We start from the raw sequence: 72,089 nt of genomic DNA, 5'->3' as shown, positions 1-72,089 counted from the left end.
TATATGGTCTTTACTCTCAGTTCTGCAGTAATCTTCTTCTTCTTCTTTAAGTTACTTGTCTCAATCACTAGTCTTTATCAATCTTCAAAACCCTAAAATACAGAAAGTTGGTCTTCCTCCTAATCTGTTTTCTTGCCATAGCAAAAAATTTAGTTTTCTGGATCATTTGTTTCAACCTTTAATGAAGTACAAGTAAAGATGTTTAAAATCTTATGGGGTAATTTAAAATTCTCGGAGGACTGGTATATACTTACAGCTATATAAATCGCTACTCCATATAGATATCCAAAAATTATGACTATAAATAGAGAAATAGCTCGAAAGTTAAAAGTCAGTCAATAAAATTTCAACTCAGAAATCGGTGGCAAAAACCAACATAGATTAAAGCCTATAAATAAAAAACGCAATTTGCTATGACATCGAACAAAGTATCCATCCCAGTGCTAATTAGCTCTGTTTTAAGGGAGATGGGGTGATTAATAGCGGTATCATTGGAGATATGGATGAATTGGTTCATTTTTTTTTTATTGAGGACTGCAATAAGAGAAATGAAAGAAGCGATCCATCATTCCAGAATTTTGAAGTGTGCTTCAGAATAAAAGCAACACGTAGAGTGAGAAAAAATCAAGTATCAAAGTTACTATTTTACCCCTGCACTAACTGAGCTAAATACCAGTTTTACCCTTGATCGTTCCATTCTTCATTCTTCTATATAGTAGAAATACATGTATTTATGTGCATAAAAGATCTTCATGATCAATATTTTGTTGGCTACTGGGCATCATTGAGATAGGTCAATTGCAACATAAATTTTATTTTAAACCTAAAGCTCACCCAATTAAATTAGCGTTTGGCCATAGATTCTCCAAAAAAAAAAAAAAAAAAAAAAATGAAAAACTTGGTTTGGGTGAATTTTTACAAGTTTTGAAAATATATTTGATCATAATTTTTTAAAACATGTTTCACTTTTTGTTTTGGAAAACATGAAACATTACTTATATTCATAGGTTCTAAAATCTATCAAGACTACACAATCATACAAAACATACATACTTGCTAATATCAGATTATGCAGAACATGATATTTTAATAACAATTGTTAATAACACACTTACTAGCTATTACAATTCAAATTACAATACAAAGATCCATTTGTTCAAGAAAAAAAAAATAACAGTAGTAATTAGCTTAGCTCGTTCACTTTATAGAAGAGACTGTTTTAATTGTGGAAATATGGTAGATACGGCTTTCATGAAGGAACATGGTAGATAGAATTAATTGGGTCATAAATAAATGGGGTTTTAAAAAAAAAAGTGTGGGGTAGTTTTAAAAGTTTTTTCAAAAGGCCAAAACATAGATCTTGGCCCAACAACAAGTTTTTGAGCCAGAATTTGGAATTTGAAGATTTTTGTCTTCAAAATCTGTCAAACTTTAATGGCCAAACAAAGATTTGAAAATAAATTTTCAAAATATGCTCCCAAAATCTATGATCAAATGGGAGAAGTTCATAAATAGTGAAGAAACATCAATCGTATAAAAACAAATGCCATGAAATCAGTTTTAAAATTTGATCTATATAATAAATTTCTATATTTCGCCTTAACTTGTGAATATATGACGATATTTGCAGCGACCTAGGTCTTACAAAAAAAAAAAATTGAAGGTATTAGGAATTATGAGATTATATATAGCCTTTCAATTTGTGCGTAAAAGTTTTGTATATGTATTGAGTTAATCCCATTTTGCCCCCCTAACATGGGTTGTGAACAGTAGCGGATTCAGGATTTTCACTCAGGGTGTTCAGAAAAATAACTGGACCTAAATATACACTGTAATATATGTTCAGGGTGTTCAAAAGTTAATATATGTACATGAACACAGAAAATTTACCTTAAATATACACTGTAATTTTTTGTTCAAGGTGTTCTGGCCTCTTACTGCATCCGCCTCTGGTTGTGAAACGACACCCCTCCACATATTGAATAGGCCGATAACCACCTTATATATTTATTTATTTATTTTTGGGTGATAATTTTCTTTTTTTGAATAAATATCTTTTTTTTTTCTTTCTATAAAACTATGAACATATATAACTCTTATTACGATCTCATTCACATATTCCGTTGAAAACAATGTATCTCTTTTAGGATATAATAACTATCTAGAATAGTGTGATTATATCCCGTTTGGCCGTAGATTTTGGAAGTATATTTTAGAATATTTTTTCAAATCTTTGTTTGGCCATATGATTTTGACATATTTTGTAAGCAAATCTTCACCTCCTTTAATCATATACATCAGCCTTAATAAGCCGTAAAACTTTAAACTTGATCTAATTGAGGTGATGCATATAAATAAAGGAAATAACAAATTTTATGTGATTGACTTCTCCATGTAATAGGTATTTGAGAACATAAGTATCTAGTAGGAAAGGTTTATGTGCTCGGGTGTTTAATTGGAACAGACCGTAATTCAAATATGTCAATAAATTATGCTGACTAAGTTAAATGAAATCGTCCATGTATTCTGCCAAAAATGAAATAGTGTTATGCAGTAGTATGTGGCTGTTGCCCCACCAAATCTCTTTCATGTTATAATATGGGAAAGAATTGAGAATTAAATTTTGTGGGTGTCCCTGAAACCAAGTGTAACCGCACAAAAAAAGAAGAGGGAAATGCTATCGAGCTCACTCGCAAAATCCATAGGAACAAGTAGAAGAAGAGATGAAGTATACGTAGCAGCTGTGCCTTTAAGAGCCGCAAAAGGGCCAGCCCAGTTGGTGATGTCCACTGCTTACTCTCTCAGTTTGTGGGATTTTCAGCATTTCATGGTCATCATCAACCCCTCCTCCTCCTCCTCGAGAGTATTGTCCTCAAAACATAGATTCTTGCTGACCCAATTCCCAATATTACTCTTTTTCTTTTCAATTAGGGTAGCTTAGTTGATTATATAATCCCAGCATAAAATTTATCAGGAAATTACCCCCGATGACTTTGAAAATGGGTGGTATTGAACTTTTGATTCTCGTTTGTGCCATGAGCAAACCTTCAAGGTCAAAAGTTAAAAGTATTGCTCATGGAGCAGAAGTTGTATTGCCTAAGAGGCAAGCGGGGTCAAAAGTTCAAGACCATCCACCTCTGAGTAAATCATCATATTTACTCTTCTAGTTGTATGCATAAGAAAAATAATTACGGCTTAATTAATGGAGTTTTTGGTTGGAGGTAACAGAAAAATGATTATACAAATAGAACATGGAATAAGAATGTGTGTATTAGCAATGCAGGATCCCTTTCAAAATAAGTAATTCTGGTAAAAGAACAATCTCTTCATTGTTAATTGTCGCGTGACAATTCATTTAGGGGTCGTTTGGTTGTTGGTTAATTAGAGTAATGTAGGGATTAGTTATACAGGATTTAGTTATTCATCTATCTTATTCCATCTTCTACCCTCTCATAACTTATACATATATTAGTTATGCGGGGTTTTAACTTGCTAATCAAACACTTTATTCGGTGTGTTGAATTTTCTACATAGCAAAAAAATGTTACCAAACATGGTACTACTTACGCTGAATTTAATACATGAATAAATCACCTCTTAACCAGCAACCAAACAAGCTCTCGTTGCTAATTACCTTAGTAGATCCATTCAACACAGATCTATGGAGCTAGAAAGTTTCAGACACCGAATGATTAAACAGGAAAAAGGAAGGGTTTTAACAAGTTACTGATGTATGTGTTGTAGGCTTTAGTTTATGATTTCCAACCTGAAGATCCTGAAAGCATAGCTGTAGCTGTTGCAGCTCTATCTGGCAGAAATGTACCAGGTGAATCCTTTTACTTCCAACTTTTCTCTGACTAACCCCCATCCATGTCCCATTCAAATAAATACTAACAAAGAAAGAAGAGGACAAATGTGTGAGCTGTGTCTTTGTTTTATCAAACTCAGAGAGAGAAAATACAGTACTTTTTGGTGAAGTGAACTATCTTACATCCTCTAAAACTATATACTACACCCATCTAAGATGCTTAGGTGACTTGGAATGTTCTCTAAAATCCACAGTAGAAATGAGTGGGTTACTGATTAATCTTAACTTTGCAGCTTATCAGAATGATAAACAAGTTCATAAATTTAATTCGTTTGGGCATTGATTTTGTAACACTGAGTCAATTTCTGAATCAGCATTATACCCAAACTCGTGCTCTCTTTTTGAACTGACGATTATAGCCCATAGAGATCAATATCTAGTAGCACTTCATAATAAGTCTGCATAGCTTTTGCACATAATTTCCTTCCGATTGAGCCGACACTTGTTATGGTCATCATCAATAAGAAACAAGTTATTCCTGTCTCTTAACCATTATAAGTTCATATAAGTGTGGTTTAATTAGTTTGATCGGAAGTTTATCAAATGTCGTAGTTTTTCCTGTCTCTTAACCATTATAAGTTCATATAGCTGTGGTTTAATTAGTTTGACCAGAAGTTTTTCAAACATCGTCTCCTAAGAAGTTCACGTCTTCAAGTTTATACCATGCCAGGAGTTGTTCTTACTAGGACACTGAAGAAGCTGCCAAAAAGGAAGTGCTGGTTTGTTGGCTATTCAGAGAGTGATGCAATAGATGCGGCAAACAGATTCAACCAAGGATGGGATACTGACTTGAGGATTAACCATCATGACTGTCGAAACTATGCAAATGGTAATTTTCTTCAGTAAAACAATGAAGCTGAGTAATATTTTCCTTTGGTTGTCATTGGAAACAGATACCGTAGATTCTTGATTGTTTAGGGTAATTATGTATAGTGTTTTTTTATTGAGTAAAAACTTCCTTTTCATGGTTTACTTTATTCTTTGCTAACTGACTACTTCAAAGGACTTGTGGAATACCTCACTGGAATGAAAGCAGTGCTGGAGCACCTACGGAGCAGCAGCACAAGAGATGAGATGGCATTACCCAGAAAGGACTAAAGCATAATACTACTTCTTGTCAAAAATGTATAAATTAAATAAACCGCTTGACACTTTATCTGTCAATAGAAGTTCTGCAAATATATGCTCACAGGCGTTACTTACTGTAATGTGTAAATCACTTGTATTCTTGAATAAACTCTAGTCCTCATAGTAACTTGATAGTAATTCCTCAATTTCTTCAATGTTCACACTTTGACACAGCAAAGTGGACAGTTCGTTCTTTAACTTTTTCTAAAATTTCTAGCTCTGGTGTATAAATTTGTAAATGCTTCTTAGCAGCAAAAATTCTGATGGAGTTCTTAACACACACACAACGACAGAGTTGCTTCATTGGTGACATGTGTTAGGTGTGGAATTGGCCAAACAAGTCAATTCTTTTGTTCACATAGTCGTGATGTAAGCGCTTACCTCATGATAGTCGTGATGTAAGCGCTTACCTCATCATAGGAAATTCATTCCTATAAATAGGTAGCTTATGGTTCATTTGTATACACACCAAATTGAAGAAGACAACACATCCCAAAGAGAGAGAAAAATCTAAGAGAAATACTCTTAGTGAAAGACCTAAGTAAGAGAAGGTCTTTGAGAGAATTTTCTGTGGTAAAATTCTTGAGTGTAATTGGGATTGGGGTTGTGAGGTTGAGTGTTGTAAACACTTGTAATATTTCTTCTTTAATAAGATCTGCAGCAGCAACGTGGACGTAGCTCTCACATTGAGGGTGAACCACTATAAATCTGTGTGTGCTATTTATTCTTCGCTTACATCACGGCGTAAGTAGGTTCTGTCTAAGGAGGTTGGTATTTAAGTGGTCCAGCTGTGATCCTCCAATCTTTCCTGGGAACCTGCTTACAAAGGTCGGATTTGGGATTTAAATCCTAACAACTGGTATCAGAGCAACAGGTTGTGTTGTGATTTAGAAACGATGGGAGGCGAAGATGGTACGACGCACGGCATCGGTAAATTCGATGGTACAGACTTTGCGTTCTGGAGAATGCAAATTGAAGATTATTTATATGGCAGAAAGCTTCATGAACCTCTGAGTCCGAAACCAGAGGAGATGAAGCAAGCAGATTGGAATCTCCTCGACAGACAAGTTCTGGGAGTCATTCGGCTGACGCTGTCGAAGAACGTTGCTCACAACGTGGCAAAGGAGAAGACCACCGCAGATATGATGAAGGTATTGTCTGACATGTATGAGAAACCTTCGGCAAATAATAAGGTATTTCTCATGAAGAAACTATTTCATCTAACGATGATGGAAAATGCTCATGTTGCTGCACACGTAAATGAATTCAATACCATTGTAAATCAATTGTCATCGGTAAAAATTGACTTCGATGATGAAGTGCAAGCTCTAATTTTGTTGGCATCCCTACCAAATAGCTGGGAGCCAATGAGAGCAGCGGTTAGTAATTCTGTCGGTAGTGACAAACTAAAGTTCAACGATGTTAGGGATCGTATCCTTGCTGAGGAAGTGCGCAGGACAGATTCTGGAGAGGCATCGACGAGTACTGCTTTTAATGTTGAAAACAGAAGCAGAAATTATGACAGAAACTACAACCGAAATAGGGGCAGATCGAAGTCAAGGAATGGCAGGGGTCAATCCAGACCAGGACGAACATTTGAGTGTTGGAACTGTGGAAAACCAGGTCACTTCAAGAAGAACTGCAGGGGGCCAAAGAAGGAGGACAACAAGGGGGCTGGAATCAATGCTGCTACGGAAGACATTGGCGATGCGTTGTTGCTATCGGTTGACAGCCCGATAGACTCTTGGGTGCTTGACTCAGGAGCGTCCTTTCATACCACCCCACATCATGATATAATGACAAACTACGTGGCTGGGAATCTCGGCAAAGTTTATTTAGCCGATGGAGAGCCGCTAGATGTTGTTGGCACGGGAGACATTAATTTGAAGATGTCAAATGGATCCTCGTGGAAGATTACAAAAGTTAGACATGTTCCAAAGCTGATGCGAAACCTGATCTCAGTAGGTCAGCTTGATGATGAGGGATATGATCTCAACTTTGGTAATGGGTCTTGGAAGGTGGCGAAAGGTGCTATGGTAGTTGGCCGAGGAAAGAAGATTGACACTCTCTACATGACGACTAGCTGTCGTGATACTGTTGCTGTGATTGACAACACAAAGAAGACAGATTTGTGGCATTGTCGGCTTGGGCATATCAGCCAGAAGGGGATGAAGCTGTTGGTGACAAATGGCTTAATTCCGGAGCTGAAGACGGTGGACCTTCATACGTGTGAGAGCTGCATTCTCGGAAAACAAAAGCGAGTAAGCTTCTCAAGTGCAGGCAGAGAGTTGAAGGTCGAAAAGCTGGAATTGGTGCACACAGACGTGTGGGGACCTACCACTGTACCCTCTCTTGGAGGATCACACTACTATGTGACCTTCATTGATGATTCAACCAGGAAGGTATGGGTTTACTTTATGAAAAATAAATCCGATGTGTTTAGTGTATTCAAAAGATGGAAAGCCATAGTTGAGAATGAAACAAACCTCAAGTTGAAGTGTTTGAGGTCCGACAACGGCGGAGAATACACTGATGGTGATTTCAAACGGTACTGTGCCGATAATGGGATCAAGATGATCAAGACTATTCCTGGAACGCCTCAACAGAATGGAGTAGCCGAAAGAATGAACCGAACGTTGAACGAGCGTGCTCGGAGTATGAGAATACACTCTGGACTGCCCAAGACATTCTGGGCAGATGCAGTCAATACCGCGGCCTTCTTAATTAACCGAGGACCGTCAGTTCCCTTGGATTTCAGAATTCCAGAAGAAGTCTGGAGTGGCTAGAAGGTAAATCTTTCATTTCTGAAAGTGTTCGGTTGCTTATCATATGTTCATAATGATGATACGGCTAGAAGCAAGCTTGATCCAAAATCAAAGAAGTGTTACTTTATTGGCTATGGTGACACCGATCTTGGGTACCGATTTTGGGATGAACAAAATCGGAAGATCATCCGAAGCAGGAATGTTGTCTTTAATGAAGAGGTACTTGTCACGCCCCGAACCATGGCCTGGACGTAACACGGCACTCGGTGCCTGACTGCGTGTGACCGAGCGAACCACATGGCTTGCTGAATCATCATGATACATACATGAGCGGAAATATAACGTGAATGCATGATGAGCCTTTATAAAACGTAGTAAGTCATAATACTTAATAAAAACATTTGTTTAAACATGAGTGCGGAAATAACATGAATGAGCCAAAAATGGCTATACGACTCCGAATGTCTGACATAACATAACTGACTTGTCTAGTCTATGAAACCTCTATCATGAGTCTGACTGGAAAACATACTTACTGGGACAAGGCCCCCAGCGTACCTTCAGATACATAACTAAGCATAAAACAAAAGTTGACTAAACCCCGAATGAGATGGGGCTCACCAATAAGCTGATACGAATGCTGTCTTACTGAGCAGATGTGTCGTCCTGTATATCAGTACCTGCATCGTGAAATGCAGGCCCCCGGGCAATAAAAAGGGGACGTCAGCACATTGAATGTACTGGTATGTAAAACAACTGAAAGAAATAACATGGGACATGGAATAACATGATAAGAACTGAAACTGAAAACCTGGACATGAACATGAGTGCATACATATATATATAAAACATGGTAAAAATATCATAAGTAGGGAGAGCAATAACTTATAACCGATCCATGGTCTGGTGCTTGCGTCCCGCCAGCAGAACACTCAGTCCTTGCCAGGGAACATGAGATTTAATAAAATATGAAAGGATCCAGTCATTATGAGAGATCGTCCGGGACATGGGTGGAGCGATCCTCATCCTACGGTGGCTACGTAGTTTCAGGCTATCTGAAGCCCTCCTCGGTAATTAATGCAACTCCCAAAACATGAACATGAAAATAGTGGCACTTGCTGCCCATGGTATATCATGAATCGTAACTTGCTTGTACATGGTATTCATGATCATAACTTGCTTGTACATGGTTTTCATGAATCATAACTTACTTGTACATGATTTTCATAAATCATAACTTGCTTGTACATGGTTTTCATAAATCATAACTTGTAAATATAGTTTCATAAGATAACTTGTCATAGTCTTGCAAAACATGTTTTTGATGCATGAGTAATAACAATAGTTCATAATCATATATATATACTTGACTTGAAAACATGCTTGTAACTTGCTGGATGAAATCATAAAGTTTCATATAAACATAATGAGAACACATGAGGAAGAATTCATGATTCATGGATTTAGCTAGGATTCCTAATATCCGTAATGGAAGATTAGGAATACAATAACGAACATAGATACAAAATTCATGTACATACATACATAATTACGGGCTACCAATATGTTGGGTTTAATGCCCTAGGATTTGAACTTCATATATTTTACGAAACGAATCATGGGGAAGAACGTAGAGATTCCCACATGTGGATGGAAGTTCTACATACCTTAACTTTCCGCTTTTGAGCGTATCACAATGTCCTTCAACCCCTTCAACTTCAATCTATAGCAATACAAGTCATAGGGATCCTATATTAGCAACAATATCCATGTTTTGTTCATCTAAGCATTTTATCAAACACTTAGTGGGCATGAAGCTCTATAACCCTCATTAATGGTGTTTTCTTCACCCAATCTCCATTCTTTTACTTCTAGCTAATGCTAAAATCTCAATTAGATGTAATTAACATCATTCTTCATCACCCATATGAATACAACAATCCCAAATCAACAATCCAACAACTCTAGCATAGTTCATATAATTCTCTTCATCCAACCCAAATATTATTCTCCCAAGAATTCATCAATTCACAACTATAAATGATTAGGGATAAAAACATTACCTTTTTGAAGTCCAATCCTCTTGAATTCGGGTTCTAGGGTTTCCACATCCAACAAAAATGTTCCAATCCTAACTCTATGGATTAGAAGAGTTTTACTCAAGTTAGAAAGGGATTAGGGACTTAAATTCAACTTAGAATCATGATAAAAACTTACCTTGGAAGATCTTGAGGTTTGGGATTTGTTGTCTCTGAGTTTAGAGAGAATTTTCGTGAATGGGGTGTTGGGGAAATAAACCCCAACCCCAAATATAACAAGAAAACGCGTAAACCCGACTTTTGACCCGAAAACGTACTTAACGGACCAAACGACGGTTCAAACGACGAACCGTCGATCAGATCGACTGAGCGTCGATCTGCTCCGTCGAATTGGTCAAATTTCCAGTGAACAATGCACAATCGACGGTTCAAAGGACGAACCGTCGATCAGATCGACGAAACGTCGATCTTCCCGTCGAAGTCACCCATTTTCCAGCGAAGACAGGCTTCAGTAAAACGGGCATAACTCTTTGCAAAGATGTCCGTTTGACCTCCATAATATACCGTTGGAAAGCTATTTCAAAGGGCTACAACTTTAATCAAGGATGTTTTCCCAAATTCCAAATTAATAATGGGGTTATAATCGTTGGAAGTATGACCTTCTATAAACTCTCTTGCAAACATGTTCCGTAGAGTGGTTTTCAACTTTGCTTTGCCCAAAGACATTTCTTATGACTTAATTGGTTTTCAAAACACTTCCTATAATCCTCATATTGGTTCCATTATATTATCATCTTATGAGTCAAACTTTCGTCCGAAGTTACGAGGTGTTACAATATCTCCCCCTTGGGATCATTCGTCCTCGAATGATAACCATTCGGGATTCTACAAAAATTTCGCTAGAGTTTCCCCTGTAATAAGGCACTACCAACCTGTCACAAAAACCCATAATATCATTGCCTCACAGGGCTACATCACAATAGCATTATAAATTGGCCACACACGACCAAAAACATGAAAAGAAAGCTTCCATACCTCAAAATCTTGGTGCTTCATCATAAATCTCTTCTGCAGCCTGAAACAAGTGCGGGTACATGGATTTCATATCCTCCTCAGCTTCCGATGTATCTTTCTCAACCCTCTGAGTCTTCCACAGGACTTTCACTGAGGCTACTTCCTTAGTCCTCAACTTGCGAATCTGACGGTCAAGAATGGCTATGGGGATCTCCTCATACGTCAAACTATCCTTAACTGTTTTAGTATCAGTAGGAACAACCAACGACGGGTCTCCTACACACTTCCTCATCATAAATACATGAAACACTGGGTGTACAACAGCTAAATCTCGTGGCAACTCAAGTTCATAAGCTACTAGAACGATCCTTCGCAGAATTCTATAAGGTCCAATATATCTGGGGTTGAGTTTGCCTTTCTTGCCAAATCTCATGACACCCTTCATGGGTGAGACTTTAAGGAACACCCAATCATCTACTGAAAATTTTAAGTCCCTTTTGTCTCACATCTGTGTAAGACTTCTGGTGACTTTGAGCCGTTTTCAAACGCTCCTGTATTAACTTAACTTTCTCCATAGCCTGGTAAACCAAATCTGATCTTAACAACTCTGCTTCACCAACTTCGAACCAACCAATTGGTGATCTACACCTTTGCTCAAAAAGGGTTTCAAACAGTGTCATCCCAATACTAGCATGGTAGTTATTTTTGTAAGTAAACTCAATAAGAGGCAGGTGGTCATCCCAATTACCATTGAAATCAAGGACACATGATTACTGAACTGAATGAATACATGACTACTAAACTACTGAGATACTAAATTGAATGTCTATTAAACTAACTGAAGATTGGCTGACTGAATACTGAGCTAACTTAATGCTGGATTAGCTGAATACTGAGCTGGCATGAATACGTGAGTACTGGACTGATACCTGAGTACTAAGCTGACATAAATATCTGAGTATTGAACTAACATGAATATCATAACATGAGATCTGAATAGCGTATCTGTCTGACCATTTGTCTGAGGATGAAAAGTTGTGCTAAGGTTCACCTCCGTACCCAAATCCTTTCTGAAAGGATTTTCAGAAGTTCGCTGTGAACTGAGCACCAAAATCTGAAATAATGGACACTAGGGTCCCATACAATCCGGAAATTTCATTAACATATGACTTGGTATAATCTTCTTGTTCAATCTGTGGTCTTAACTGGCAAGAAGTGCGCTGACTTCGTAAGTCTGTCCACAATCACCGAAATTAAATCATGTCTCCTAGCTGAACGGGGTAGACCTAGAATGGTGAGCTTTTGACATAATTAGCTCTCTGATTCCATCTACATCTGGAACGCATAATCTGCCTCGGTATCTCAAAGTACCATTATCTCCCCCTTGTTCAAAAGCTAAGGCTTTCTATTCGTGAATCCCCTCTTTCATCTGCAGCGAGCAGGAATCACCAAACTGCTTCTCTCTAACTTCGATGACTAAGGAGGAATAAGTCATGTTCTGAGCAATAACTCCACCCACTTCGGAGTCTGAAAGTCGAATTCCTAGCTTGGAGAAATAGTGAAATTCTTTCACCTTAGTTCTCTTGTCTGCCTAAATCATGAGTTGTACTTCCCATACTTGATTTTTTTTTTTTTTTTTTTTTTTTTTGAGATTCTTCCTAAAATACTCATAGTACGGTTGTACGCTAAGTCTTTTGCGAGCACCTTAAAGATTAGAGTCTTGTGCAATGGCACTACCCTTATGACACATAACTGGGTATGATCTTATAGCTTTTCTGTGATCGCCTAATCGATAGTAATTGAACTTGACACAATTCGTTCGACGATCATTCTACTCACTTCGGGTTTCCTCTAAGATGAGGCATATTCCTTATGGAGACTGTCTCATTATACCAACTTAACTTAACTGAGGTTCTTCATATCTCATACTAACCATTCAGGTCTTCCATTATCTCGCTGGACTTACTAGCGATTTATGCATCTCCCCCTTAGACCAAGGCTAACATCTTATACTTATAAATTCTTCTCTTCTGATGGGATTGCAATTAACATTCCTTATCTTCTGTAATTTCTTTGTATTCTACAACACTGACGATTTTTTTTTTGACTCACATCTGAGCAATTTCTCATGGGGAAAAACTAAATTTACTTACATGAACGGGTTGCTACTGTATTCATAACTGGCATACTTCATCTTAACGACTTAACTCTGCTCACACTGTAAATATTAGGGCAACCCCTTTTTGACAACTCTTAAAGGCTATTCTTCTGTAGTTTGCTCTTTTACGGCTTAGCTGATTTCTTCTTCCACTAATCACTCAACTCTGAAATTAACTTAAGCCCATGGTTTCTAACACACATTCGGATGTATCCGGACTGTCACCCACTCAAGGTGTTCATCTGAATAGGAAATCAAATTATATTTATCAAGGTCAGCCGTACTCGTAACTTAGTCAAATCTTATCATTACTGTTGACATGGCTTTTCCAGACATATTACGAACTTATATCTTATTCTCCTTCTATTTTTAGGAAAAATTTGGCAGAGTTTCCTCTATATTTCTTACTATCCCAAAACCTGCACACAGGAAATACCAACAATGCCTCACAAGGCCAGCATATATACATATATACCATATCATATCATATCATATCATATCATATCATAGCCACACAGGGTTTCCAATTTCAACAACAGTATAAAAATGATGAACTTACCTCATATGTCCAACTCAAACTATACCTAATACACTTTCCTGTTTGTTTCCCCTTTCAACCTTTAACTGTAGATGGAGTGGGTCCTGATGACCTTCGGTAGAAAACTGTCTACCACCACTTCCTTGAGATCCTCCATGATTTACCTTTTTCCTGTTGACTTAGCTCATTTTCTAATTTCTCTGACATCCTCTCCCTGTTGTATTCCATTCCCCTTTCTCAAGAACATCATTATCATTCAACATACCATTCATTCCACTACACCCCTTCATCTCCTGCGCATTCGAAACGTATGTAATTCGAGAGGAAGAGAAGTTTCTTATTGCTCTAAGCTTCATGGCACGATCTAGAGTAGAAAGAAATGAGACAATCCTGAATGTCTTGGTGGTCAACTGTTTATATGTGTGGCGCGCACACACATATAAAAGTGACCCCACTGGACACGGTTTCATAGACTCCCTAAGACACTTGAACCTAGGCTCTGATACCAAGCTTTGTCACGCCCCGAACCATGGCCTGGACGTAACACGGCACTCGGTGCCTGACTGCGTGTGACCGAGCGAACCACATGGCTTGCTGAATCATCATGATACATACATGAGCGGAAATATAACGTGAATGCATGATGAGCCTTTATAAAACGTAGTAAGTCATAATACTTAATAAAAACATTTGTTTAAACATGAGTGCGGAAATAACATGAATGAGCCAAAAATGGCTATACGACTCCGAATGTCTGACATAACATAACTGACTTGTCTAGTCTATGAAACCTCTATCATGAGTCTGACTGGAAAACATACTTACTGGGACAAGGCCCCCAGCGTACCTTCAGATACATAACTAAGCATAAAACAAAAGTTGACTAAACCCCGAATGAGATGGGGCTCACCAATAAGCTGATACGAATGCTGTCTTACTGAGCAGATGTGTCGTCCTGTATATCAGTACCTGCATCGTGAAATGCAGGCCCCCGGGCAATAAAAAGGGGACGTCAGCACATTGAATGTACTGGTATGTAAAACAACTGAAAGAAATAACATGGGACATGGAATAACATGATAAGAACTGAAACTGAAAACCTGGACATGAACATGAGTGCATATATATATATATAAAACATGGTAAAAATATCATAAGTAGGGAGAGCAATAACTTATAACCGATCCATGGTCTGGTGCTTGCGTCCCGCCAGCAGAACACTCAGTCCTTGCCAGGGAACATGAGATTTAATAAAATATGAAAGGATCCAGTCATTATGAGAGATCGTCCGGGACATGGGTGGAGCGATCCTCATCCTACGGTGGCTACGTAGTTTCAGGCTATCTGAAGCCCTCCTCGGTAATTAATGCAACTCCCAAAACATGAACATGAAAATAGTGGCACTTGCTGCCCATGGTATATCATGAATCGTAACTTGCTTGTACATGGTATTCATGATCATAACTTGCTTGTACATGGTTTTCATGAATCATAACTTACTTGTACATGATTTTCATAAATCATAACTTGCTTGTACTTGGTTTTCATAAATCATAACTTGTAAATATAGTTTCATAAGATAACTTGTCATAGTCTTGCAAAACATGTTTTTGATGCATGAGTAATAACAATAGTTCATAATCATATATATATACTTGACTTGAAAACATGCTTGTAACTTGCTGGATGAAATCATAAAGTTTCATATAAACATAATGATAACACATGAGGAAGAATTCATGATTCATGGATTTAGCTAGGATTCCTAATGTCCGTAATGGAAGATTAGGAATAAAATAACGAACATAGATACAAAATTCATGTACATACATACATAATTACGGGCTACCAATATGTTGGGTTTAATGCCCTAGGATTTGAACTTCATATATTTTACGAAACGAATCATGGGGAAGAACGTAGAGATTCCCACATGTGGATGGAAGTTCTACATACCTTAACTTTCCGCTTTTGAGCGTATCACAATGTCCTTCAACCCCTTCAACTTCAATCTATAGCAATACAAGTCATAGGGATCCTATATTAGCAACAATATCCATGTTTTGTTCATCTAAGCATTTTATCAAACACTTAGTGGGCATGAAGCTCTATAACCCTCATTAATGGTGTTTTCTTCACCCAATCTCCATTCTTTTACTTCTAGCTAATGCTAAAATCTCAATTAGATGTAATTAACATCATTCTTCATCACCCATATGAATACAACAATCCCAAATCAACAATCCAACAACTCTAGCATAGTTCATATAATTCTCTTCATCCAACCCAAATATTATTCTCCCAAGAATTCATCAATTCACAACTATAAATGATTAGGGATAAAAACATTACCTTTTTGAAGTCCAATCCTCTTGAATTCGGGTTCTAGGGTTTCCACATCCAACAAAAATGTTCCAATCCTAACTCTATGGATTAGAAGAGTTTTACTCAAGTTAGAAAGGGATTAGGGACTTAAATTCAACTTAGAATCATGATAAAAACTTACCTTGGAAGATCTTGAGGTTTGGGATTTGTTGTCTCTGAGTTTAGAGAGAATTTTCGTGAATGGGGTGTTGGGGAAATAAACCCCAACCCCAAATATAACAAGAAAACGCGTAAACCCGACTTTTGACCCGAAAACGTACTTAACGGACCAAACGACGGTTCAAACGACGAACCGTCGATCAGATCGACGGAGCGTCGATCTGCTCCGTCGAATTGGTCAAATTTCCAGTGAACAATGCACAATCGACGGTTCAAAGGACGAACCGTCGATCATATCGACGAACCGTCGATCAGATCGACGAAACGTCGATCTTCCCGTCGAAGTCACCCATTTTCCAGCGAAGACAGGCTTCAGTAAAACGGGCATAACTCTTTGCAAAGATGTCCGTTTGACCTCCATAATATACCGTTGGAAAGCTATTTCAAAGGGCTACAACTTTAATCAAGGATGTTTTCCCAAATTCCAAATTAATAATGGGGTTATAATCGTTGGAAGTATGACCTTCTATAAACTCTCTTGCGTTCCGTAGAGTGGTTTTCAACTTTGCTTTGCCCAAAGACATTTCTTATGACTTAATTGGTTTTCAAAACACTTCCTATAATCCTCATATTGGTTCCATTATATTATCATCTTATGAGTCAAACTTTCGTCCGAAGTTACGAGGTTTTACAGTACTGTACAAAGACAAGCTGCAAAAGAATTCAGAATGTCAGGACAAGGAATCGGAAATAGTCGATTTGAGGGACTTTCCGGCACCTGAGCCGCAGCCAGGTACAACCGAGGCAGAGGAACAAACAATCCGAGAAGGTGCTGATGAAAGTGCTGATTCTGAAACAAATGAACAGACGCCAATCACAGAGCTGCGTAGATCATCCAGGATCAGGAAGCCGCTTCACAGGTACTCTCCATCCCTCAACTACATTCTACTCACTGATAGAGAGGAGCCAGAATGTTATGAAGAAGCAATGCAAGTCGATGAATCAACTAAGTGGGAGCTGGCAATGAAGGATGAAATGGATTCACTATCGGCAAATCATACATGGGAATTATCCGAGTTGCCAAAGGATAAAAAGGCATTGCAAAACAAATGGGTTTATCGGATAAAGGAAGAACCCAATGGAAGCAAGCGTTATAAAGCAAGGCTGGTTGCAAAGGGATTTCAACAGAAAGAAGGCATTGACTATACGGAGATCTTCTCTCCCGTAGTCAAAATGGTGACTATCAGAACTGTTCTTGGGCTGGTAGCAAAGGAAAATCTACATCTGCAACAGATGGACGTGAAAACTGCATTTCTTCACGGTGATCTAGACGAGGAAATCTACATGCGACAGCTAGAGGGATTCAAAATCAAAGGAAAGGAGAATCTGGTGTGCAAACTTCAAAAGAGTCTGTACGGACTAAAACAGGCTCCAAGACAGTGGTATTTAAAGTTTGACAGCTTTATGAAGAAAGCTGATTTTTCAAGGTGCGAGGCAGATCACTGCTGTTACTTCAAAAAATTTGAAGACTCGTACATGATACTGCTACTCTATGTCGACGACATGCTAATCGTAGGAGCAAACCTACAGGAGATTGATCGGTTGAAAAAAGGGTTATCGGAAGAGTTTGCAATGAAGGATTTGGGAGTTGCAAAGCAAATCCTTGGGATGAGAATCGACCGAAGCAAGGAGGGCATCAAACTCTCACAAGAAGAATATGTGAGGAAATTTATCAAAAGGTTTAACATGCATGATGCCAAGCCAGTCAGCACTCCCTTGGCTGGACACTTTCGGTTGTCAAAGGATCAGTCGCCGACAACCGAGGATGAGAAGAAGCAGATGGACAAGATACCTTATGCATCTGCAATCGGTAGTCTTATGTATGCAATGATATGTACAAGGCCAGACATTGCACATGCAGTGGGAGTTGTCAGCCGATTTATGAGCAATCCGGGAAAGCAACACTGGGAGGCTGTGAAGTGGATATTCAGATATCTGAAAGGCAGCTCGAGTTCAGCTCTGTATTTCCGAAAATCAAAAACAAGATTGCAAGGGTATGTTGATGCTGACAACGGTGGTGATATTGATAGCAGAAAGAGCACATCCGGGTATGTTTACACCTTCGGAGGTACTGCAATCTCTTGGGTTTCCAAGTTACAAAAGATAGTAGCTCTCTCTAGTTGTGAGGCTGAGTACGTTGCTGTGACGGAGGCCACAAAGGAAATGATGTGGCTACAATCTTTTCTGCGGGAATTGGATCAGGACCACGAGGGAAGTGTGCTATATTGTGATAGCCAAAGCGCCATTCATTTGGCAAAGAACCCGGTTTACCATGCTCGAACGAAGCACATACAACTCCGGTACCATTTCATTAGATTAGCTTTGGAAGATGGAGCGCTGGTGCTTGAGAAGATCGCAGGGAGTCAGAATCCAGCAGACATGTTGACAAAGGCAGTGACAATAGACAAACTGAAGCTATGCTCAACTTAAGTTGGCCTGCACGAAGTATGAAAGTAGGAAAGAGCTGCTGCATCGATCAAAGTGTGAAGACAAATTAAAATTAGTCTTCAAGTGGGAGATTTGTTAGGTGTGGAATTGGCCAAACAAGTCAATTCTTTTGTTCACATAGTCGTGATGTAAGCGCTTACCTCATGATAGTCGTGATGTAAGCGCTTACCTCATCATAGGAAATTCATTCCTATAAATAGGTAGCTTATGGTTCATTTGTATACACACCAAATTGAAGAAGACAACACATCCCAAAGAGAGAGAAAAATCTAAGAGAAATACTCTTAGTGAAAGACCTAAGTAAGAGAAGGTCTTTGAGAGAATTTTCTGTGGTAAAATTCTTGAGTGTAATTGGGATTGGGGTTGTGAGGTTGAGTGTTGTAAACACTTGTAATATTTCTTCTTTAATAAGATCTGCAGCAACAACGTGGACGTAGCTCTCACATTGAGGGTGAACCACTATAAATCTGTGTGTGCTATTTATTCTTCGCTTACATCACGGCGTAAGTAGGTTCTGTCTAAGGAGGTTGGTATTTAAGTGGTCCAACTGTGACCCTCCAATCTTTCCTGGGAACCTGCTTACAAAGGTCGGATTTGAGATTTAAATCCTAACAACATGTAGGCCACATGCATGGAAACATCTTCTTTAAATAAACGCAAGGGAAAGACTACGCATTGAATGTCCTTTTAACAGCAAATGTTGTTTCCATCCCAACTCATGAGAATACTTGGTTCATGAATAAAAAAGAGCTACTTCTGGTAGAAAAGAGGGTCAGGAAGCTGTGATGCGAATATAGCTTGCATGGAAGAAGTGTTGTAATTAGACGGATTATGTGAATGGATGATAATGATCAATGGTTCAGCAATCATTCTCTCGCTTCTGCCAAATGTGTTGTGTATAATTTGGTGCAACGCTATTTACCTCCCCAACTACATAACAGGATCCATGCTTAACGGTCCTCACTGGTTTTCCCTCTCGTCAATGTTCATAGCATGTTCTTCCTCATAAGGAAGGTGAGATTGCTTCCTTTCTTGAATCAGATAGTGAAACACATTAATCTGGATGCGTTTTGTCAGCTTTGCTTATACAGCACTCTTCATAGATCTTTTCAAAGAGCAAAATAGACAGTTTTATGTGATAAGAAGAAAATGTATTTGCAAGTCCCCCACTCCTCGTGTAGGTTGATTCTGTACGTAGGTGATTCAATAATATATTATATGCTTATCACAGTTTTACTAATTTTATAAAAAAAATATAATTACAGAGACCTCCTTCAGATTAAAACTAATGCTAAACAACATAAAGCTCACGAACATCCTTTTTGTTTTTTTGCCAAAAGCAAAGGGCAGGAATAAGAGAAAACCATTTTGAATAATAAAGGATGCCAGGGAAAATGCAGTTTCCAGAAAACCAGCACTCTAAATACAAGAAGCATCAAGACAGAAACTTGGCTTCAGCCTCCCTATATCAATCAAAAATGCAAATTTGAATTAATAGAAAAGAAATTCTGAAATTTGAGGTAACTCCATAACATCACCATTCACCACTTAATCCAGATACTCTCCACAAAATGTGAAGGAAATTCAAACTCTCAACAAGCTTGTATACCGGTATCGACAAGACATAAAGAACTTCCACACTGACAAGGATATCTCTAACAGTAAATATATGCAAAATTAATACTAAAAGAAGATTATGTTACACAGGGAGTTGCAGATTCAAGGTGATATTCTGCACACTTGATCTAAGATAACCATAATTGAGACGACATTTTCCCTTTTTGGCATACCGTCATACAGTCTTAAACAATTTCTTTCAGCCTTTTCTCTATATCTTCAAGAGGAAGGGTTGCATCGATAACCTACAAATACAATAAAACGAAGACAATATTAAAAACAGTTATTGTTTGTGCTTTAGAATGTGATGCCTGAACCTATACAAGGTTAACCGGTTATCTTGGTTAAACTCCAAAGAGTATCAATTCAGAATCTCAGCTAATAGCATTTAATCAATTTATAAGGCGTAACATAATGGCCTTAAATATTTACTCTTGATTACCAGGATACACAAATTGATTAAGAACATCCAAACGAACTCAAAGAGTCATTATTCCAATGCTTACATCAGATCACTTGCTAGTTGCTACATAGCTTTTTATTAAACCATTATTTGTTGGTCAACTATAAAAAGAGGGAAGGAAAGCTACCTTCCATGAAGAGCCAAATAAGACTTGGAAACCTTCTTTTGAAACTCAAGCTGCTCATATCTTTCACCTCCATAACCTCCTCTCTCGGCAGCTTTCTGGTTATTTCAAGACCAAATCATCAATATCCACAATCAAATGAACTATAGGAGTAACTGTTTCATATTAAAGAATAACTGAATAGACAGAATATTTATTTAACTAGTAAAGATATGACTAAGCTGCTAACTACTAGAAATATAAACTGAAATAGCACATCTCTGTAATAACCCATATATTTTTTAGGCTTAGTTGGTAATTTAAATAAAAGAAGGAAATAAAAAGAAAAGAAAAAAAAATAGAAAAGAAGTAATTTAGTGGGCCAAGCCCAAAAAGGAAAAGGAAAAAAAACAAATATAAAGGATTCAGCATAAGACGTGAAACAGGAAAAAGAAACTGAAGTAAAAACCAGAAAACAGAGAAGGGGAAAAACCAGTGAAAGAAAGAAAAGAGAGGGAGAAAAAGAGAAGAAAAGAGAGGGAGAAAAAGAGAAGAAAAGAGAGGATAAAAATAAGAATTTTCACTCCAAATCATCAAGGTAATTACTCTAGTCTTTTATTTAAGTTTATTACATAATTAGGGGTGAATTTCTTTGATGAAAACATGGGGATATTTTGAGGAATTGAGAAAATTTAGCTCTAGAGTTCTTCAACCAAAATCATTGATTTGAAAGGGCAAATAGCATCAGATTTTAGACTTCTATATATCATTGGAATCCTCTCATTAAGACCTTTCTGAAAACATAAGTCTTGTCGGGTTTTGAACACATTGACCAGAGGGCGTTTTCGTCCTTTAAAATTTAACTTTAACCGTTTAAGCCTCTAAAAATATAGAAGTGGTTTACCCTAAGGGTTTTGATCATTCTAAATCCATTTTTGTGTAGTTTGAGGCAATACGGAGACTCGAGAATGCAGTTTTGATTTATTAGGAAGTGGGCTTGAATTGTGAATTTGAGGTAAGTGAGACTTTAAGCTTTGGGTACTTGCTTTTCAAAACCCGTTTTAAAAATATGTTTTGTCTGCCTGGTCCATGTGTTGGGGCGAGCGTGTGCTTGGCAGAATCGGTGGTCCTTAAGGCCAACTGCATATACTTTATTTTCAAATAATCCAAAACTCTCTTTATAAATTATTTTGTGATGTGATATAGCTGTGAGCCATGATATTGGGGCATTGTGTATGCTTCCCTTAGCATTGTGTATGCTTTTTGATTATATTGGGGCATTGTGTATGCTTCTTGATTATATTGGGGCATTGTGTATGCTTCTTGATTATATTGGAGCATTGTGTATGCGTCCCTTAGCATTGTGTATGCTTCCTGATATATTTGGCACATTGTGTATGTTGCCGTGGATTCATAGTGTTGACTAATTCTTTAACTGCCACTTATGATGGTTCGTAGTGTAAATTGTGTTGAGATATATAATATATTTGATAAACAGTGGTTTGGACCTTGGTTGCTATTATATAATGATATATTCATGTGCATAATATTTTTGTGCTTGTTGTGTGTTTGTATTTTCTAACACTTGTTCCAGGGGCATTTGAAGTGGCGGGTCGAGAATCTTACTGGGTTATATTTATGTATAACTCACTCCTTACCTGCATGTCCATGCAGATACTGTCGTTGAGAACGAGGCTGGTAATTGAAGACTTCGTGAGTCGATTCTGTTGCTGAGGTGAGCCACCGCATTGTTCGTGGAGGCAGCCATTTCAGCTTTATCTAGTTTATTTCTAGCTGTTTCTTTTATTTTGGGTTTACATGCCCGACACTCAAACTCATATAACTCTGTTAGATGCTCCATGGTTTTAGCGTGGGATGTGGGCTAGAGATTCTTTTTATCTTAGCGTTGGTTGGTTTTCATAAATCGATTATGGATTTGGTTGGCGACTATTTCGCATTTTTATCATTAATAACGTTGTTGGACCTGCACTTATTTTCTTTAAGTGCTTTTGTAAATGATTAAGAGTATGATATATGGTTCGCCTGGCGGGTGGTGTCTGCTGGGTGCCAATCACGTCTAGCGGGAATTTTGGGATGTGAAAAAGTTGGTATCATAGCCTAGGCTTTAAGTCCCGGGTCATGGAGCAGTGTTTAGTAGAGTCTTGTTCATGGGTATGTAGGCGCCCATACTTATGACCTTGAGGCTACTGGAAATCTAGGAAGTTTTCCCTTCTTTCATTCCTTGTTCGTGCGTGAGTTGAATCAAGTTTAACCTTGTAATATTTATTTCGCAGATGGCTAAGAAACGCGCATCTTCATCTGCTAAACGTGGTGCTGGACAGAGTGCTACCCGCGGTGGTAGACAAGCTAGTGCTGATCAGACTAGAGCTCAGACTAGGACTCAGGCCACTCCTCAGCCTGAAGTTGTGAATGGGGGTCAGGCCCGAGTTGCGTCAGAGCAAGTGCAGGAACAAGTGGTTCAGAACACTCCACCGGCACCAGCTGCTGCCCCTACTATTGCTATGCCCGCAGATGTGGTGACCAGATTATTGAATGTGTTGGAGGCATTGACGCCTAATCGTGGTGGAATTCCGGGTCCTCAGGCTACTTCACAAGCACAAGCTCAAGTTCAGTTAAATGTTACAGCTAATCAGACGCCTCAATTGTCCCCTCAACAGGTTGTCCAGTATGCAAGGCAATCTAAGGAGTTTAAGAATTTCATGGATCTTAAGCCACCAGAGTTTGATGCTTCACCAACTTCTATTGAACCTCAGAAGTTCATTGATCGTTGTGAAAAGATATTGACTACGTTGAGGCTGAAGGAGACTCGTGGTGTGGAATTTGCCACTTTCTTATTCTCAGGCACTGCAAAGTCTTGGTGGATTTCGATTCAGAGAGGTAGACAAGTAGGGTTACCACCTATTACTTGGTCAGAATTTTTAGCACTGTTTAAGGACAGGTTTATTCCATTAAGCAAGCAAGATGACATGAGACGTCAGTTCAATAATCTGCAGCAGGGAACTATGACCGTTACAGAATATGAGGCCAAGTTTACAGATTTATCCAGGTATGTACCTTATTTAGTAGAGGATCCAAGAGAGAAGGTGAGACGATTTTTGGATGGACTTGAGCATCGCTATCGTGGTCCTGTGGTACGAGATGTGCGATATGGTACCTATTCAGATGTAGTTGACACTGCTCTCCGTTACGAGTCTTATCTAGAGATGGACAAAGTTGAGCATGAAAGCAAAAAGCCACGTAACACAGGTGGGTTTAGTGGTGCTCCATCTGGGGGCAAGAGTGGTTTTTATCGTGGACAGTCCAGACCTACTCAGTCAGAATCAGTGGTGCAGTCTTCTAGTGGTTATTCAGCTAGACAGGGCCAGCAGCAGATGCAGAGGAAGGGTAATAGCTCATATCAGTCAGGTTATCATCCGAGGTGTTCTAACTGTGGTAGAAATCACAGTGGTCGTTGCTTTGGGGCAAATGGGGCTTGTTTTACTTGTGGTGAAAAGGGGCATATTGCTAAATACTGTCCTAAAGGAAATTCTGTTGCTAGTCGAGCTACTACACAGCCGCAGGGAACTACTACAGCTACACAGGGTCAGATTCAGCCGCTAGGATCGCTCTACGGGGTGCTCGTGGACAGGGACAACAGGGTGCACAGGTTGCTCAAGGAGGGGGAGGACCACTGAGATTTTTTGCTATGACCAGACAGGATGTCGAGGCATCTAATGCAGTAGTCACAGGTATTATTACTATTAGTTCTCATGGTGCATATGCTCTTATTGATCCCGGTTCGACGTATTCGTATGTATCTCCTTCTTTTGCTATATTCTTAGAACGGGGAGTTGAGTCTATTAATATGCCATATGTAGTAGAAACCCCAGTGGGGGAGAGTATATTAGTGGATAGAGTTTATAGAGATTATGTGATATCTGTTCAGGGCAGGGACACCGTAGTTGATCTATGTGTGTTACCGATGTCCGCCTTCGATGTGATTATGGGCATGGATTGGTTGGCATCATGTTATGCATCGGTTGATTGCTATGCTAAGCTTATACGTTTTAATTTTCCTGGAGAACCTTTAGTGTGGAAAGGCATGACTCCTGCGACTCAAGGAAAAATAATATCTTATGTAAAGGCACGCCGAATGATTAACCATGGGTGTTTGGGTTTTATTGCCACTGTTCATGATGCTCGAGCGGAGAATGTTACTATTGATAGTGTCCCTGTTGTTCGCGAATTTGTGGATGTTTTTCCTGAAGATTTACCCGGCCTACCCCCGATGAGAGAAATCGAGTTCAGCATTGATTTAGTTCCAGGGACTCAACCTATCTTTATTCCTCCATATCGTATGGCTCCAGCTGAGTTGAGAGAATTGAAGGCTCAACTCCAAGAGTTACTTGACAAGGGGTTCAATTAGGCCTAGTGTATCTCCTTGGGGTGCACCTGTGTTATTTATGAAGAAGAAAGATGGCACGATGAGAATGTGCATTGACTACAGGCAACTGAACAAGGCGACTATCAAGAATAAGTATCCATTGCCTCGTATTGATGATTTGTTTGATCAGCTACAGGGTGCTACTCATTTTTCCAAAATCGACTTGAGATCAGGTTATTATCAGCTGAGAATCAAGACTGAGGACATCTCCAAGACAACTTTTCGGACAAGACTGGAGATTCTGGGATTTCTGTTCGTGCAGTTGTTGAATCAAGACTGGAGATTCTGGGATTTCTGTTCGTGCAGTTGCTGAATCATCTATTATAGCAGAGGTAAAGCAGCGTCAGTTCGAAGATCCTATTCTAGTTCAGTACAGAGATGTGGCCCTTAATACAGACAAGACTCCGTTTGAAATTTCACCTGAAGGGGTATTATTATATGAAGGCAGATTCTGTGTTCCGGATGTTGCAGGCTTACGACGACAAATCATGGGCGAGGCACATAATGCACGGTATTCTGTTCATCCTGGTTCCACTAAGATGTATCATGATCTCAGGTGTTTGTATTGGTGGGACGGTATGAAGAAAGATATTGCCGAGTTCGTTAGTCAGTTTCCGAATTGCCAGCAAGTTAAGATTGAACATCAGAAGTCTGGTGGATTATTACAGGAGATGGAAATTCCAGCCTGGAAATGGGAGATGATTAATATGGATTTCGTTGTTGGGTTACCGCGCACTCCACGCAGGTACGACTCTATTTGGGTTATTGTTGACCGATTGACGAAATCAGCCCATTTTCTTTCAGTTCGGACTACTTATTCGGCTGAGGACTATGCTAGATTGTATATCAGAGAGATAGTTAGACTTCACGGAGTCCCTGTGTCTATTATTACTGACCGAGGTGCCCAGTTCACGGCAAATTTCTGGAGGTCATTTCAGGAGGGATTAGGGACTCAGGTGAGGCTCAGTACAGCTTTTCATCCTCAGTCCGACGGGCAGGCCGAGCGCACTATTCAGACGCTGGAAGATATGCTGCGGGCCTGCGTTATTGATTTTCGAGGCAGCTGGGATGATCACTTGCCACTAATTGAGTTTGCCTATAATAATAGTTATCACTCCAGCATTCAGATGGCACCGTACGAGGCCCTTTATGGTAGGAAATGCAGATCTCTTATTGGCTGGTTTGACGTGGGCGAAACTAAGCTGATTGGGCCAGATGTGATCCAGGAAGCAGTAGATAAGGTAAAGCTTATTCGGGAGCGATTATTGGCTGCTCAGAGTCGACAGAAAGCTTATGCAGATAGACGACGTCGACCGTTAGAGTTCCAGATTGGCGACTGGGTATTCCTGAAGGTGTCGCCCATGAAGGGTGTCATGAGATTCGGTAGAAAGGGTAAGTTGATCCCCCAGTACATTGGGCCTTATCAGATCGTTCGAAAGATAGGCGAGGTCGCCTACGAGCTAGATTTACCATCCGACTTGGAGACCGTACACCCGGTGTTTCATGTGTCTATGTTGCGGAAATGTATTGGTGATCCTTCCAGGATATTTCCAGTGGATGACATTCAGGTGACGGAGCAGTTGTCTTATGACGAGCAGCCTGTATCTATTCTGGATCGACAGGTGAGGAGACTACGCACTAAATAAGTGCCCTCCGTTAAAGTCCTGTGGCGCAACAACAATCGGGAGGAAATGACTTGGGAAGCGGAGGACAAGATGAAGAAGAAATACCCCCATTTGTTCCCGACGTCCACAGGTAATTTAAACCTTCAAATTTGTTGTATTGATTGACGAATGAATTGTGTGTGCTGACTATAATGGGAGACTTCCCCGTTATATTATAAGACTAATTTAACATTCGGGGACGAATGTTCTTAAGGGGGGGAGAATGTTATGTCCCGTGTTTTCGCATAATTGGAAATCGAGAAATAATTAAGACTTGTATGTTATAAGGAAATATTTTGATTCTAGTAGATATGACTATATTGGTTATGAAATATTTGGTGCTAAGACATTGGGGAAGGCCGAGGGTAAATTTGGAATTTCGGAAATTAGTTTCGGGAATTACAAAACGGGATTATAATGAATTGGGCCAAGAAATCGGACAACAAAAAAATTGAGGCCCAAGATTAGGAGGTGGCCGGCCAAGGCAAGGCCCAAGCCTCTTATTAAGTGGTCATGTGATTGTCACATGACCCATATTTGGATATATATCAACATTTTCCTTGTAATGATCAAGAACAAATCAACACTTCAACTTTGAGCCTAAAGAAGGTCTCGGCCGAACCCAAGAAAAGAGAAAAACATTCTCCAAGCTTTGATTCTAATCCAAAAGTCTTGTTCTTTCCATATTTGTAGAGCACTCAAGATGCTCTCCAACGGTAGTTTGGTGAAAGGAGCGCGTTTGCGGCAAGTCGGAAATTCAAGTAAAGGTATGAATTTTGCTATTCTAATGTTATGGAATTAGTATGAATGTGTTAAGGATGGAGAATAGACGAGAATCCCGTAGTTTTGATGTGTGTGCAAAGCCGTGTGTGTGTGTGTGTTTGGTGTTGTAGCCGTGACCTATGGGAAGTGCAAAGCCATGTGAATTTAATCTTGTGTAGTTGTTTGTTGCGTTGTTGTGACCTTTATAACGTAAATGAATGTTTAATGAATTGAATTGGTGTTGGAAAATGATTTCGGAACACTATGGGAAAGTATATACCTTTGGTATATTTGTGTATATCCTTGTATATCCATGATATTAAGGCTTTAAATATGACTTATGGTTGTTGTTAATGAATTCGGAATGAAATAATGCAAGTTAGTATGTTCGTCGGAATTGTTGACGTTTTGAAAGGAATATGGAAAGTGACGTTTGGGTTGTTGTTGTTGGTGTTTATTGAGCCGAGCTAAGTCTCGGGGGTGTTAGATATATAGGGGAAATGCTGCCGAAATTTCGGTAGACAAAAATGAAGTTAATGGGACTTTTAAGCTTAAGAATCTCTAATTGGTAACTTTGACCATTTGCAGATTCCGGACGAAACGGGATTTGATTTTGGGGTGAGCGTAAGACGTCTATAAGGTATGTAAAGCTTCCCACTTCTTCTTTTGGCATGTCTTAGTATGTTAGGTTGATATCGGAACCCCGGGAGCATTTCCGCTCCTCGAAATCCGATCTATAGAATGGCTACTATTCATTCAATTCAATTGAAGCCTAATGTTCCTATTTTGGCTAGAAAGCAATCAAACGTCCGAAACTTATGAAAATGCAATCAGATTACTTTGAAATCTTTATGTATGATCTTATAGACCCGAAATGTTCATAAATTATGTTCGCCACCTCGACTTGACCCGAGGTGGGCCCGCTAACCCCGAGATGCCTTATTTGTCCTACTAGGCTCTTTTTTTTTTATAAGCTTCGATAAAGAATCTTCGAATTTGGAATTTATCCTTTATGAAATAATGTTTTGAACACCATGAGATACTAAGTTATGTTTTGAGCCATATGTACCACTTTGGAAATATTTTGTGAAATAGACTTTCGTACTAATTAATTATTTGGCTATTTTGGTTAATGAATTGACTTATGAAGTAATCAAGTTTTGAAAGGCTATTTTGATATACAAATTGCATTGTTTGCTCACGACTCCGCTCGTGCCTTATTATAACTTCGTTCACCAGTTCCCAGGCCGGTTATGATTCGTGCGCCCTATGATAATTCGGCCGTATGCTGTGTTACGGTTCCCGAGGCCTCGCCATAGGGCCGGGTTCCGTTTGGAGTTATGCTGTGATATGGCTGGTGATGCGATACGCTCCCATGTGTATGTGTGTTCAGGGATGTACGGAGATTTGAAACCTTCCGGCTGACTAATTGTTATGTCCCGTGTTTTCGCATAATTGGAAATCGAGAAATAATTAAGACTTGTATGTTATAAGGAAATATTTTGATTCTAGTAGATATGACTATGATGGTTATGAAATCTTTGGTGCTAAGACATTGGGGAAGGCCGAGGGTAAATTTGGAATTTCAGAAATTAGTTTCGGGAATTACAAAACGGGATTATAATGAATTGGGCCAAGAAATTGGACAACAAAAAAAATTGAGGCCCAAGATTAGGAGGTGGCCGGCCAAGGCAAGGCCCAAGCCTCTTATTAAGTGGTCATGTGATTGTCACATGACCCATATTTGGATATATATCAACATTTTCCTTGTAATGATCAAGAACAAATCAACACTTCAACTTTGAGCCTAAAGAAGGTCTCGGCCGAACCCAAGAAAAGAGAAAAACATTCTCCAAGCTTTGATTCTAATCCAAAAGTCTTGTTCTTTCCATATTTGTAGAGCACTCAAGACGCTCTCCAACGGTAGTTTGGTGAAAGGAGCGCGTTTGCGGCAAGTCGGAAATTCAAGTAAAGGTATGAATTTTGCTATTCTAATGTTATGGAATTGGTATGAATGTGTTAAGGATGGAGAATAGACGAGAATCCCGTAGTTTTGATGTGTGTGCAAAGTCGTGTGTGTGTGTGTGTGTTTGGTGTTGTAGCCGTGACCTATGGGAAGTGCAAAGCCATGTGAATTTAATCTTGTGTAGTTGTTTGTTGCGTTGTTGTGACCTTTATAACGTAAATGAATGTTTAATGAATTGAATTGGTGTTGGAAAATGATTTCGGAACACTATGGGAAAGTATATACCTTTGGTATATTTGTGTATATCCTTGTATATCCATGATATTAAGGCTTTAAATATGACTTATGGTTGTTGTTAATGAATTCGGAATGAAATAATGCAAGTTAGTATGTTCGTCGGAATTGTTGACGTTTTGAAAGGAATATGGAAAGTGACGTTTGGGTTGTTGTTGTTGGTGTTTATTGAGCCGAGCTAAGTCTCGGGGGTGTTAGATATATAGGGGAAATGCTGCCGAAATTTAGGTAGACAAAAATGAAGTTAATGGGACTTTTAAGCTTAAGAATCTCTAATTGGTAACTTTGACCATTTGCAGATTCCGGACGAAATGGGATTTGATTTTGGGGTGAGCGTAAGACGTCTATAAGGTATGTAAAGCTTCCCACTTCTTCTTTTGGCATGTCTTAGTATGTTAGGTTGATATCGGAACCCCGGGAGCATTTCCACTCCTCGAAATCCGATCTATAGAATGACTACTATTCATTCAATTCAATTGAAGCCTAATGTTCCTATTTTGGCTAGAAAGCAATCAAACGTCCGAAACTTATGAAAATGCAATCAGATTACTTTGAAATCTTTATGTATGATCTTATAGACCCGAAATGTTCATAAATTATGTTCGCCACCTCGACTTGACTCGAGGTGGGCCCGCTAACCCCGAGATGCCTTATTTGTCCTACTAGGCTCTTTTTTTTTTGATAAGCTTCGATAAAGAATCTTCGAATTTGGAATTTATCCTTTATGAAATAATGTTTTGAACACCATGAGATACTAAGTTATGTTTTGAGCCATATGTACCACTTTGGAAATATTTTGTGAAATAGACTTTCGTACTAATTAATTATTTGGCTATTTTGGTTAATGAATTGACTTATGAAGTAATCAAGTTTTGAAAGGCTATTTGGATATACAAATTGCATTGTTTGCTCACGACTCCGCTCGTGCCTTATTATGACTTCGTTCACCGGTTCCCGGGCCGGTTATGATTCGTGCGCCCTATGATAATTCGGCCGTATGCTGTGTTACGGTTCCCGAGGCCTCGCCATAGGGCCGGGTTCCGTTTGGAGTTATGCTGTGATATGGCTGGTGATGCGATACGCTCCCATGTGTATGTGTGTTCAGGGATGTACGGAGATTTGAAACCTTCCGGTGTTATGCTGTGTGTGGCGCCAGCGTCGGAGTGGCGACCACGTTCTTAAGCGTTGCATGATTTCGTTTGCATTTTGTATATATATACATATATGATTTTGATACGGATTTTGACACATTGATTTGTACTCCCCTTTGTTATCCGGTTTGCTTTCAGTTTCGGCCCATATTTCTGTACTCCGTGCTTTACATGCTCAGTACATATTTCGTACTGACCCCCCTTCCTTCGGGGGGCTGCGTTTCATGCCCGCAGGTACAGACATTGGTGATTCTCCACTGTAGGCTTCACTTCTGCTATTTCGGAGTACTCCCTTGATTCGGAGTCCACTTTTGGTATATATATCTTTCGCCATGTATATATTTCTGCATATCTGACTATTTGGGTACGGCGGGGCCCTGTCCCGTCATATGATTCTGTCGGTCAGTTTAGAGGTCTGTGGACATGTTTGTGGGTTATGGTCTGTCTGTATGCTTATGTGTATATGTTGTTTGGGCGATTCCATACGCCGAGGCGGCCGGTCCGCATATGTTTGTGCATTGCTTTGATTAGCCCTGTGTGGCCTCTGTTGGTGTTTGCTGTGTACAGGGTTATTCTGGTTAGTCCGAAAAACAAAGGAAACTCTGCCGAAATTTTTCTGGAAATTATCTGTATTTGGAATATAGCCTTGTCGGCTTCTGCTATATATTTGAATATGTTTGATAGATGGGTTTGGGTGTCCAGATCGGGCACTAGTCACGGCCTACGGGGTTGGGTCGTGACAAAAGTGGTATCAGAGCGGTTTGTCCTCGGAATGTCTACAGGCCGTGTCTCGTAGAGTCTTGTTTATCGATGTGTTGTGCACCACATCTATAAACAGGAGGCTACAGGGCATTTAGGGTGTTACTTTTCTTTTGAATCTTAGATCGTGCGATAGAGCTGTGCTATTAGGACGATTCTGATCTGATTCGTTATTGTGTTTGCAGTGATGCCTCCGAAGAAGGCAACGGCGGCCCAGAAGGGCAAGGCGAGGATGGGAGAGACCAGTCAGGCACAGCGAGCTACCCGGGCTCGTGTTTATGATTTGCCTGAAGTCGTGCCTCATTCTGAGGGGTCCGCTACACCACCATTGGTACAGCCTGGAGCAGGTCCTTCAGCAGCTCCAGAGGCCCGAGTACCCGCTCCCGAGACTCCAGCTCCTCAGCCAGGGGCGGAGGACAGGACCCTGAGGGAGGCTGTACAGTTGCTGACCACATTGGTAGCGGGGCAGGCTCGCAGACGCGGGCGGAGGGACGATGATGATGATGACAGACGTGACAGCCTGCGGGTTCGAGAGTTCTTATTGTGTGGCCCTCCAGAGTTTTTCGGGTCTAAGCCCGATGAGGACCCCCATGACTTTATTCGGGGGATGCGGCGCTCACTAGACTTGGTCAGGGCTTCAGAGACCAAGTCGGTCGAGTTGGCCTCGCATAGACTTCGGGATGTTGCTGCTCACTGGTATGAGTCCTGGGAGCTATCTAGGGGCGAGGGTGCTCCTCCAGCTACTTGGGACGAGTTTGTGACTGCTTTCACCCGCCACTTTCTGCCCCCAGAGTTGCGACGGGCGCGGGCTGATCGATTTTTACATCTGCAGCAGAGGGGTCGGAGCGTTCGTGAGTATAATCTGGAATTTGATTCCCTGGCCCGGTATGCACCTGCCGTAGTAGCAGATATGTCCGATCGGATGCATAGATATGTTATGGGGTTGGATCGCTATTTGATCGACGGCTGTATGGCAGTGTCATTGCAGACAGATATGGATATTGCTCGACTTCAGGCTTACGCGCTGGGTATGGAGGACCGTCACAGGTCTGATTATTCTAGCAGAGATCGGGACAGGATGCCGCCCAAGAAGGCTAGGTCCGCGGGATATTCTGGAGATTCTCGAGGCGGGCAGCCTCAGCAGCAGCAGACAGGCAGACAGCTTCCTCCGTCCGGCCGGAGTACTCAGTCTGGCGGCAGGAGGTTTGATAGTGCAGGACCGCCTAGGGCCGGTCAGGGCTCCAGGGCGGCAGGTTCACAGGTGTCTAGAGGCCCCAGCCAGGCCAGACCACCCAGACCCCGTTGTTCTCATTGCGGGAAGTCTCATCCTGGGGAGTGCTATCGAGCTACTGGAGCTTGTTTTTCGTGCGGTGGTCAGGGCCATTTTATGCGAGATTGTCCGTTGGCTAGCGGTTCTGGTAGTGTGGCTCAGCCGATAGGGTCAGCCGCCGGTTCATCATCTGCTCCATCTGTTGCACGCCCTGCAGGGCGAGGTGCGCCGACACCGGCGGGACGCGGTCGAGGCCGCGGTGGTGTTTCAGGTTCTAGGGGTCCCTCGAACCGCATATATGTTTTGGCCAGCCGCCAGGATCAGGAGGCTTCGCCAAACGTCGTCACAGGTACATTACTGGTTTTCTCCAGATCTGTATATGCATTGATTGACCCTGGTTCTACTTTATCGTATATTTCCTCGCTTGTTGCTAGTAAAATTGGGATAATGTCTGAGCCTATAGAGCCATTTGAGGTAGCTACGCCGGTTGGGGATTTTGTGATAGCGAGGCAGGTCTATAGGGATTGTTCGGTGACTATTTATGATCGTTGCACTAAAGCGGATTTGATAGAGTTAGACATGCTTGAGTTTGATGTTATTATGGGCATGGACTGGTTGTCTTCCTGTTATGCTAATGTCGACTGCCAGAAAAAGGTAGTCCGTTTTCAGTTTCCAGGGGAACCAGTTATAGAGTGGTTCGGATCTACAGCATCGCCGAGGGGTAAGTTTATTTCATACCTCAAGGCTAAGAAAATGATCCAAAAGGGTTATATCTATCATTTGCTTCGTGTGCACGATACTGCAGCTGAGATACCTACCCTTCAGTCTGTTCCGGTCGTTAGCGAGTTCCAAGATGTATTTCCTGACGAGCTTCCTGGCCTTCCGCCTGAGCGGGAGATTGATTTTACTATAGAGTTGATGCCGGATACGCAGCCTATATCTATTCCTCCGTACATAATGGCACCGGCTGAATTGAAGGAGTTGAAGGAGCAGCTGAAAGATTTGTTGGATAAGGGTTTTATTAGACCCAGCACATCACCCTGGGGAGCGCCGGTATTATTTGTGAGAAAGAAAGATGGGTCACTGCAGATGTGTATTGATTATCGGCAACTGAATAAGGTGACTATAAAGAATAAATATCCCCTCCCCCGGATTGATGATTTGTTTGATCAGTTGCAGGGTGCTAAATATTTTTCGAAGGTAGATCTGCGCTCAGGTTATCATCAGGTGCGAGTGCGAGAATCAGATATCCCGAAGACTGCTTTCAGGACCCGGTACGGGCATTATGAATTCAGAGTTATGTCTTTCGGGTTGACTAATGCTCCAGTGGTATTTATGGATCTCATGAATCGGGTATTTCGGCCTTTCTTGGATATGTTTGTTATTGTGTTCATTGACGATATTCTGATTTACTCGCGATCAGCCGAGGAGCATTCAGATCATTTGAGGACGGTACTTGGTATTCTCCGTCAGCAGAAATTATATGCTAAATTCTCCAAATGTGAATTTTGGTTAACTTCTGTGGCTTTCTTGGGGCATATTGTCGGAGCAGACGGTATTCGGATCGATACGCAGAAAATTGAAGTTGTACAGAATTGGCCCAGGCCTACTACACCGACAGAGGTGCACAGTTTTCTGGGATTAGCCGGATATTATCGCAAGTTCGTGGAGGACGTTTCTTCTATTGCAGCACCACTGACGAAGCTTACTCAGAAAGCAGTGAAATTTCTGTGGACCGATGCCTGCGAGCGCAGCTTCCAGATGTTGAAAGAAAAGTTTGTTTCAGCACCAGTTTTGACTCTTCCAGAGGGATCAGATGGGTATGTGGTCTATTGTGACGCCTCTGGTATTGGGATAGGTTGTGTGTTGATGCAGCACGGTCAAGTCATAGCCTATGCTTCCCGGCAGCTCAGACCGCACGAGAAGAATTATCCCACTCATGATCTTGAGTTGGCCACGGTGATTCATGCTTTGAAGATTTGGCGGCATTATTTATATGGGGTCCATGTCAATATTTATACAGACCATAAGAGTCTCCAGTATATTTTTAAGCAGAAAGAATTGAATTTGCGGCAGAGAAGATGGCTTGAGTTACTGAAGGATTATGACGTTGATATTCTGTACCATCCGGGGAAAGCCAATGTGGTAGCGGATGCACTTAGCGACAAGTCTATGGGCAGCTTGGCTGATGTGCCATCTGGTAAGAAGGATTTTGTTCGTGATATTCATCAGCTGGCCAGCCTTGGAGTTCGTTTGGCAGATTCTGGAGATTCTGGGATTTCTGTTCGTGCAGTTGCTGAATCATCTATTATAGCAGAGGTAAAGCAGCGTCAGTTCGAAGATCCTATTCTAGTTCAGTACAGAGATGTGGCCCTTAATACAGACAAGACTCCGTTTGAAATTTCACCTGAAGGGGTATTATTATATGAAGGCAGATTCTGTGTTCCGGATGTTGCAGGCTTACGACGACAAATCATGGGCGAGGCACATAATGTACGGTATTCTGTTCATCCTGGTTCCACTAAGATGTATCATGATCTCAGGTGTTTGTATTGGTGGGACGGTATGAAGAAAGATATTGCCGAGTTCGTTAGTCAGTTTCCGAATTGCCAGCAAGTTAAGATTGAACATCAGAAGTCTGGTGGATTATTACAGGAGATGGAAATTCCAGCCTGGAAATGGGAGATGATTAATATGGATTTCGTTGTTGGGTTACCGCGCACTCCACGCAGGTACGACTCTATTTGGGTTATTGTTGACCGATTGACGAAATCAGCCCATTTTCTTTCAGTTCGGACTACTTATTCGGCTGAGGACTATGCTAGATTGTATATCAGAGAGATAGTTAGACTTCACGGAGTCCCTGTGTCTATTATTACTGACCGAGGTGCCCAGTTCACGGCAAATTTCTGGAGGTCATTTCAGGAGGGATTAGGGACTCAGGTGAGGCTCAGTACAGCTTTTCATCCTCAGTCCGACGGGCAGGCCGAGCGCACTATTCAGACGCTGGAAGATATGCTGCGGGCCTGCGTTATTGATTTTCGAGGCAGCTGGGATGATCACTTGCCACTAATTGAGTTTGCCTATAATAATAGTTATCACTCCAGCATTCAGATGGCACCGTACGAGGCCCTTTATGGTAGGAAATGCAGATCTCTTATTGGCTGGTTTGACGTGGGCGAAACTAAGCTGATTGGGCCAGATGTGATCCAGGAAGCAGTAGATAAGGTAAAGCTTATTCGGGAGCGATTATTGGCTGCTCAGAGTCGACAGAAAGCTTATGCAGATAGACGACGTCGACCGTTAGAGTTCCAGATTGGCGACTGGGTATTCCTGAAGGTGTCGCCCATGAAGGGTGTCATGAGATTCGGTAGAAAGGGTAAGTTGATCCCCCAGTACATTGGGCCTTATCAGATCGTTCGAAAGATAGGCGAGGTCGCCTACGAGCTAGATTTACCATCCGACTTGGAGACCGTACACCCGGTGTTTCATGTGTCTATGTTGCGGAAATGTATTGGTGATCCTTCCAGGATATTTCCAGTGGATGACATTCAGGTGACGGAGCAGTTGTCTTATGACGAGCAGCCTGTATCTATTCTGGATCGACAGGTGAGGAGACTACGCACTAAATAAGTGCCCTCCGTTAAAGTCCTGTGGCGCAACAACAATCGGGAGGAAATGACTTGGGAAGCGGAGGACAAGATGAAGAAGAAATACCCCCATTTGTTCCCGACGTCCACAGGTAATTTAAACCTTCAAATTTGTTGTATTGATTGACGAATGAATTGTGTGTGCTGACTATAATGGGAGACTTCCCCGTTATATTATAAGACTAATTTAACATTCGGGGACGAATGTTCTTAAGGGGGGGAGAATGTTATGTCCCGTGTTTTCGCATAATTGGAAATCGAGAAATAATTAAGACTTGTATGTTATAAGGAAATATTTTGATTCTAGTAGATATGACTATATTGGTTATGAAATATTTGGTGCTAAGACATTGGGGAAGGCCGAGGGTAAATTTGGAATTTCGGAAATTAGTTTCGGGAATTACAAAACGGGATTATAATGAATTGGGCCAAGAAATCGGACAACAAAAAAATTGAGGCCCAAGATTAGGAGGTGGCCGGCCAAGGCAAGGCCCAAGCCTCTTATTAAGTGGTCATGTGATTGTCACATGACCCATATTTGGATATATATCAACATTTTCCTTGTAATGATCAAGAACAAATCAACACTTCAACTTTGAGCCTAAAGAAGGTCTCGGCCGAACCCAAGAAAAGAGAAAAACATTCTCCAAGCTTTGATTCTAATCCAAAAGTCTTGTTCTTTCCATATTTGTAGAGCACTCAAGATGCTCTCCAACGGTAGTTTGGTGAAAGGAGCGCGTTTGCGGCAAGTCGGAAATTCAAGTAAAGGTATGAATTTTGCTATTCTAATGTTATGGAATTAGTATGAATGTGTTAAGGATGGAGAATAGACGAGAATCCCGTAGTTTTGATGTGTGTGCAAAGCCGTGTGTGTGTGTGTGTTTGGTGTTGTAGCCGTGACCTATGGGAAGTGCAAAGCCATGTGAATTTAATCTTGTGTAGTTGTTTGTTGCGTTGTTGTGACCTTTATAACGTAAATGAATGTTTAATGAATTGAATTGGTGTTGGAAAATGATTTCGGAACACTATGGGAAAGTATATACCTTTGGTATATTTGTGTATATCCTTGTATATCCATGATATTAAGGCTTTAAATATGACTTATGGTTGTTGTTAATGAATTCGGAATGAAATAATGCAAGTTAGTATGTTCGTCGGAATTGTTGACGTTTTGAAAGGAATATGGAAAGTGACGTTTGGGTTGTTGTTGTTGGTGTTTATTGAGCCGAGCTAAGTCTCGGGGGTGTTAGATATATAGGGGAAATGCTGCCGAAATTTCGGTAGACAAAAATGAAGTTAATGGGACTTTTAAGCTTAAGAATCTCTAATTGGTAACTTTGACCATTTGCAGATTCCGGACGAAACGGGATTTGATTTTGGGGTGAGCGTAAGACGTCTATAAGGTATGTAAAGCTTCCCACTTCTTCTTTTGGCATGTCTTAGTATGTTAGGTTGATATCGGAACCCCGGGAGCATTTCCGCTCCTCGAAATCCGATCTATAGAATGGCTACTATTCATTCAATTCAATTGAAGCCTAATGTTCCTATTTTGGCTAGAAAGCAATCAAACGTCCGAAACTTATGAAAATGCAATCAGATTACTTTGAAATCTTTATGTATGATCTTATAGACCCGAAATGTTCATAAATTATGTTCGCCACCTCGACTTGACCCGAGGTGGGCCCGCTAACCCCGAGATGCCTTATTTGTCCTACTAGGCTCTTTTTTTTTTATAAGCTTCGATAAAGAATCTTCGAATTTGGAATTTATCCTTTATGAAATAATGTTTTGAACACCATGAGATACTAAGTTATGTTTTGAGCCATATGTACCACTTTGGAAATATTTTGTGAAATAGACTTTCGTACTAATTAATTATTTGGCTATTTTGGTTAATGAATTGACTTATGAAGTAATCAAGTTTTGAAAGGCTATTTTGATATACAAATTGCATTGTTTGCTCACGACTCCGCTCGTGCCTTATTATAACTTCGTTCACCAGTTCCCAGGCCGGTTATGATTCGTGCGCCCTATGATAATTCGGCCGTATGCTGTGTTACGGTTCCCGAGGCCTCGCCATAGGGCCGGGTTCCGTTTGGAGTTATGCTGTGATATGGCTGGTGATGCGATACGCTCCCATGTGTATGTGTGTTCAGGGATGTACGGAGATTTGAAACCTTCCGGCTGACTAATTGTTATGTCCCGTGTTTTCGCATAATTGGAAATCGAGAAATAATTAAGACTTGTATGTTATAAGGAAATATTTTGATTCTAGTAGATATGACTATGATGGTTATGAAATCTTTGGTGCTAAGACATTGGGGAAGGCCGAGGGTAAATTTGGAATTTCAGAAATTAGTTTCGGGAATTACAAAACGGGATTATAATGAATTGGGCCAAGAAATTGGACAACAAAAAAAATTGAGGCCCAAGATTAGGAGGTGGCCGGCCAAGGCAAGGCCCAAGCCTCTTATTAAGTGGTCATGTGATTGTCACATGACCCATATTTGGATATATATCAACATTTTCCTTGTAATGATCAAGAACAAATCAACACTTCAACTTTGAGCCTAAAGAAGGTCTCGGCCGAACCCAAGAAAAGAGAAAAACATTCTCCAAGCTTTGATTCTAATCCAAAAGTCTTGTTCTTTCCATATTTGTAGAGCACTCAAGACGCTCTCCAACGGTAGTTTGGTGAAAGGAGCGCGTTTGCGGCAAGTCGGAAATTCAAGTAAAGGTATGAATTTTGCTATTCTAATGTTATGGAATTGGTATGAATGTGTTAAGGATGGAGAATAGACGAGAATCCCGTAGTTTTGATGTGTGTGCAAAGTCGTGTGTGTGTGTGTGTTTGGTGTTGTAGCCGTGACCTATGGGAAGTGCAAAGCCATGTGAATTTAATCTTGTGTAGTTGTTTGTTGCGTTGTTGTGACCTTTATAACGTAAATGAATGTTTAATGAATTGAATTGGTGTTGGAAAATGATTTCGGAACACTATGGGAAAGTATATACCTTTGGTATATTTGTGTATATCCTTGTATATCCATGATATTAAGGCTTTAAATATGACTTATGGTTGTTGTTAATGAATTCGGAATGAAATAATGCAAGTTAGTATGTTCGTCGGAATTGTTGACGTTTTGAAAGGAATATGGAAAGTGACGTTTGGGTTGTTGTTGTTGGTGTTTATTGAGCCGAGCTAAGTCTCGGGGGTGTTAGATATATAGGGGAAATGCTGCCGAAATTTAGGTAGACAAAAATGAAGTTAATGGGACTTTTAAGCTTAAGAATCTCTAATTGGTAACTTTGACCATTTGCAGATTCCGGACGAAATGGGATTTGATTTTGGGGTGAGCGTAAGACGTCTATAAGGTATGTAAAGCTTCCCACTTCTTCTTTTGGCATGTCTTAGTATGTTAGGTTGATATCGGAACCCCGGGAGCATTTCCACTCCTCGAAATCCGATCTATAGAATGACTACTATTCATTCAATTCAATTGAAGCCTAATGTTCCTATTTTGGCTAGAAAGCAATCAAACGTCCGAAACTTATGAAAATGCAATCAGATTACTTTGAAATCTTTATGTATGATCTTATAGACCCGAAATGTTCATAAATTATGTTCGCCACCTCGACTTGACTCGAGGTGGGCCCGCTAACCCCGAGATGCCTTATTTGTCCTACTAGGCTCTTTTTTTTTTGATAAGCTTCGATAAAGAATCTTCGAATTTGGAATTTATCCTTTATGAAATAATGTTTTGAACACCATGAGATACTAAGTTATGTTTTGAGCCATATGTACCACTTTGGAAATATTTTGTGAAATAGACTTTCGTACTAATTAATTATTTGGCTATTTTGGTTAATGAATTGACTTATGAAGTAATCAAGTTTTGAAAGGCTATTTGGATATACAAATTGCATTGTTTGCTCACGACTCCGCTCGTGCCTTATTATGACTTCGTTCACCGGTTCCCGGGCCGGTTATGATTCGTGCGCCCTATGATAATTCGGCCGTATGCTGTGTTACGGTTCCCGAGGCCTCGCCATAGGGCCGGGTTCCGTTTGGAGTTATGCTGTGATATGGCTGGTGATGCGATACGCTCCCATGTGTATGTGTGTTCAGGGATGTACGGAGATTTGAAACCTTCCGGTGTTATGCTGTGTGTGGCGCCAGCGTCGGAGTGGCGACCACGTTCTTAAGCGTTGCATGATTTCGTTTGCATTTTGTATATATATACATATATGATTTTGATACGGATTTTGACACATTGATTTGTACTCCCCTTTGTTATCCGGTTTGCTTTCAGTTTCGGCCCATATTTCTGTACTCCGTGCTTTACATGCTCAGTACATATTTCGTACTGACCCCCCTTCCTTCGGGGGGCTGCGTTTCATGCCCGCAGGTACAGACATTGGTGATTCTCCACTGTAGGCTTCACTTCTGCTATTTCGGAGTACTCCCTTGATTCGGAGTCCACTTTTGGTATATATATCTTTCGCCATGTATATATTTCTGCATATCTGACTATTTGGGTACGGCGGGGCCCTGTCCCGTCATATGATTCTGTCGGTCAGTTTAGAGGTCTGTGGACATGTTTGTGGGTTATGGTCTGTCTGTATGCTTATGTGTATATGTTGTTTGGGCAATTCCATACGCCGAGGCGGCCGGTCCGCATATGTTTGTGCATTGCTTTGATTAGCCCTGTGTGGCCTCTGTTGGTGTTTGCTGTGTACAGGGTTATTCTGGTTAGTCCGAAAAACAAAGGAAACTCTGCCGAAATTTTTCTGGAAATTATCTGTATTTGGAATATAGCCTTGTCGGCTTCTGCTATATATTTGAATATGTTTGATAGATGGGTTTGGGTGTCCGGATCGGGCACTAGTCACGGCCTACGGGGTTGGGTCGTGACACTAATGCCCCCGCAGCATTTATGGACCTCATGAACAGGGTATTCAAGCCATACTTAGACCATTTTGTGATTGTGTTCATTGATGATATTTTGGTCTACTCTCGAAGTGAGGCTGAGCATGGACAACACTTGAGAGTTGTGCTACAGACACTTAAGGAACGAAAGCTTTATGCTAAGTTCTCAAAATGTGAGTTTTGGTTGAGCACAGTTTCCTTTTTAAGACACGTGGTGTCTCGAGATGGGATTCAAGTTGATCCAAAGAAAATTGAAGCAGTTCGAGATTGGCCTCAACCAACTACTCCCACAGAGATACGCAGTTTCATGGGACTAGCTTGATATTACAGAAGGTTTGTGGAGGGTTTCTCGAAGATAGCTGCTCCATTGACACGTTTAACTCCAAAAGGTGTGGTATTCCAGTGGTCAGATGAATGTTCAGAAAGCTTTCAGAAATTAAAGACTGCATTGACTACGACACTGATTTTGACCTTACCTACTGATGAGGGTGGTTTCACCATTTATTGTGATGCATCTCGAGTCGGGTTGGGTTGTGTCTTGATGCAGAATGGTAAAGAGGTAGCTTATGCGTCTCGACAGTTAAAGAAACATGAGAAGAATTATCCAACTTAGGACTTAGAATTGGCCGCAGTTGTATTTGCACTCAAGATCTGGCGTCACTATCTTTATGGTGAGCCGTGTGAAATCTATACTGATCACAAGAGTTTGCAATACATATTGAAGCAAAGAGATCTGAATTTGAGACAGCGACGGTGGTTAGAGTTACTTAAAGATTATGATCTTAATTTTTTGTATCATCCTGGTAAGGCGAATGTGGTGGCAGACGCCTTGAGTCGAAAGTCTATGGGCAGCTTGGCCCGATTCACTGCTGAAGAACGACCTATGGCTAAGGATATTCAGGCATTAGCCAACCGTGGAGTTCGGATTGATCATACAGTACAGGGCAGGTTACTTGCAGTTATAGTGACACAATTCTTCCTTAGTGGGGCAGGTCAAGGCTTGCCAATATGAAGATCCCCGTCTTGCTAGACTGCGAGATCGAGTGCAAAATGGGGGCGTTAAATCATTCTCTATTGATGGCGAAGGCGTGTTACGTTGTCATGGTAGACTGTGTATTCCTATGGTGGGTAATGTGAAGCAACTAATTCTTGAAGAGGCTCATAGCTCGCGATACTCCATCCACCCAGGTGCTACGAAGATGTACCAAGACTTGCGTGGATTATATTGGTGGAAAGGTATGAAGGATGATATTTTGAAACATGTGACAAGTTGCTTAAATTGTCAGCAGGTCAAATATGAACATCAAAAACCCGGCGGAGTAATGCAAAACTTGATTATCCTAGAGTGGAAGTGGGAAATGATTACGATGGATTTCGTAGTTGGTTTGCCGAATACTTTCAAGAAACATGACTCAGTCTGGGTGATTGTGGATAGACTCACTAAATCCTCTCATTTTATACCAGTTCGGGTTACTCATACCGCAGAGCAATTAGCAAATATTTACCTCCGTGAGATAGTACGACTTCATGGTGTGCCTATTTCTATAATATCTGATCGAGGTGCACAATTTACTGCTGAGTTTTGGAAGTCTTTTCAAAAGTCGTTGGGTTCACAGGTCGAGTTGAGTACAGCTTTTCATCCACAAACTGATGGACAGTCTGAGCGAGTTATTCAGATTTTAGAGGACATGCTTAGAGCTTGCGCGATTGATTTTGGTGGTCATTGGGACGATCAGTTGCCTTTGGCAGAGTTTGCTTATAATAACAGCTACCAATCGAGTATACAGATGGCGCCGTTTGAGGCTCTATATGGTCGCAGGTGTCGTTCACCAATTGGATGGTTCGAACCGGGCGAAGCACAACTATTCGGACCAGATTTGGTGCAGCAAGCCTTGGAAAAAGTTGCATTGATACGAGAACGGCTTCGGACAGCACAAAGCAGACAAAAGTCCTATGCAGATAAGAAAGTACGTGATATGGAGTTCATGAAGGGGGAAAAAGTCTTTCTAAAAGTATCCCCTATGAAAGGAGTTATGAGATTCGGTCGGAAAGGTAAGTTAAGCCCTAGGTGCATTGGTCCTTATGAGATTTTGGATCGAATTGGGTTGGTGGCATATAGACTTGCTTTACCTCCGAGATTGTCTGTTGTTCATCCTGTATTTCACGTGTCTATGCTAAGACGATATGTCGGTGATGCTAGCCATAAGATTCAACCAGAGGATGTGGAGCTCGATGAAAATTTGACTTATGAGGAGGGTCCGATATCTATTCTTGATAGGCAAGTGCGACAATTGAGGTCGAAGAAGGTAGCTTCAGTCAAAGTGTTGTGGCGTAATCATCCAACCGAGGAGGATACTTGGGTGTCTGAGACGGATATGCGAGATAAATATCCTCATTTATTTGACGCGACGGGTATGATCTAGATCCGTTCGAGGACGAACGTCATTTTAAGTGCTGGAGAATGTAATAACCCATATATTTTTTAGGCTTAGTTGGTAATTTAAATAAAAGAAGGAAATAAAAAGAAAAGAAAAATAAATAGAAAAGAAGTAATTTAGTGTGCCAAGCCCAAAAAGGAAAAGGAAAAAAAAAATAGATATAAAGGATTCAGCATAAGATGTGAAACAGGAAAAAGAAACTGAAGTAAAAACCAGAAAACAGAGAAGGGGAAAAATCAGTGAAAGAAAAAAAAAAGGGAGAAAAAGAGAAGAAAAGAGAGGATAAAAATAAGAACTTTCACTCCAAATCATCAAGGTAATTACTCTAGTCTTTTATTTAAGTTTATTACATAATTAGGGGTGAATTTTTTTGATGAAAACATGGGGATATTTTGAGGAATTGAGAAAATTTAGCTCTAGGGTTCTTCAACCAAAATCATTGATTTGAAAGGGCAAATAGCGTCAGATTTTAGACTTCTATATCTCGTTGGAATCCTCTCATTAAGAACTTTCTGAAAACATAAGTCTTGTCGGGTTTTGAACACATTGACCAGAGGGTGTTTTCGTCCTTTAAAATTTAACTTTAACCGTTTAAGCCTCTAAAAATATAGAAGTGGCTTACCCTAAGGGTTTTGACCATTCTAAATCCATTTTTGTGTAATTTGAGGCAATACGGAGACTCGAGAACGCAATTTTGATTTATTGGGAAGTGTGCTTCAATTGTGAATTTGAGGTAAGTGAGACTTTAAGCTTTGGGTACTTGCTTTTCAAAACCCGTTTTAAAAATATGTTTTGTCTGCCTGGTCCATGTGTTGGGGCGAGCGTGTGCTTGGCAGAATCGGTGGTCCTTAAGGCCAACCGCATATACTTTATTTTCAAATAATCCAAAACTCTCTTTATAAATTATTTTGTGATGTGATATAGCTGTGAGCCATGATATTGGGGCATTGTGTATGCTTCCCTTAGCATTGTGTATGCTTCCCTTAGCATTGTGTATGCTTCTTGATTATATTGGGGCATTGTGTATGCTTCTCTTAGCATTGTGTATGCTTCTTGATTATATTGGGGCATTGTGTATGCGTCCCTTAGCATTGTGTATGCTTCCTAATATATTTGGCACATTGTGTATGTTGCCGTGGATTCATAGTGTTGACTAATTCTTTAACTGCCACTTATGACGGTTCGTAGTGTAAATTGTGTTGAGATATATAATATATTTGATAAACAGTGGTTTGGACCTTGGTTGCTATTATATAATGATATATTCATGTGCATAATATTTTTGTGCTTGTTGTGTGTTTGTATTTTCTAACACTTGTTCCAAGGGTATTTGAAGTGGCGGGTCGAGGATCTTACTGGGTTATATTTATGTATAACTCACTCCTTACCTGCATGTCCATGCAGATACTGTCGTTGAGAATGAGGCTGGTAATTGAAGACTTCGTGAGTGGATTTTGTTGCTGAGGTGAGCCACCGCATTGTTCTTGGAGGCAGCCATTTCAGCTTTATCTAGTTTATTTCTAGTTGTTTCTTTTATTTTGGGTTTACATGCCCGACACTCAAACTCATATAACTCTGCTAGATGCTCCATGGTCTTAGCGTGGGATGTGGGCTTGAGATTCTTTTTATCTTAGCGTTGGTTGGTTTTCATAAATCGATTATGGATTTGGTTGGCGACTATTTCGCATTTTTATCATTAATAACGTTGTTGAACCTGCACTTATTTTCTTTAAGTGCTTTTGTAAATGATTAAGAGTATGATATATGGTTCGCCTGGCGGATGGTGTCTGCTGGGTGTCAATCACGTCTAGCGGGAATTTTGGGATGTGACAATCTCATCCTGGATTACAAAGTGTGCATATCTGAGAGTGTGCGTATCTGACAGGAGCAGACATTGCTTAAGAAAGTCACATCTATCCAAACTTAAAATTTCAATTGTGTGAATTGCAATTCACACACTGTCTCCCTAACATAAGACAAGTAAAGAAAAATCAATAATAGAATATTACTCCCTCCGTCCCAATTTAAGTGTGTTACTTTTCTTTTGGTTTGTCCCTAAAAGAGTGTCTCTTTCTATAATTAGCAGGTTGATAATTCAAACATCTTATGTTGCAAGTTTAAAACCACAAGATTCAAATGACATTTTAGTACATTATACACATCTTTAATTTAGGACCACAAAATTTAATTGTGCACAGTCAACTAAGACACTTATATTGGGAAGGAGGGAGCAGAAACTACCTCAGGTGATATGTCAAGGTATACAACCAGATCTGGAGCTAACAACCCTACCTCTGGAGCCTGCGGCAAAAGATCTCATTGCTAAAACTTGTCTGAGAAACTAAATAGCAATGTTGAGGAAGTATGACATGATATCACCTTACAACATTCAATATCAAGTCCCTTGGCAGATGAGAATGCTACTCCAGAATAAGAATAGCGGTCAACAATGAGACTCGTTCTACTCCTCAGCTTGTCCTCCAGTTATTGGAAAGAAAATTTAGAACGACCTAAATGCAACAAGTTTGACAGAAGGCTAATAGTCATGATAACACTGAGTGGATTCGACTGAAAATTCTTACATAAAGAGTTGACATGAAAGTAAAACTGTTGGCTGCTAAACCAGGTAACACCATCCAGGTAATGACGACATAATTCATCACAATGTTGGTAAGTATAAATGAAGACTGGTACTTAATTTAAAGGAATAAAAAAGAAAGTAGCAGGTGAAAGATCATTAACACATCTGTTTGGTCAGAAGATCATAACATATTCCAAAAAACAAAGGTACTTACATTGATTCCAGAAGAAGGTGAGTTAAATGAAAGTCTTTCCACAACCTAAGATATATTATTTTTCTGCCACATGGGCTTCTGGCTCAAGTGCAGTTGGCACAAAGGTTTTAAACTTCAAGGAGTATTGACCCGCTCCTCCTCCCAGCACAAATACCATGCTTTGTTGGCAGCAGGGTTCGAACCATGCCATGCACCTTAACATTGCTTATTTATGTTATATTCTCTCAATCATTTTGCAGGATTTTCTTTCTTAGTTAGGTTGTCCTATTTGTTTTATTATTCGTTTTATTTATAGGTATGGAGCTTCCACGGGTGCCCCTACATCCGGGGCCAGAAGTGTACAATGTGTTAATACTCCAGGAGAAACATCGATCACAGGGTGTGTGGAATGGGATCTTGAAAGGACCGAAAGCGTGCCTAATTGCATGCCACTCGGATCTCAAAATTTGGAGGCACGTGAGGCGTCATCCTCACATCCTTGACTACTTTCGTAGGTGTGGATTTAGGGGAGTAGTAGAGATAGGATTTGTACCATATGACTGGGGAGTCATCACTGCACTTATACAGAGATGGCGTCCTGAGACGCACACCTTTCATATGCGTACGGGTGAGGCAACTATCACATTACAAGATATTGAGCTCATGTTTGGCATGGTTGTAGATGGTTACCCCTTGAATCAAGCTAATGCTAGAAATATAAACATTGTGGAGTGGCAACAGTTGATCCACGAGCTTACTAGTTGGCACCCGATGAGGATTGTTTTAACAGTGTTAGTAGGTTGGAAGTAAATAAATTAAATGAATATATGAATGGCTTAGATGCCATTACAGATCAGACCGCAAAAATTGATGTGCAAAAACGGGTTAGGTTGTACTTGCTATGGCTCTGGGGCGGCACGATATTTCCGGATAAGTCCGGTGACCTGCTTAATTTAGACTATTTGCTTGACAATGCGTGACCTTAACGCAATGAGTGCACAAGCTTGGGGAACGGCTGCACTGTCATATTTGTTTACTTGTTTGTGTCGCGCTTTGATGACCAAGGCCAAGGATGTGTGTGGATTCATTTCCTTGTTGCAGGTACGTGACCTTTAAAATTATATGATTTTATTTAGTTGTCTTATCTGAAAGTTATAAGCTTTCTATTTTTTTAAAAAAAAAATTAATATAGGTTTGGGCTTGGGAGCGAATTATACTGATGCAGCCACCACACATGGCTCTTGCACGAAAAAGGGCTCATCGTAGAGTCTGCGAAAATGAGGCACGTGATGTGCTAGCCATATGTAGGGATGTATTGGACAACCTAACAGATGGTCAGGTATTTTATCATAATTGTGGTTGTTATTGGCATTTTGATATATTAGTTACGCTTATGTGTCATTCATTATTTTATTATCATGTAATTTTATGTTCTTTTCATTTTCAATATTTTTTTTATGTTCTTTCTATCATAGTTTGTGTGGAAACCTTATTCAAAGGCCATTATTAATGGACTCCCCGAGTGGTGTCGGCGTGGCCGATATATTTGGATAACGCAGGTACCCCTCATTTGTGGAATCTATCGTGAGTGGCACATGGTAGACCGCGTTCTCAGACAGTTTGGTAGGAAGCAACATATTTCGAGACCATGTGTTGAGATTGATCCTTTTCATTACAAACGTGACAAGCGGTATGCCATAAAAGAGGAAGATGAACAACATTTTATGTGTACGGACTCTTTATGGGTTGATCGTCGACGAAGGTTAATTTTCGCCGAGTATCAAACTAAAGAGCCAGAGGCACTATCAGAGTACTTTTGTTGGTATCGACGTCACTCGCGCACTTTCATAGGAAATCCCCCGCATAATATGGATAGAGGAGACCAACACATGGCAGGCAGGCATGAGGCATTAGTACGTACATTACATTGCATTAGAGGTTTGATATTTTTATATGTGTCTTAGACCACTGTCAAATCTTATTATTTAATTTTTTTTAGGCTTCAGGACGTCAAGAATCGTACCAAGATCCCACCATGTCTAATGAAATGAAGGAATTAGCAGAGAAGTTTAGCCACATTAATACAGAGTCTATGGCTGCTGCCTCCCTGGGGACGATGTTGAGTTTCGCTCCAAATTATACACCATCGTCGGAGTACGTTGAGCCTCCTATTGTGCATGATTTACATCATCAACGTCCTAATGTACCTAGACCTGTGGCGCGTGGTAAAGGACGCCAAGCAGGTAACAAACAGGGGTCGAGGCCCTGTGGATCTCCAGTTGGTTGATGAAGATGAGGTTCATTTTGATCAAGATATGCCCAGCTTATCGATGCTTGCAGTTGATGATGCATATTATCCAATAATAGATTTTGATATGTCCAGCTCATCGATGTCTGCTCCCGAGGTTCCATGTGTCCAAACACCGGGCGTAATCACACCTGAGGGGCCTTTTCTGCCATTCGCATCGTCTCAACCTATTAGCCTCACAAGTATGGCCCAATGCTATGGTGTTCAGACAAGCACCTCTTATGGGATGACAACTGGTTTTCCTGCATTTGCTAGACATAGCTCTCCAAGTGGGAAGAGACTGACTTTTACTGATGTACAGACCTTAGAGCCATAGGTTCGCTTTTTATTCAAAGTATCTATCTATTAAGTTAAATTAAGAAGTCTTTAAGGGGTGATATAGGGTATATGGGTTCCAATCCGAGCTTATGAGTGATGTGGTGACTTGTGGTTGTTATGTGGTGTCTTGTTAGCGAAGTTTATTCTTGTTGGATTGCTTTGATGTTGTTGGTATATGGTATTGGAGGAAGTCCACGGGAGATGTTGTCCGATTATACGTAGAAAAGCTATTTGTATAATTCTTTTATGTCTTTTTTTATTGTAGTACAAAAATAACTTCTATTTTATATGGCATTTACAGGATGCGGTAGTGATACAAGAGGAGGTTCACCAACGTAGATCTAAACGAGAGTGCTGGCAAACTAAGTGTGTCACGGAGGAAAGAAGGGACAATGTAAAAATGTTTAGACTTGTGTTTCAAATAGTCACAAATTGTGTATTTGGTCATTGCACTTTATATGTAAACATGGAGTATAAGTTTAATTTCAAGGCACGTTGATCATTGCTCTTTAAATTCAAGGCTTACTAAAATATCTTCTAGGCTAAGTTACTCGGACTCTTCAGAAATTTCGTCGGGTGCGTGTCGGATCCTCCAAAAGTAGTGTATTTTTGGAGGATCCGACACGGGTGCGGCAACATATTTGGAGAGTCCGAGCAACTTAGCTCCCAAGTAATAAGGACACTAGCATCAAATATGAGAATTTATCAAGGACTATTTGTATTAGCAATCAATTCTCATATTTCATGCTAGTGTCTTGATTACCTGGGAGATATTTTAGTAAGCCTTGAATTCAAAGTGCAATGAATTCAAGCCTACTAACAAAGCGCAATGAATTCAAAGTGCAATGACCAACGTGCCTTGAAATTAAACTTATACTCCATGTTTACATATAAAGTGCAATGACCAAATACACATTGTGACTATTTGAAACACAAGTCTAGACATTTTTACATTGTCCCTTCTTTCCCCCGTGCCACACTTAGCTTGCCGGCACTCTTGTATCACTATTGCATCCTGTAAATGCCATACAAAATATAAGTTTTTTTGTACTACAATAAAAAAAGACAGAGGAATTATACAAGTAGCTTTTCTACGTAAAATCGGATATCATCTCCCCTGTAACAAGGACTTCCTTCAATACCATATACCAACAACAACATCAAAGCAATCCAACAAGAATAAACATCGCTAACAAGACACCGCATAACAACAACAAGTCACCATACCACTCATAAGCTCGGATTAGAACCCATATCACCCCTTAAAGACTTCTTAATCTAACTTACTTAATACATAAATACTTTGAATCATAAACGAAGTTGTGTCTCTAAGGTCTGTACATTCCGCATAGGAAGGTGTGAGAATCCAACATCAAATGCCATGGAAGACTATGCAAAATAAATAATATAGACACATAAAGTAGCCATTAAATAACTGAAATCAAACAAGATACAAACTATTTGAGTGGTTAGAATACTCACGTCGAAAAAACTCAATCTCGTCCCACTTGGAGAGTTATTTCTAGCGAATGTAGGAAAACCAACTATCATCCCATAAAAGGTACCTGTCTGAACACCATAGCGTTGGACCATACCTATGAGGCTAATAGGCTGAGACGATGCGAATGGCAGAAAAGGCCCCTCAGGTGTGATTACGCCCGTTGTTTGGACACGTGAAACCTCGGGAGCATACATCGATGAGCTGGACATATCACAATCTATTATTGGGTAATATGCATCATCAACTGCAGGCATCGATGAGCTGGGCATATCTTGATCAAAACGAACCTCATCTTCATCAACCAACTGGTGATCCACAGGGCCTCGACCCCGTCTGTTACCTGCTTGGCGTCCTCTACCACGCGCCGCAGGTCTAGGTACTTAAGGACATTGACGACGTGAAACATACACAGTAGGCAGCTCAACGTACTCCGACTATGGTGTATAATTCGGAGCGAAACTCAACATTGTCCCCGGGGAGGCAGCAACCATAGACTTTGTATTAATGTGGCTAAAATTATCTGCTAATTCCTTCATTACATTAGACACTGTGAGATCTTGGTACGATTCTTGATGTCCTGAAGCCTACAAAATATTAAATAATAAGATTTGACAATGGTCTAAGACACATATAAAAATATCAAACATCTAATGCAATGTAATGTAAGTACTAATGCCTCATGTCTGTTTGCCATGTGTTGGTATCCTCTATCTTTACTATGAAAGTGTGCGAGTGACGTCCATACCAACAAAAGTACTCTAATAGTGCCTCTGGCTCTTCAGTTTGATACTCAGCGAAAATTAACCTTCGTCAACGATCAGCCCATAAAGAGTCCGTACGCATAAAATGTTGTTCATCTTCCTCTCTTATAGCATACCACTTGTCACGTTTGTAATGAAAAGGATCACTCTCAACACATGGTCCCGGAATATGTTGCTTCCTACCAAACTGTTTGAGAATGCGGTCTACCATGTGCCACTCACGATAGATTCCACAAATGAGGGGTACCTGCGCCATCCAAATGTCTCGGCCATGCCGACACCACTCGGGGAGTCCATTAATGATGGCCTCTGAATAAGGCTGCCACACAAACTATGATAGAAAAAACATAAAATTACATGATAATAAAATAATGAATTATACATAAGCGTAACTATTATATCAAAACGCCAATAACAACCATAATTATGATAAAATACCTGACCATCTATTAGTTTGTACAATACATCCCCACATATGGCTAGCACATCACATGCCTCATGTCACACCCTCATCTTGATAGGGCATGATGGGCACCCGACTCCCTTCAGAGTCGAGCGAACCCTTAAACATTCGCTTTACGAAAACCTGTCATTTCAAGAACTTTTAAACACATGAAACTTTTCCAAATAGAGGCCATTATCTTTATACAAATTATAAAAAAACTTTCAATCAATTACGTACTTTTTACCAACTGAAATCATCTAAAAATACATACTCTTTTAACATCTATAAATGATCCGCACTTCTCGACGCCTTATCCACAGGACACTATCTGCAAAGTCTCTAACACATACAAAACACCATAACAAAGGTACTCGACTTGGCAATACTCCGAACTGAGATGGAGCTCGCCAATCCCGCTGGAATACCTTCTAGCAAAATCTTCTACTCACCTAGGTGTACCTGCGTGGCATGAAACGCAGCCCCCGAAGAAAGGGGGTCAGTACGGAATATGTACTGAATATGTAAAGCGGGAATAAATGATAACCATCGCATAATTTAGGAAAGAAGAAATCATAACCAACCCAATACCTGCAGCCTTCGCTGGAAGAAACGTAAATATGTACGCAAATCTCAAGCAGGCTTCAAGTAAATAATTGCAATCTAACTAACATTTTCAAAATAAGTAATGTAATCTAACACACCTCCTTTAAGTGAATAATGCAATGCAACACACGTGCCGCTTCCGGCAAATTAATGATGGCCCCTTCGGGTAGCCGCTTCCGGCTCTATATCAATAATGGCCCCTTCGGGCAGCCGCTTGCGGCTCTATATCAATAATGGCCCCGTCGGGCAGCCGCTTCCGGCTCAACATCAATAGTGGCCCCTTCAGGCAGCCGCTTCTGGCTCTATATCAATAATGGCCCCTTCGGACATGAATACAAATATGCAAATGTATGGAAATCTCTTTTAAAGAAAATCCATAACATAAACTAAGGCCACGTGTCACATAGCACACTCAGACATAAACTGAGGCCATAGCGCACCCAGGCGTAAGCTGAGGCCATAGCTCACTCAGGCACGAGCTGAGGCCATATATCATATAGCACACTTAGCTACGTCATGAAGTCATCTAGTGACTTAGGCTTGAAAATCTCGCACCCCCTTCGGAGTGGTTTTTGGAAAGTCTAAATAATAAAATCTCGCACTCCCTTCGGAGTGGTTTTGAAAATCGACTTTATGTTTCCTTTAGTACAAAACTAGTTTTCTTGAAATCATTAGTAAACCACAAACACGTTTCAAGTAAATCCGAGTTAGTCTACGAAAGTTACGAGCTTTTGAAGTACGGAACCTTCTAAAAACATTTCATAAGCCATATTTCGAAATTCAAGTATTATTCATATTAGGAAACTTCTGAATAATGTTTTGGACCAAATCAAATAGGGACCTTAAGATCATATTTAAGTATCAAAATATTCATCAAAGACTTTAGTCATATCGATTTTTTTTCGAACAACATTCGGAAATATACCCACTAAAATCTTTGAACGTCATGTATATACATATCAAACCATATGGAGTACTTATGGAAATCAAAGACATCGGCCTTCCTAGTGGCGCTAAGAATAGAATTTTCCTTAGAATCATACATATACGTTATTTGTTCATTTCATAAAGGTCATGCCAAAAGAAAGAATGGTAGGCTCTACATACCTGTCAGTGACTTAGTCGTGGATCCTTTTCGCCTCGTCGCCCTTTTAGCCTATTTATATAAAAGTAACGTTATCGTTAGTAACTATATTTTCTAGTCCACAATTCTATAACCCATTTCTTATCGAACCTATATTTTAGTTTATATATCCCCATTTAGGGTTTTTTATTATCTAAAAATCTAGCGAAAATCCGGCAGCACTTCCCCTATACATTCGCCTATCCCAAATTTTCAATCGCCCTCCTGTTGACACAGAAATACCAACAACAACATATGGATATAATCATATCTTCAATTCCTTCAATTCAACGAAAACAACATCATATTCACATCAACAAAATTCCAACTTTAACTTTCTAATCTTTTCGCCATATAATCCATGATAATAACAACCAATCTACTAATTAAACTTCATTTACCATAGCTAGTTTAAATTGGCGCCATACGGCTCAAACTCCACTTCCATATCAACATACACAACTCTTGCAATTTCTTCCACATCCACCAATTCATACAAAGACTAATCATCTTCTAAAATATGTAGGAAAATATTAAACCTTACCTTAATAGTAGCGCCGTGAATAGTGACGCCGTGAACAGTACCCCGCCGTGAATAGTAGCCCGTGAACAGTTTGCCGCCGTGAACAGTGCCGCCGCCGTGAACAGTGCCCGAACCTCTCTCTCAATTCTCTATCCACAAGATTAAAAAAATGATCTTTTGTTGCTGAATTTTTCTGGAAATATTGGAAACTTTTGTGCTGAAAAAAAATGAGATTTTTGTCCCTTAAAAAGGAATGCTGAAGTCGGTTTCACTGTAGCTACAGTACTGTAGCGGTACTGTAGCGGTGCCGCGGGAATGTTGTTTCTGCATCGACAGTTCAGTTTGTAACGTCTATAATTCCCTATTCCGATGTCCTATCAATGAACGGTTTGTTGCATTACAAACTAGACTCAACGAACTTCATTTTAGGATTTTGAAATACCTTAAAACTCCACATATACTATGAGGTATGCTCATGCCTCCAAAGTTGACTAAAACCCGTCTCGCGTTTCTCAAATTTTCGTCGAACTTATTTTCTTCAATTTGCTCGATCTCGAAATATTCTGAAATTATCCATACATGGTATTTATCACTTATTACACTAATAATGGCCATGTTCTCGTGTTTCAAAGTACTTTTTCCCGATTACGACTTACGAGAATTCACCCGTTTTCTTCGTTGTTACGTACTTTTCATGGCTTGTGCCTTTCAAAGCATCCTGGGATGTATCCGATACCCCATTACTACGATGAGGTACATGCCATACTCATGCACTGGAAATGCGAGGTATAACACCTCATTTTCGCAGACTCTACGATAAGTCCACTTTCGTGCAAGAGCCGTGTGTGGTGACTGCATCAGTATAATTCGCTCCCAAGCCCAAACCTATATTAAAAAAATAAAAATAAAATAGAAAGCTTATAACTTTCAAAAAAGACAACTAAATAAAATCATATAATTTTAAAGGTCACGTACCTGCAACAAGGAAATGAATCCACACACATCCTTGGCCTTGGTCATCGAAGCGCGGCACAGACAAGTAAACAAATATGACAGTGTAACCGCTCCCCAAGCTTGTGCACTCATTGCGTTAAGGTCACGCATTGTCAAGCAAATAGTCTAAATTAAGCAGGTCACCGGACATCCGGAAATATCGTGCCATCCCAGAGCCATAGCAAGTACAACCAAACCCGCTTTTGCACATCAATTTCTGCGGTCTGATCTGTAATGGCATCTAAGCCATTCATATATTCAACTAATTTATTTACTTCCAACCTACTAACACTGTTAAAACAATCCTCACCGGGTGCCCAACCAGTAAGCTCATGGATCAACTGTTGCCACCCCACAATGTTTATATTTCTAGCATTAGCTTGATTCAAGGGGTAACCATCTACAACCATGCCAAACATGAGCTCAATATCTTGTAATGTGATAGTCGCCTCACCCGTACGCAGATGAAAGGTGTGCGTCTCAAGACGCCATCTCTGTATAAGTGCAGTGATGACTCCCCAATCATATGGTACAAATCCTACCTCTACTACTCCCCTAAATCCACACCTGCCAAAGTAGTCAAGGATGTGAGGATGAAAAGGATGACGCCTCACGTGCCTCCAAATTTCGAGATCCGAGTGGCGTGCAATTAGGCAGTCTTTCGGTCCTTTCAAGATCCCATTCCACACACCCTGTGATCGATGCTTCTCCTGGAGTATTAGCACATCGTACACTTCTGGCCCCAGATGTAGGGGTACCCGTGGAAGCTCCATACCTATAAATAAAATGAATAATAAAACAAATAGGACAACCTAACTAAAAAAGCAAATCCAGCAAAATGATTGAGAGAATATAACATAAATAAGCAATGTTAAAATAGACTTTGCCATTTTTTAGCAAAGGGGGTCTGTTCTTTCGATAATGTTTTAAAAAAAAATAATCCAGGCACCAAAAGAAAATCTCCTACAACATTTTATTTGTCTTCTTTCTTGTTCTCTTTTTCTTATTTTTGGTTGGGTGGGATAGAAAAGAAAGGGAGCATACAACATATAATGTAGACATCGTATTTCATATTCTGATTTAATATTTGAATGCAAAATAATCCACAAAAATAGCAAATTTAGGTTCAACAACCCACGAAAATAACAGTAAGTCAGTAACATAACACAAATTTCTTCAAAAGTGCTACTTAACAAATCAGACCTTTTATATAACAATACTTCTAACAATCATGTTTAAAGTTCAAATAAAAATCACACAATCAAAAAATTAAAAATACATACAATCAAGATATATAAGATAAACAGGTATCATACATCTACCATAAATACACAATATTATATGAGTTAGAAAAAATACCTTAATTTAGATAGCAACAAAAAGTTTTTGATGAAGAAATTGGTTCAAAAATTATACCACAACGCAGAGAATAAAAAAATTTAAAAAGATAACAAATGAAGGAGAAGGAGAAGATTTTTAGAGGAGAAAGGAAGTAAGTAACAATGGTGAAGAAGGCAGGAGGAAGAAAGTAAAAATTAGGGCTCGTAAGATTTGGGGGTTCTGATATCTCGTGGACAGCAGAACGTGTTACAAAATATATATTTTGTAAAACGATGGCTGGTCCAGGTTTGACAAAATATAAATTTTGTAAAACGTGGACCAGCCAACGTTTTACTTATAATTTATTTATTTTTTAAAATTGATATCTGACAAAGAAAAAAAATTGGGGTATAACGTAGCACCCTCCACGATAAACCCCTTTTGATTTATCGTGGAAAGAGCAAACGCCCTTTGTATTTTTTGTGGCAAATTATGCCCTTTAGGCTCCAGACTCTATTGCAATAGCCATGTTACACCTCTATATCATTTGCAATAGCCATGTTACACCAAAAAATAGTAACGAGATGCATACGTACTTAATAATAATTACAGATTCAAACTCGCTCTCAAAAATTCGTGCATACTTTTATAACTCTATTTTTAGATATTTGAATTATAATTAGCCGAATCCCAGCACCCGTGTCCATACCTGGATCCGTACCCCCGAATCTTAAAATTTAGATCATGAAGGATCCGACCTCTAGATCCGCACCCGTATCGGACACCCGCACCCAAGTCCGAGCAACTTAGGAAACAACTTAAGATGGCTGAAGACCAAGAACACATATTGTACTTTCTCAGTTTGTTATGCCCATATTCTCCCAGAACGATGACAATTGATGCAGAGAACTTTATTAAGTAGTTATTTTAAATTGAAAACTAGCATAGACAATTTCAGGACCTCTTAGTTTCTCTTTCAATCTGTGCCTAAATACTTTTTCACAGAGGACATGCCAATATATAATGTACTCCTAACAAGCAGATGACTTCTGTCTATCAGGCACTCTAGGCATCACCTTTTGCAAAATACATATTGCTGTACCAATTAGGTCATATGAATTGAAATACCTCTTATCCCAACAATTTGGGCTGAAGAGAAGATGGATTGCATGGTCATCCAACTGCGCCTTGTTAGCAAGATAAGAAGAAATCATTTTCCCAACACCTGTATCTCTATCGGGGAATCTCCATGATTCAACTGAATGTCCTTGCTCATCGAGGTACTTGTATAGTCTGCTAGATTGTGATGTCTTCCAACAGCGGTCAAGCCCTTCTAAAATAATTAAGGCACCTCTTGAAGTGCTGTTAACTTTGTTTTCCATATGAATATTTCTTGAAGGCTTAAAAGGTAACATCAAACTTGATCTAGACTTCAATGACCCCTCAGCCGCTACTACACCAAATTTTCTGGGGAAAAAAACAGACACTGTATTTAGAACAGAGCTGTTGCAACCAAACAAGTTTACTCCGCGACTTTAATTCTCCTGTATAAATAAAATATATGACATACTACATAAGTTAAGTCCAATGATGCATAGAGCAAACCTATGAAGTTCCGATCATTTAACTTATGTCATTAAAACCACAACTCTAACATGTAGGCACTATACATAGTATAGGAAACAATGCACAGATAATGTATTATGCTCTTAGCGGAACTTTTTTCTAGCAAAATATGTGTATTGCTTACTTAAATGTGTTGCATCCACAAATACATGAATTTACATCTTAGATATAGACAGAAATGTATATACAGTCCTTGCTTCATATAATCTCGTACTTGTCACTAAGAGGTTCATTTATGCAATAATACTAGTAGTAAAGGATCTCAATGGCAATTGATAAAGAAATGGCAAATGGACAAAGGACAAACACAAGTCATCAAACAATCATAGTAAATTCAATTGCAGGAAGTAGGACCTCTAAAGTCCAAACTAAGGGTGAATTTACCTTGGGCCAAGCAGCATAATCCGACACCACTTCGTCAAATTGTTTTACTAAATACACAAGTAAATAATATGCAAAAATATATCAGATAAACAAAATGACACCACTAAACAGCTAAAGTGTCTTAGCTCACTGGTTCAGTGCCTCTTCTACCTAGCTTACGCAGAAAAGTTGGGAGTTTGATCCTCATTTGCAACCTGTATTATAAAATTTTGGACCTCAGTTGTTGTTTTAAACGTAATGCTTAGAAGGGATCGAACCCTGATGTATTTAAAGGTGACAAAGAAACCACTAAACTTGTACTCTTTTTTGCCTTAAACCAACAAAAGTTAGACATATTATAAATGAGGCTATTAGAAATATACTTCAACAAGTGTAAATTCGTGGAGGCGATCGTAGTAATGTACTTGAATTATGTTTGTTAACATGATCTAAATATTTTTTTAAATACAATGTCGTTATAATGATTTGTTTACATGTTCAGGTTCTTAAATATCAATACCGCTTACAAACAATTATGCGTATGCCCCTAGTCTAAACTACCCCACTAGCATATAAGTAGAGGTACCAAGGACATAAAAAACGATGAATGATTTTGTCGTATCCAGACTAATACCAATATAAGTCATTTCATGAATAAAATGTGACCAGTTAACTAACCAACAAAACCACTTGTTACAAGTAAGATATTCTTGTTGTTGCATTGAAAGAGATAAATGTTGACAAATCTAGCAAACATTGAACTTGGTAAAAACGAAATGGTTGAATAATTGAAAAATGAGATTATTCAGGAATACACATTATCTTACAGTTTCTACATGACCATATGAAATTGAGATCAACCATGACATCCAGATACAAAATCTTTTTACTCCCTCTGTCCCAATTTATGTCGCATCCTTTCCTTTTTTAGTCTATCTCAAAAAGAATATCACCTTTTTATAATTAGAAACAACTTAATTTTAAAATTTCCCTTTTACCCTAAATGAAATGATTTATCGCCACACAAATATCTAATATTTATTTTAGTTCACAAATTTCAAAAGTCTTTCTTTCTTTCTTAAACTTTGTGTCAAGTCAAATAGTGTCACATAAATTGGAACGGAGGGAGTACTAAAGTAAGAAATTGAGCATTGAGACAACTTAAAAAGGTAAAATTGCAGGCATATCTCATCTCACCATGAAACCTATAATTAATTAAATTTCACGAAAATAATCGCTCGTTACTCCAAAATCCGATGGTCTAATATACCCTATTGGCAGTACACTACACCAAACAACTTTTAGTAAATATACTCTGATGCAGACTGAATGAAGCAAATACAAAACAGAGGAAAAACTAAAAGGAAAGCTACAACTAATTAGCTAATTACGGCTAGGGTATATTTTCATAGATGAAAGCAATTACAAATGGGAACATTACAACATATAGCATCCCTAAAACCCTAGCTGACTCACCATTTCCCTTTAAGAGATAAGGTAGTACAGTACTATTTGCTGGAAAGAGATAAAGGACTAGATAGGGGCCCTTCCTATAATGTTAGGGTCTAGTGTGAAAATAAAAGAACTCTTTAATTAAAACCTAGGGGACTTAATTGAACATACCACTTAGCTATTCTTTTAACTAACTTAACCGCCACGTCCAACCTCGCAAGCCTGAGGTACAATTACTGAAACATCAATTTCTTCTTCTTTCTTCTTTCTTCTCTCCCACCTCAATCTGCATCATTTCTCCCTCCTTAAAAACTTCCTTGTCCTCAAGGAAGAATGAAGGAAACCTTGTTCTGATCACATGATAATCCTCCTAGGTAGATTGCTCCTTGGGCATGTCCTTCCACTGAATCAGAAGTTGTGCTATAGCCTTGTTTCCTTTTTTGATCATCCTTCTTTCTAGGATTTTCTAAGGCTCGACACAATAAGGACTAGCAAGATCAATAATAGGAGGGTGGGTGAATTGAGCTGGAACTTCATAGCACATTTTCAGTTGAGAAACATGGAAAGTTGGATGGATAGCCACATGATGGGGGAGTAATAGTTTGTAAGCGACTGGTCCTATCACACCCCTACTAGGAGTATGACGGGCTCCGACCCACAGGCCGGGAACCACCTGACTTATCCGTTACTTTGAACATTATAAACCATAACTCAAAGAACACCCGCACACAGAAAAGGTCCAAAATAGGAATATCCGCTCATTCAGCACATATGTATGTATGCGGACCGACAAGGTCGCCACAACATAACGTATATCATAAAGCCGGCAAGGCTAACAGTAAAGTATCAAGAGCTCAAAATAAGGCCGGCAAGGCCACCAATATATTAGACAACAATATGAACCGGTGGAGCTGTAAAAAATCTAACTGTACACACACGTCTACGAGCCTCTACATAGAATACAATGATCATAAGGACAATACCAAATAGACTGCAGCTCCGAAGTAAGTGAAGTGCTCCTGAGAATCCGCTGATAGAACACTTACGGGTCTAATCCGTCTTCCTACCTACTTGTGGGCATGAGCGTAGTGTCCACAAGAAGGGATATCAGTACGAATAATGTACTGAGTATGTAAGGCATGAATAACAACATAATATAGACATGAAAGGTAACATGGAATAAAAGAGATAACCTGTACATCTGGATGCCTCATAAGGCGGATACAATGCATGCTTAGCCTTTAAAAAAAATATTTTTATACATATACATAGTACCATGCCCTGCCATTAAGGCTCGGTGTCATATATATAGTATCATGCCCGGCCATTAAGGCTCGGTGTCATATATATAGTATCATGCCCGACCATTAAGGCTCGGTGTCATATATATAGTATCATGCCCGGCCATTAAGGCTCGGTGTTATCATCATTAGCCCGCGTCCAGGCCTCCCGCGTCCGAGGCAATATCATAACATGCCCACTGCAGTGGTGTGCACATCTACGTGCCATTCCCGATCGACTATAGCACGACACGGTGTGAGAAAATACATACATATATATATATATATATATATATATATATATATATATATATATATATATAAAGCATGCATGAGAGCCAAATAAAAGCTATAAATACTTCGGAGTAACGTAAGGTCGGTAGCCTTCGATATTCATTATGGAATTATCATCATCGCTATATCTCACCTTGAAGGAACAATTATTATAAGGTGAGATCAACAACAGTGAATAAAATCGAGAAAAAATCATGAAATAATCTCCATAATCTCATAATAGTATTAACATCATAAGCTTTGGAATTTCTAGAATTAAAATCGTCATCATCATAATCATCATAGAAACATTCTCGTCTTTAACATCGTCATTCATATTGTAAAAACATGTCCGTTGTTGTTGTCATAAAAGCTTATAAAATCATAAATCTTTGACTCGGAAAATAGGGACATTTGGGAAAACATTTATGGATTATCAAGAAAAAAGTCATGCCTTTGAATCATGAACTCTAACTTTTTGAAGTAATGAGGTTATGAAACATATGTAAGGAATAATAACATAGGAGTTTCTAGAAATAGGACCATCATCGTCATAAAACCTATTTTTCTTTAGCAGCATAACAACTCTATGAATCATGAATCTCTATCTTTTGAGAATAAGAATGTTCTTGGAAGACAGTTATGGATTCACAGAAAGGAATGATGGGACATTTGGAAAACACCTATTGGATTCATAAGAAAGTAATCATGCCTTTAGAAGAAAGAGGAATAGCCTTAACATACCTGGAAGATAATTTCTCGACTTCCAACTTACTTCCTGTCTTGCGATTCACTTAAGATTATTCGTAGCCTCGTAATCTACATATACGACCATCCATACTATTGTTAGGCTCATCGTCATATGCTCGTCTTAAACCCTTAATTAAAATCCATTTAGAATCTGCCGAAATTCGGGCAGCATCTCCCCTGTTTATATGCCTAGCCCGAAATCACAATCCAATAACCAACAACAATACCAACATCCATAACATCATCTCCAACACCATTATGTATCATAAAACATCTTTCCAATTTTCACAACTAACCAACCCGCTATACGATTATTTAACGACTTTATCTTCGTGAATAAACCAAAAATAATATTAATAAGCAGAGATTCATACCTTATTCTTACTAGGACAGCAATATCTTCAGTGTTTGCCAAGAATCCAAACCGAATCCACCGCAAAACAAGACTACAAACACAACCACGCTCTACCCGGACATAAACTACTACTCCGCTACTTGAAAATTTCTCACTTTTTGATTCTCTCACTCCCTCTTCTGATTTTTCTGGATTTTTCTAGGAAAAATCTGATGAAAAAAGGGGTTATTACCATTTATATAGGGTCAAATTCGGGTCTGGTACTGTAGCAGTACTGTAGCAAGGTGGTTACTGTAGCAGCACTGTAGTAGTGTTGTTTCTGCTCTGTCAGCCTAACTTGTAACGTCCATAATTCTCTATTCCGATGTCGTATCGATGAGCGGTTTATTGCGTTGAAAACTAAACTCGACGAACTTCATTTTAGGCCTTTGAAACACCTTAAAACTCCTCATATGCCTGGAGATATGCCCTTCCAAATTTGACCCAAAATGCTTCCCTTAATTCTGCCAATTTTTTTTTTCAAATTTTCGGCGAACTTATTTGGCAAAATACATCAAAACACCCCTAAACTATACCCAAAATGTTGATATCACACCTAAACTATACGAGCGACCTATTACACACCTTAACATCTTAAAAGTAATATTTTTTACCCCTGCAGAGCTGATATGGCATAAATAAAATTTATAATTCAAAAATAGGCAAGTGAAGTCAAATTAAAATAATTTTTTAAAAAAAATTATTCCTCCACCACCACTGCCCCCCCCCCCCCCCAAAACCCCACCCCACGCTACCCCCATCTCTTCCAGCTTCAAACCACCGCCACCGCCACTGCCACCCCGCCCTCCCTTCTCCTCCACCTTCACGCCACCCTACACCGCCAAACCCTTTTTCTTCATTTCGCCAACACCACCCTCCCCACCGCCGTTCTCCTCCCCCTCCCCAGTCAAACTCCACCACCAAAGCAACAATCCTCCATTGGTATACTTGTGAAATTTCCATTGATGTAACGTTGATAGCAAATCTGTTGCCATCTAACGTTGATAGCAAATATGTTGCCATCTAACGTTGATAGCAGCAGTAGCAGTAATTTATTACTCCGTCCAAAATGGCACCAAATCTCTAATCTGTTGGTGCCATCTGACGTTGATAGCAGTAGAGATTTGGTGCCATTTATTTCTAATTTGTTGTCCCTCAATCCTCCTTGTCATTCTCTTTAAAATGAAGAAGTCAAAATTAAAATGAAGAAGGCGGGGCAGTGGTTCCTCCTTGGCAGTGACGGAGAGGACGAGCAGTGGTTGCAGCAGTGAAGCATGAAGGGCTTGGGGAGTCGGGGGTCGGGGTGGGGCGCGGGGTAAGGGGTGGTGGGGGTGAAATGGAGAATAAGGAAAAATAAAATAGTGCAAATTAAAAATAAAAAAAAATAAAAAAAAGTACCGAAAATAATAAAATGTATTTTATTTCCACGTGGCGCTAACGTGGCATGCGCGTGTGGAACACCACACGCTGTGAAAGTGGTATAATACCTTGCAGGGTGGTCTTAAATTCACTTTTAAGATGTTAAGGTGTGTAATAGGTCGCTCGTATAGTTTAGGTGTGATATCGACATTTTGGGTATAGTTTAGGGGTGTTTTGATGTATTTTGCCAACTTATTTTCTTTGATTTGCTTGGTCCCAAAATCTTCCAAAACTCCCCTTACATATGCTATTTTTCATTTATTATACTTGGTAATGGTCATGTTCTCGTGTTTCAAGGTTGTCCTTCCCGGTTACGACTTACGAGATCGTAATTCATCCTTTATTCTATTGTCACGTACTTCCCATGACTTGTATCTTCCAAACATCATGGATGTCTCCAATGCTCCATTACAACGGTGAAGTACGTGATATGCTCATGCTCTGAAAGTGTGAGGTGTAACATTCTCCCCCCCCCCCCCCCCCCCTTCAAAAACATTCGTCCTCGAATGTTGAGGTAGAGCTCGCTCTGAGGTAGATGTCAATGTTCTTACCTGTATTTGTCGATATTTACTTTACTTACTTGTAGTATTACTTGCTCATTTAAAACTGAACTTATCTGAATTGCGTAGTTTATCCTTCTTCTTTTGTAGCCAAAATTTATGCCCGTACTCAAGGTCATTCCTTTCCTTATTATCTGTCTGTCTACTAACTCTTTATGTTTTATCGTTCTCATTGTATCTTCAGCCTTCATTATTTACATTCTTGTATGCCCTATCATCCAGTACTTACCACATACTTTTATCCAAAAAAAATTTCCCATCTTCTTTTTATTCAGAAATCCTTGTTCTCTTCGATCTCCATGTATCTTTCTTACGTTTTACAGATGTCCTGGGCCTTTTATCTTCTTGGAGTTTACTTATTCTTATTTTTCCTCCCTTAAAGATAACCTCAAGACTAGTCACATTTTAGCATCCTTTGCTTCCTATAGCAGTCGAATTAATCTTTGCGGTACTTTATCTTTTAACTAGTTTAACACTGAAATGTTTCACTTAATTTCTCTTTCCTTCAATTGGACTTCTGGCACTTGGCTAACTAACGGTAATTCTTGTACTTAAAACCTCTTCTTTAATGATTCCTTTCCTTCAATTTACTCTTAAAGTTTCTAATCCTTAGTTCAGCTAATAACTTAGGGGTGAATTCAGAAATTTGTCGAAGAATAACCAAGATTCCTAGTCATGCAGAGAATTCGAATCTTTTCATTCTTTCCTTTGTCTGTAACCTTCATTCATCCCTTTTTCCAATAAGAGCCATCATGTTGCTTCTTCCATGAGGTCGCTTTGTCAGCCGCTTGTTCCAATCAAACGTGATATCCTTTGATCATTTCCTTTGGGGTTCTCCTTCTACTTTTAACCTTTGCCCGATTCTCACTTAATCCGTCTTTCCATAGTTTGACACGCTCATCTATCATTTCGGTTTATCAATCAAGCGAATCTCTTAATTCCTTAAATGTCCATCTCCTTTATTTATATCCTTGAATTAGTTTCCTGCAATCTTATCTTCGTCTATTTCCACGACTTCACCTTCCGTTGACTTAGTCCCTCCTGTCTCGTAGCCCTCTATTTCTCTGCTAGTGAGCAACTTTCTTATTCGGATGTCACTTTTCCTTGCTCGCTTCTCTAGTGCTACTTTAGATTATCCCTTTTAGTAATAGTCGATTTTACATACATATCATCTCCTTGTTAATTCTTTGGTCGGACTCCTTAATTCCTTGCATTGTCATCATAGTTCTGCCTATGGTAGTGCCCAGATGGTTTGCAATAGAATTTCCTTGCTAAGGGCTTATTATTCTCATTAATTACTTTACTTCAGATTACTCATCCAATGCGTCAAAAATACCATAGCCAAGGGATTTATATTCAAATGGGACTCAATTCAACCCATACAACAACCTCAGCACCATCCTTTATACACTTGTATACAACATTTTCTTGTCATCATTGTTATCCCTCATAACAAGATTATACTTACAAGTTACAACATACTAATTCTCATATCCCAAGCTAATCTACTATTCAAAATATCTTCAAATCTATGTTTGAATCTTTCCTCCAATTTCCTCTCCTCCAGTCTTATCATCATTACAAACTAACTCATAAGTTTGAGACTAAAATAAAATCTTACTTAACCATAACTTCCTTTCAATGCGAGTGTGCTTCCCTCTTTAAGTCCTTGGCTCTCCTATACCAGCGGCTAATTGAGACTTATCTAGCTTCCATTCTTCTTCAAATATTTATTGTCGTCCCTACACCATTTTACTAGTCATTTCATCAAGATGATTTTTTTATATGGTCATATGACTTATGCTCTCCCAATTTAATATAAATGGTTACTTATGATTTCACAATGCAGGAAGTATTTTCTAGACTCAGGCAATACTGCTGTCATGCTATCCATAGGCATACCGTATTCCTTTCTTTTAATGATCATTGAAATTCCTAAAAATATTCCTCTTTTAAAACTCTCACCTCTTACAGTGCTACAATATTTCTTTACTAATCCCGACTGTCCTTGATACTTAACCTTGGTCACTTGTATGCCTTCTCACTTCTTCTGTTACCTTTTTGGGGTACGTTGCTACATATTTAATTGTAACCAAAAATTTCTTTGGTACGAGCGATTCGAATCATAGCCCGGAACACAATGTATTGCAGTGACAAAACTTAATTCCTTGATTTTCTAAACCTTTATTATCTTGTCATGCCTCTGTTCCCATGTCTGTCTCATAATATACATGCATTTAGTCTATTTCCACTTTTCTTTACCACATCCTTGCTATATTAGTTCATCTCGAATTTCGACTCCTTCAAGCCAGTACATTTCCTTATTCTGTACTTGGGAATATTCTAATTCATCTAAGAATGTTCTCTTATACCAGTAACATTCGAGTATTGACCGCTTTGGTAGTCATTCGGCCGACCCTAGCGATCCTTCAACTCCTCTAGTCCATATAATGCCAGAGTTACTTTCATCGCATGATTTAACTTATTTCTCTTTTGCTAACTGGATTCTTGTATCAAGTCAAATGTCCACAGATATTGGACACGACTCAAACCACTTCCTTCCTTCATGCCTAATAGTCCCCTAGGTTAATGAATCAATGGTGACATCGAAATTCGTTAAGCTCCTTATAGAATGCCCGACTATATCATGCTCCTTCAGCCGCAATTTTCCTTCATAGCTATCATTTCACCAGTACCCTTGAAATTCCTCTTACTCTTGGTTCCCGATTCCGAGTTGGGTTTATACCATACCAGTAAAAGTCGATATTCTCTCTCATTCATTCTCATGATTCGTCCTTTCCTTAATTTAGCTCATAGTGTCCGATAGTTTCTCTTAACTAATTATTTGTATCATAATCATGCGTCATAATCCTTCTAATGTCCCGATGATTCTTGTTCTCATCATGAAATTTTAGTAAAATACACTCTTTTCTTTCTTCCTTCGTTCATTTCTCATTTCCCTTTAAAATACCATAGCTTGCTCGTATGTATGTCTATTCCTCGTATATCCATCCTGTTTCCTTTATAATCGCATCTCTATTCCAAATCCACTGTCGTATGCCATCACTGTCTACCTTTGGCCAACCATACTAATTTATTAAGCTTCCTCTTATCGTCACCGATCACATAACTTCCTTTAATTAATTTATAACCGCATTTTCCTGTACTTCTGTCCTCAAGGTCCTCCTTGATTTCCTTTGCTCTTAAAGTGCTCTTTCCCGTTTGCCACTTAATAATATCTACCTAGAAGTTTGCAGAACATTCTACTATGAGTACAAACCCATCTTGATCTCGTATATATATATATATATATATATATATATATATATATATATATATATATATATATATATATATATATATATATACTTCTAGGGTGAACATTCTCGTACTCGTTAACTTCCTTTTCCATATCCATATCTCTTTCTTATCACTTTCTGACCAATCTAATCTATTAATCGTAATACTGTATTTGAGTTCCTAATGTCAACTTTCTCTATATTTCCAATAGGTCCCAATCCTCCGAAATCTCGGATGCAACTCATCCCAGTTTCTTAACTACTAATCATTTTTCCCTCCAGGGTTCCTCCTTTAAATTAAATTAAAATCACTCTAAAACTTCTCTTTGAAAGCATCGCATAGTTGTTCCTTCAATCATGACTTACCAAACGACTGATGATCACATTTTCCCTTTACTCTTTCTCTATAGACATGAAAACAATTCAATTTGCAAAAATTTCGGCAAAGTTTCCTCTATAATTCATACTACCTCATTCCTGCACACAGCCCAGAAAACACATCCAATGCCCCACAGAGCAATCACAAATACCCATAATATCTTGCTCAAGTTCTTATATCAACGTCTATCCATATTAATAAAACAGGAAACATACCTTTCGAATGAACAACTTCAATTCTCACCAATTACCTCGTAGTGGCATAATCAACTGCTTATCCATGATCAAAATATTTGGGGTTAGAATCAGGGACATCATATCCTATGATTTAGGTCTATGGCACGATCTAAGATAAGAAATAAAGGTCAATGGTTCCTAAATGCCCTGCAGCCTCTTGTTTATAAGTGTGGCGCGCTTCACACCCATAAACAAGACTCTACTGGACACGGCTCGTAGACATTCCCTAGGACGAACTGCTCTGATGTCACTTTGTCACACCCCTACCAGGAGTATGACGGGCTCCGACCAGTAGGCCGAGAACCACCTGACTTATCCGTTACTTTGAACATTATAAACCATAACTCAAAGAACACCTGCACGCAGAAAAGGTCCAAAATAGGAATATCCGCTCATTCAGCACATATGTACATATGCGGACCGACAAGGTCGCCACAACATAACGTATATCATAAAGCCGGCAAGGCTAACATTAAAGTATCAAGAGCTCAAAATAAGGCCGGCAAGGCCACCAATATATTATACAACAATATGAACCGGTGGAGCTATAAAACATCTAACTGTACACACACGTCTACGAGCCTCTACATAGAATACAATGATCATAAGGACAATACCAAATAGACTGCAGCTGCGAAGTAAGTGGAGTGCTCCTGAGAATCCGCTGATAGAACACTTACGGGTCTGATCCGTCTTCCTACCTACCAGCGGGCATGAGCGCAGCGTCCACAAGAAGGGACATCAGTCCGAATAATGTACTGAGTATGTAAGGCATGAATAATAACATAATATAGACATGAAAGGTAACATGGAATAAAAGAGATAACATATACATCTGGATGCCTCATAAGGCGGATGCTATGCATGCTTAGCCTTTAAAAAAAAATATTTTTATACATATACATAGTACCATGCCCGGCCATTAAGGCTCTGTGTCATATATATAGTATCATGCCCGGTCATTAAGGCTCGGTGTTATCATCATTAGCCCGCGTTCGGGGCAATATCATAACATGCCCACTGCAGTGGTGTGCATATCTACGTGTCATGCCCGGCCGACTATAGCGGCGCGGTGTGAGAAAATACATACGTATATATATAAAGCATGCATGAGATCCAAATAAAAGCTATAAATACTTCGGAGTGGCGTAAGGTCGGTAGCCTCTGATTTTCATTATGGAATTATCATCATCGCTATATCTCACCTTGAAGGAACAATTATTATAAGGTGAGATCAACAACAATGAATAAAATCGAGAAAAAATCATGAAAAAATCTCCATAATCTCATAATAGTATTAACATCATAAGCTTTGGAATTTCCAGAATTAAAATCATCATCATCATAATCATCATAGCAATATTCTCGTATTTAACATCGTCATTCATATTGTAAAAACATGTCCGTTGTTGTTGTCATAAAAGCTTATAAAATCATAAATCTTTGACTCGGAAAATAGGGACATTTGGGAAAACATTTATGGATTATCAAGAAAAAAGTCATGCCTTTGAATCATGAACTCTAACTTTTGGAAGCAAGGAGGTTATGAAACATATGTAAGGAAATATAACATAGGAGTTTCTAGAAATAGGACCATCGTCATCATAAAACATATTTATCTTTAGCAGCATAAGAACTCTATGAATCATGAATCTCTATCTTTTGAGAATACGAATGTTCTTGGAAGACAATTATGGATTCACAGAAAGGGATGATGGGACATTTGGAAAACACCTATTGGATTCATAAGAAAGGAATCATGCCTTTAGAAGAAAGAGGAATAGCCTTAACATACTTGGAAGATAATTTCTCGACTTCCAACTTACTTCCTGTCTTGCAATTCACTTTAGATTATTCATAGCCTCGTAATCTACATATACGACCATCCATACTATTGTTAGGCTCATCGTCATATGCTCGTCTTAAACCCTTAATTAAAATCCATTTAGAATCTGCCGAAATTCGGGCAGCATCTCCCATGTTTATATGCCTAGCCCGAAATCACAATCCAATAACCAACAACAATACCAACATCCATAACATCATCTCCAACACCATTATGTATCATAAAACATCTTTCCAATTTTCACAACTAGCCAACCCGATATACGATTATTTAACGACTTTATCTTCGTGAATAAACCAAAAATAATATTAATAAGCAGAGATTCATACCTTATTCTTACTAGGACAGCAATATCTTCAGTGTTTGCCAAGAATCCAAACCGAATCCACCGCAAAACAAGACTACAAACACAACCACGCTCTACCCGGACATAAACTACTACTCCGCTACTTGAAAATTTCTCACTTTTTGATTCTCTCACTCCCTTTTCTGATTTTTCTGGAATTTTCTAGGCAAAATCTGGTGAAAAAAATGGGTTATTACCATTTATATAGGGTCAAATTCGGGCCGGTTCACTGTAGCATCACTGTAGCAGTATTGTTTCTGCTCTGTCAGCCTAACTCGTAACATCCATAATTCTCGATTCCGACATCGTATCGATGAGCGGTTTATTGCGTTGAAAACTAGACTCGACGAACTTCATTTTAGGCTTTTGAAACACCTTAAAACTCCTCATATGCCTGGAGATATGCCCTCAAATTTTCGACAAACTTATTTTCTTTGATTTGCTTGGTCCCAAAATCTTCCAAAACTCCCCTTACATATGCTATTTTTCATTTATTATACTTGGTAATGGTCATGTTCTCATGTTTCAAGGTTGTCCTTCTCGGTTACGACTTACGAAATCGTAATTCATCATTTATTCTATTGTCACGTACTTCCCATGACTTGTATCTTCCAAACTTCTTGGACATCTCCAATGCTCCATTACAACGGTGAAGTACGTGATATGCTCATGCTCTGAAAGTGCGAGGTGTAATAGGTCCCACCTTCTGAATAACTTGATAAGGGCCATAGAACTTGGCTGATAGCTTGGTGAAGGGTTGATTGGATAAGGTTGACTGCCTGTAGGGCTGTATTTTTAGGTAATCCCAACCACCTATTTGTAATTGTCTGTCACTTCTTCCCTTATTAACCAGAGATCGCATCATCTGTTGTGCCCTATACAAATGGAACCTGAGAAGTTGACCCTTGAATCCCCTAGTAATCAAACTTCTATCAACCTCCTCATCAATAGCATCACCAGCTATGTAAGGCAAATGGAGTGGTGGTGGTTGTCCATACAAGGCTTCATAAGGAGTTGTTTGGATTGCAGAATGGTAGGTAGTGTTGTACCACCATTCTGCCATAGGCAAATAGAGAGACCAGTTTGACTGTCTGAACAATAACACCTCAAGTAAGTTTCAAGAGTTTTTTTTAGCACTTCAGTCTGCCCATCTGTTTGTGGATGATATGCAGTTAAAGTGCTCAGTG

The 72,089-nt window shown here is 39.5% G+C and overlaps 1 protein-coding gene and 1 pseudogene across 3 annotated transcripts; one reads left to right on the top strand and one right to left on the bottom strand.

The window, feature by feature from the left end:
• Positions 1 to 2,530: 2,530 nt before the first annotated feature.
• Positions 2,531 to 5,134, top strand: LOC132640983 (uncharacterized). 3 transcript variants are annotated; one of them, XM_060357818.1, is made up of 4 exons: positions 2,531 to 2,779; positions 3,745 to 3,826; positions 4,539 to 4,697; positions 4,872 to 5,134. In XM_060357818.1, the coding sequence occupies exons 1-4, from the start codon at positions 2,675 to 2,677 to the stop codon at positions 4,964 to 4,966; spliced, it is 441 nt and encodes a 146-aa protein (XP_060213801.1). In that variant the 5' UTR covers positions 2,531 to 2,674; the 3' UTR covers positions 4,967 to 5,134. The 3 variants fall into 3 exon arrangements, with proteins under 3 accessions (XP_060213801.1, XP_060213800.1, XP_060213799.1); XM_060357817.1 differs by having other exon boundaries at positions 2,535 to 2,830; XM_060357816.1 differs by having other exon boundaries at positions 2,536 to 2,863.
• Positions 5,135 to 20,304: 15,170 nt separating this feature from the next.
• On the bottom strand, positions 20,305 to 63,840 carry LOC132639503 (thymidylate kinase-like; annotated as a pseudogene).
• Positions 63,841 to 72,089: the final 8,249 nt, after the last annotated feature.

The sequence above is a fragment of the Lycium barbarum genome, chromosome 5 (genome assembly GCF_019175385.1).
Source record: "Lycium barbarum isolate Lr01 chromosome 5, ASM1917538v2, whole genome shotgun sequence".
Taxonomy (NCBI): Eukaryota; Viridiplantae; Streptophyta; class Magnoliopsida; order Solanales; family Solanaceae; genus Lycium; species Lycium barbarum.
This window is presented reverse-complemented; position numbering and strand designations above follow the sequence as displayed.

What these genes read in the sequence shown, in the direction of transcription:
- LOC132640983 (XM_060357816.1), top strand. Translation starts at nt 2,675, where the DNA reads ATGCTATCGAGCTCACTCGCAAAATCCATAGGAACAAGTAGAAGAAGA. An exon ending in ATCTGGCAGAAATGTACCAG is followed by an intron (nt 3,827 to 4,538) that starts GTGAATCCTTTT and finishes ATACCATGCCAG; the next exon opens with GAGTTGTTCTTACTAGGACA. An exon ending in CTGTCGAAACTATGCAAATG is followed by an intron (nt 4,698 to 4,871) that starts GTAATTTTCTTC and finishes ACTACTTCAAAG; the next exon opens with GACTTGTGGAATACCTCACT.